The sequence below is a fragment of the Cornus florida genome, unplaced genomic scaffold, assembly GCF_030987335.1.
Source record: "Cornus florida cultivar Cherokee Brave unplaced genomic scaffold, ASM3098733v1 CherokeeBrave_3.0.0_Hap2_Chr05, whole genome shotgun sequence".
Taxonomy (NCBI): Eukaryota; Viridiplantae; Streptophyta; class Magnoliopsida; order Cornales; family Cornaceae; genus Cornus; species Cornus florida.
Genome location: NW_026775575.1, coordinates 17,054,285 through 17,126,373, shown reverse-complemented (window position 1 = coordinate 17,126,373; position 72,089 = coordinate 17,054,285). Strand labels below are relative to the sequence as shown.

At 36.7% G+C, this 72,089-nt stretch overlaps 1 protein-coding gene, 1 long non-coding RNA gene and 1 pseudogene across 2 annotated transcripts; all 3 read left to right on the top strand.

Annotated features, from left to right (window-relative positions):
- Window positions 1-19,775: 19,775 nt before the first annotated feature.
- Window positions 19,776-31,446, top strand: LOC132306150 (uncharacterized). Its single transcript, XR_009481836.1, has 3 exons — window positions 19,776-20,138; window positions 29,067-29,209; window positions 30,638-31,446. It is a non-coding gene; the product is annotated as an uncharacterized LOC132306150 (long non-coding RNA).
- Window positions 31,447-37,352: 5,906 nt separating this feature from the next.
- On the top strand, window positions 37,353-38,981 carry LOC132309053 (DELLA protein RGL1-like). The gene has a single exon (XM_059807407.1). It carries the CDS (start codon window positions 37,353-37,355, stop codon window positions 38,979-38,981), a length of 1,629 nt encoding a protein of 542 aa, XP_059663390.1.
- A 21,291-nt stretch (window positions 38,982-60,272) lies between these two features.
- On the top strand, window positions 60,273-60,371 carry LOC132310882 (small nucleolar RNA R71; annotated as a pseudogene).
- The last annotated feature ends 11,718 nt before the right edge of the window (window positions 60,372-72,089 follow it).

The window sequence follows — 72,089 nt, the reverse complement described above, 5'->3', positions numbered from 1 at the left end:
TATGGCATGATAGAATATTACACCTTGGTATGTTCATTGACATGTATTAAATTGAGAACTTTTGGACAAGTATTAAAGATTTTATTTAATATTTATCTTGAATAAATATTTAATTCATGTGGCCTTAAGTAGTTTGAAATCAATATGTGTTAGCATATTATATTAAGCCCAAACATGCTCTTCAACATAGGTGAATTTGAGAGTAATCAGGGATGTTTTGAAATCTAGTAATATTTAATTAATTTGATTAATTAATTTATTCCATGTGTGCTATTCACTCTATTAGAATTCCGACTTGATTTTATTGATGTGCATGCCATGTACTTTCACATATATTAAATCTAGAATATTTGATTAGGTTTTGAAACCTTTCATTTAATTATTTTCTCATATTAAAGTTAAATACTCATGGCCGTACCTTGCATAGAAAATTCTTATAGCATGCTTTTAAATCAAGTCTTAGCATGTTAAATAATATGTATTAATTTGTGATCATTTGGATGAATTTCAAAATTTAGAGATTTTAATTAAATGAATTAATTAAAATCTAATAACTGACTCCTTGGTCTTGATTAAGTTTCTAACCTTGTATTCATGATTTCCATGACAAGTTCCTTCACGTGTATCAATTTGAGAATAATCGGATAAGTTTTAAAACTTTTAATTCATTATTTCCTTTGTATGGAATTTAATTCACATTGTTGTGTCTTGTATGAAATGAACTTGTAACTTGATATTAAACTTATCCTTGACGTGGTCCTTGACATGCCTTGTTTGTAGAATATTTAGACTTGCCTTGAAATCTTGAAAATTTAATCTCTTAAGTAAATTAAATTCCCTTTTATACTTCCATCGATTTAATGATGACCCCTTGCATCTCAGTTTCATTAACGTACTTAATGAACATGCATATTTGTCTTGAAATGGTTTAATTACACATGTATTGTTTAGTAAGTAATTGAATTATGTATCTTATACTTGTGGTATATTTACTTCAATAGATTTTTTGAGCTATATATACCTTGGTTCTAGTCTATATAAGATGCACACTATGATTTCCTGACAGTGCACATGCCATTATAGTTGAGAACTTAGGGCATCACTTGTGTGTTCCAAAATCTTGGTTGTGCATGAAATATGGTTAATGCATTTCTTGTATTTTGATATAATTTTGACTTACACAACTTGTTGATTTTGGGACTTGGGATATCAATCAAGAATTGACATGGCTAGGACTTGGTTCTAGTACGGGGGATTATCCCTCTACAACTATAGTGCACACTAGGGAAAGGTACCCATGGGTTAGTAGCCCTAAAGTGATCCCAAGAGTACAGTTTTAATCCGGGCGATATCTGAGTTTCCACATTGGTTGATTTCACTCTTTAAATTTCAAGTTGCTATTCCTTGAAGATTTAAAATTGTCGTGTTATGTGAAATGCACCAATCTTGTTAATTGCATAGATATTATGTCTTGTTCTTGATTTCAAGTATACTTCATGTCGTGTTAATTGAAATGTTCCAATCTTGTTTACTTGCATAGATATTATGCCTTGTTTTTTATTTCGAGTATACTTCTTGTCATGTTAATTGGTATGTTCCGATCATGTTAATTGCATTGATAAGGTGATCCTTGCATTCTAGTATTCTTTTATCATGTTGTATGGATTATTCCAAACCTTACTTAATTGTATTGAAAATGTCATTCATATTAATCTATGTTCAAGTATCCTCCCTATCATGTTCTTTGGATTATCCCAACCTTGATTCATTTCATGTATGTATATATATCTTGATTCTTGTTGATATTACTCTAAGGTAGCTTAGGATGATCCTTGAGTCTCACCTTTGACATAGATGTTAGGTGGTATGACCCTTTTGAACTGTTTCATGTTAATCTAAAAATCTATAAGAAATCGAGTCTATGCATGCTCATCCTCTACGAGTAAACTTGTTTACTCACCCCGAAGTTACTGGGGGTATTGTTCAGGTATAGGATTCAAGATTTGGAGATTTGCACTTGCCTTGGGTGATTTGCAGATATGGAGTTTCTTTAATGCTTTCTTGTTCACATGCAAGTGTTAGCATGTTTAAGTTTTACCTTTAAAGATGTAATGCTTAGTTAGGTTCAATATGCCATTTTTGCCAGATGACATGTAAAGTTTACTTAGATACACTATTTGGGATGTATTTGATATGTATGACATGAGGCTAAGGGCCACAAACCTTAAAGTTCAAGTGTATGTATGTAAACTTTAAGTTTTGCCTTTGAATGCATTTTTTTTCAACTTTAGAGGTTTGGCATGTCAAATCTTGTAAATGGAATGTAATGAGGCCGTAGGCCATTGGAATATGTTTAGAATGCAATATTACACTTGCATGTATGTTCACACCATCACACACTTGCATATAATTCAGTTTGATCATGCCATGGGGGATTCATTTGAGACTTGAGAAGTTTTCTTCATTTTTGGCATTTGGCAAGTGTTTTAGTTCCTTTTCGAGTCATTTCGGCCGACCGAAATGCCACTTCAGTCGACCGAAGCCTTTTGGTTTTCATTTGAATAGTTTAAGTGCATGTTCCAGTAGCTTAGGCACTATTTGGGCCTATTTCGGTCGACCGGTTGTTCATTTTGGCCAACTGAAGTGGCTTCTCTTCAAAATCAGTTTTTTTAGGCAAAATTTCTATTCATTTCAACCTACCAAAATGGCTATTTTGGCCTACCTAAATAACTTCCTTCAGCTTTGTTTCAACTTTGTTTCTCTGACTTCAAACGGCCATATCTCCTTCATTTCTAATTCAAACGGGGTGATTCTTGAACCTAAATTCATGGATTTGGAGTCAGCTTTCTAATGGTACCTATGCCATTCTTAGATTCAAATCACAGTGGGAATTATTCAGGTTTTGGTGAGACAGTGTCAGGTTTTGCTTGAACAGGGAAAGGGCATTTTGTGGGATTCTTGTCCAATGTTCTTGGAACCTCTTAGAATGTTGTGAAATGATTAGTTTAGGTTGTGTGGACCTCATTTGACTTGTTTAGAGTCAAATCTCCCTTCTCAATTGTAAATTGACCATTTTGCCCTTGATTAACGGGTTTTGCTCATTTCTCTTCATCTTATCGTTTCTTCTTCGTTTGGACTCCGAATTATGCAATTCTTGAGCCCATCTTGATTAGTTTTTCATTGTCTTTCTAACGGTGTGCCTGGTGGTACCCGAATCCATAGTGTTTAAAATGACTAATTTGCCCCTAGGGGCTTACTTGTCATAAATTCAATCTTTTGTCTCCACGTCAGTTCTCATTGAGTTCCACGACCTTATGGAAGGTCATCAAAGTGTCTTAGAGGTGTGTAGTGCCTTGAGAGACCATTGTTTTGTTTCTTGGTTCCGCATCTGGATCCGTTATTGGGTCAATCTTCGGTTCATCACTAACCCACCGGGTTGAATAAAACTCGGGTCGTTACATCGAAGGTCACTTAATCCACCTCTTATTCCATTAAATTTAAATCTTGAATCCGCTGTTCGAAATCCAAGGGGTAGAGGTGGTTCTAGCAAAATCTTCTGACTTTTTACCCTTTTATTACATCAATGAAAGATCATATTAAAGACCTTGGTCATGTAAACCAATAAGGCAATTATCATCCAAATGTTGTGCAACAACTCGTTAATGTGCAAGATCCTTTAGGAATGCCTAGACCACTTCATGTTCCACAACCCCTACTTGGCCAAATTCCTGTTGGAATGCCAAGGCCACTCTTTGTACTTCCACCTCCCGTAGGTCAAGCTAATCTTAGAGTTCAAGCAGAACAACAAGTCCCTAATCCTCCCATGGTTTTGAAAGACCATTATGTGCTGAATGAATATAACGCGCCCATATACATCCATTTTCCAAATTTTCGAGCCCACCATTATGAGATCAAACCCCAAACCATCCAAATGTGTCCAAATTTCTATGGGTTAAGCAATGAAGAACCCTACAGACACTTGGATAAGTTTCTTGAGATATATTCCACCATGAAATACACTGATATGCCGAAGGAAGTTCTTAGATTAAAAATTTTCCTATTCACCCTTAAGGACAAAGCCAAGTATTGGTTCGCCAACTTAAGGCCTAATTCCATCACTTCTTAGGTGGAGATGCAACAAGAATTCTTAAAGAAGTATTACACCACCTCTCGAACCAATGCCATGCTAACCTTAATTTGTGAATTCTCATAAGGGGATAGGGAACTCGTACAAGAAGCATGGGAGAGATTGAACGATTTGCTTAGGAAGTGTCCACACCATTACATTCCAAGATGGTAATCAGTGCAATATTTCTATTATTTAAAAGTATGAGCGAAAACTCTATGCATAGATCGCTATCCTCTCGCCAAGGGCGAAATTCTAATTTAGGAGGGAAGAAAAACTCTAACTTATGTCAAGTTAAGAGTTCCAATGGCATTGTTGCCAAAGTTAAAACCTTGATTCAAAGGTCTAATCATCTTAATGAATCAAAACTCGGCCAATCAAGCATCTTCCTCTCCTCGTAATTCTCAAGAGATGTCCATGACATGTTCTAGTGTGCTTCATAATTCTTCCAATTATCCCCATAGACATATTCAAAGTGAGCAACATGAACAAGTGAATGTCGCTTTCACTAATTAAGGGAATAATCCATTTTCAAATCATTACAATCCTGGTTGGAGAAATCACCTGAACTTTTCTTGGAAAAACCAAGGAAATGGTGTGAACACTCCTCAAAATCAAGGTTTCCAAGCTAAGTATGTTCCCCCTCATTTGTAAAATCAAAATTCTCAAGGGTATCATCCATCTTAGCCTCATTTCAATGTGAGTCAAGGTTTTTCAAGGTTTTTCATGGAGTTCTGCTTTTGAAGAGAAAGTTTTATTGGCTTTGGGAAGCTTGGAGGCTAATACCCAATTGCTTCATTCCCATTCTCAATCCATTGCGAAGCTAGAAATCCAAGTAGGGCAAATAGCTAGTACTTTGAATACTAGAGAAAAAGGAAAATTGCCTCTTCCTCTTGAGCCAAAACCTCAATATATGGTGGAAACAACTCCCCCATCAGGAGGCACCATACATGAACAAGTGAACTGATAAGCGTCGAATATTGCATATTCAAGCGTCCTTATTTGCATTAGTTAAGTCCATTAGCTGGTGATAATGTACAGTTTTGCTTTATTTGTCTGTTTCCGTTGTCTTTCAGGTCAGTTGCCCCAAATATGGTTAAAGAAGCGTTTTTGTCGATTTACACATGCCGTTGCTGGGAACCATCTTTTGGAGCCAAAACGTCTTGAGTCCTCATGTATGTGGGGTTGTGATATTGAGCTTAGGTCAAAGAGTGCATTGAAAGACATTTCATTTAAAGTTCGAAAGAGGGCTGAAATTACTGAGGGATAGTCTCCACAGGCACCCACCACGCTGCCGCGGGCGCCCGCCAATCATGCCAGTAGCCATCCTTTATCCGCAGGGCCTCCCAGTGCTCGCGGGCCCTGGCCGCACGTTCCATGGGCACCCGCCGCCCCACCGCGGGCGCCCGCGAAATCCTCTAGAGAGTCCCCTCATCATGCAAGGACCCGTCGATCTGCAGACAACTCTGCACTCCTCCTCCCAATGCTGTCCCTTTGACTTATTTTTGTGGTTTTAATCCTTCTAGGGTTGGTAGGGCACGAAAATGGAGGGAAATTGAGAGGCTAAGGGATTAATAAAGGGCTTAAGGCTAAAGGAATGGAGCTTCTTACATTGGGGCCAAGTTTTAGAGAGAGAAATATTGAGAGCTTGTGGGGGTGGTGTTCTTGAAGCCCTTGAGCACGAAAATGGAGGGTGAGGGTGCTTTTTCTCCTTCATTCCTTGCATCCATGGGTAACTAAACCCCTATCTAGGGATGAGATGAAGCCCTCCCTTGTAAGCATGTTCTAGTTTAGATTCTATTTTGGGATAACAATGTATAATTTTTGGTCTTTCTATGATCTAGAGCATCTTGCTTCTTGTAATGGATCTTAATGTATACAAATGATTATTTTGAGTTAATTATCTGTTTTAGATGGTTTCTTCTCTTAATCATTTTTGCTTGCACTCTCATTGTGACAATGGTAGTGAGATCATGGAATGGTTTTATTGGCATAAAGTTGGAGAGTCTTGATAATCCATGGCTTGGGTTCTCCCTTTGATGGTCTATGCTTGATTTCTAGCTTTATGTGCTTTCATCATTTAATTTAGGGCTTGATAATCCTTGACTTAGTAAGCATGTTTTAGGCTACACCTTAGTTTATGTAGTTGAACATGTGAACCTTTGATGGTTTATTCTTGCCTTTTAATTTAATGAATCTCTTGAAGATATTATAGCAACCGAGTGATGCTATATATCATGACCATTTTATATGTTGTTTTCCCCCAAATTAGTCCTAATCTAGCATGTGTATAGGGATGGAGGCGGATTCCCTTCCCTAGTCCTCCTACTTGTATTTCATTTCTTCAACTTCTTGCAAGCTTTTGTCTTATGAAATTTAAATTCTTAGCTCTTAAGTGACAATAACAAAACAAACTCTCTACCACCTTCATGAAACTAAAAGTGAATATAACAACCTTATTTGCCATAAACTAGCAATCCCAGTGGTTCGACCTACTCGACCAATAGCCCGATTTTACAATGATTTGTGCTATTGCAAAGGGTTGATTATTATTGTGATGGTCAACGACCGATCAATTTTTGGCGCCATTGCTGGGGATTGCAAACGGTTCTGCAACCAAAGTTTTAGGATTACCTTTGGTTTGATTGTTAATATTGTGTCTTGTGAATATTTTTTTTTACATAGTTTTGATCATTGTGACATTTTAAGTGTTTGCAAGATTCTAGGTATTCAAGGCTTGCTGAGGAAAGTTAGCAAAGTTGTAAGCCTACACGACTTCAGGTAAGTTTTCGAAGCTCTAGTTTCAAAAGTTGTGAATATCTTGCATGTGTTTAGAATAGATTTAGTTAAGTTGTGGAGCCCTTGTCGAGGCTATTTATTGCTCTTTTCAATTGCAAACATCGGTCCTTATCGTAGCCAATTACATTTCTGTTTTGATAATTGAGGAGAATGGGAACATCGTATGTGGACGTGATGGTGAAGGGATATTATGTTTGTTGTGAATTGGGTTGTTGATGTTGGGCCGTAGATCGCTATCCTTACCTACTCCTGAAGTGCCAATTGATATAAATTCCCTTGAAAGAACTCTTAGAAGAACCCTTAGGGAATCAGAAAATTTAAGAGGACTTGACCTTGAGATTAATACAATGGCCAACAATGGGGGAAATGGCGGGGATGAGGGGATCCATAATGATAGGGTTGAAGTTCCTAATGCCCCTATAACTCTGACGGACCATTTCATCCCTACCACTTATGCTTCTCCCTCTTGCATAGTGATGCCAAATGTTGAGGCCGCTCAATATGAAATCAAATCTAGCACCATCCAAATGCTTCCATCTTTTTATGGCTTTGAAAATGAGGACCCTTATAAGCACCTTGATGAATTCCTTGAAATATGCTCTACCATCAAGCTGAGGGGCTTCCCTGACAATGCTCTCTATTTGCATCTCTTCCCATTCTCCTTAAAAGATAGGGCAAAATATTGGTTGAACTCCCTTACTGCAAATTCCGTCATTACATGGGCTCAATTGTAACAAGAATTCTTAAAAAAATATTATCCAGTGAGTAAGACCAATCTAATGAGGTGCTCTATTCTTAACTTTTCACAAAGCGATGGGGAACAACTCCATAAGACCTGGGAAAGACTACAAGACCTCCTTAGGAAATGTCCGCACCACCTAATTCCAAAATGGCAATTGGTGCAAGCTTTTTATACTGGTTTAACCGACACCTATAGATTCATGGTTGACTCTTCATATGAAGGGATGTTCATATCTAAAAGTGTGGATGAGGCGTGGACCTTACTAGAGAATCTGAGTGAGAATTCATTGCAACACAATTCTTGTAGGGTTCCAGCCTCAACCAATGCCAAGAACACTAACCTTTGTCAATTGAAGACAATGAGGGAAGAATCATCTCAAGTGGATGCCATAGCTCATAAATTCTATCAATTGATGGCACCATATCTATCTCCTTCCTTGTCTCAAAATTCAGCTAGTACGGTGTGTGCATCATGCACTAGTCCTTTCTATCTCTCAGAAGATTGTCCCACACCGGAATAATTTTCTAATCCCAATCAAGAGCAAGCCAATGTGATGTTCTCAAGGCCCAGAAATAATCCATATTCCAATACCTACAATCCGAAATAGAGAGATCATCCAAATTTTTCGTCGAGGTAACAAGCCCCACAAAATTCCCAATTTCAAAATCAAGGGCATCAAAATCAGCCCTCTTCCCAATTTCAAAGTAGGCCATTTCAGGCCTCATCAAGCTACCGTCCCCCGTATAATCCAAATGTCTCTAATCAACCTCTTGCATTCCCAACTGATGAGATTTTGGCTGCAAACAAGCAAATGATGGAATCCAACAAGCAACTCTTGTCATCTTTACAGCCCACTCTCCAAATGGTTCATTCCCACACTCAGTCTATTGCTAAACTTAAGAATCAAGTGGGGCAAATAGCCACATCAATGAACCAACTCCATCAAAGAGATAAAGGGAAGCTTCTCGCTCAACCATTTGAGAATCCTAGAGGGATTCATGTGATTAACGAAACCCCTCCTCCGAGTGGGCCTACTCATGAACAAGTCCAAGTAATCACCACCCTAAGGAGTGGTCGAGTTGTGGACAACAAGGTTGATGGAGAGAATGATGAAACAACCCTTCCTTCTAAAAATCCAAATCTTCTCTCAAATCCAAAAGTCACTCCTGGAAATCCAACTTCTAGCACTCATGAAAATCCCAAGCTTGTCAACCCAAATGTGGAAACTTCTTATGAGCCTAAGGCTCTGTTTCCTCAACGTCTCCAAGAGTCGACACATTTTGGGAACAAGAATTGCAAAATTCAAGACATGTGGGAAGTTTTCAAGCAAGTAAAGATCAACTTGCCTCTCTTGGATGCTATAAAGCAATCCCTCCCTATACAAAATTTCTCAAGGATTTGTGCACTCAAAAGTGCACTTCCAAAAATCATTTGCCAAAGAAGGTGAGATTAACTGAAAATGTGAGTACAATCATTCAACATAGTGCTCCTCCAAAGTATAAGGATCCGAGCACCCCAACTATCTCGTGTGTTATTGGCGACAATAAGATAGAAAGGGCCCTCCTTGACTTAGGAGCTATTGTAAATTTGATTCCATATTCAGTTTACTTACAGCTTGGGTTGGGAGATCTGAAGCCAACCTCTGTGGTCTTGCAGCTTGCCGATAGATCGGTTAAGCACCCACGAGGCATTCTTGAGGATGTCATTATCAAAGTGGACAAATTCTACTTCCCGGTAGACTTTGTGGTTCTTGACACGAAACCGGTCCATGTTCCACAGAAGTATATTCCCGTGATCCTCGGTAGGCCCTTCTTAGCTACGGCTAACGCTTCTATTAATTGCCGAATCGAGGTGATGAACATTGCTTTTGGAAACATACAAGTCAAACTCCACATCTTCCATGTAACTCAACATCTTTCTGATGAGGATGATTGCTTCCTTATTGATGTGATTGATGAAGTGGTTAAAGAATCTCTCCCCTTCATTTTAAGCAAGGACCCTCTTGAAACTTGCATGTCTCACTTTGACTTCTTAAGCTTTGACATTGATCAATCTATCTAAGAAGTAAACTCTTTGCTTGACATTAATGCCATCATGGATCTTCCTCCTTGGAAAATACCAAGAGAACAACTTCCTCAACTTTTCATTACTCTTCCGGTCCCTTCCTTGAAATCTCCTCCACAACTCGAGTTAAAGCCACTCCCGGCCCACCTCAAGTATGTGTTTCTTAGCGCAAATCACACTCTTCCAGTCATCATTGCATCGGACCTTCTTAAAGACCAAGAAACTAACTTTTTAGCGGTGCTTCAAGAGCATAAAGAAGCTATTGGCTGGGCAGTGGCTGATTTGAATGGAATCGATCCCTCTATTTGTATGCATCGCATCCATATGGAGGAGGACGCTAAACCTTCTAGAGAGGTGTAGCGCCGGTTGAATCCCAACATGAAGGAAGCGGTCACGAAAGAAGTGATCAAGCTACTAGATATAGGAATCATTTACCCCATCTCAGATAGTAAGTGGGTGAGCCCCATTCCAGTTGTTCCCAAGAAATTCGGCCTCACCGTCATTGAAAATTTCGCGGGAGAGCTCGTGCCACAACGCACCACCATCGGGTGGCGTGTGTGCATTGACTACCGGAAACTTAACTTTAACACTAGGAATGACCATTTTCCACTCCCATTCATTGATCAAATCCTAGAAAGGTTAGCCGGCCAAAGCTTCTATTGCTTACTTGATGGTTATTCCGGCTATAACTAAGTGGCAATTGATCCGCAAGATCAAGAGAAGACCACATTCACATGCCCCTTCGGAACCTTTGCTTATAGACGCATGCCTTTTAGGCTATGCAATGCTCCGGCCACGTTCCAAAGATACATGATGTCCATATTTTTTGATATGGTTGAAAAGTTCTTGGAAGTTTTTATGGACGATTTCTCCGTCTTTGGCTCCTCCTTTGACTCATGTCTCCACAATCTATCTCTTGTACTCCAAAGATGTAAGGAGACATCTAATTCTAAGTTGGGGGAAAAGCCATTTTATGGTTCAAGAAGGCATTGTTCTAGGACACGTCATTTCTTAACGGGGAATTGAGGTAGACAAAGCCAAAGTTGAGTTAATCTCCAACCTCCCTCCTCCAAATTCTGTCCGTTAAATCCGTTCCTTCCTTGGCCTTGCCGGTTTCTATCGGTGCTTCATCAAACACTTTAGCAAAATTTCTCAGCCCTTGTGTAATCTTCTTGCCAAGGATGTTCCGTTCAATTTTGATGAAGCTTGTATGGAAGCTTTTGTGAAACTTCGCACTCTTCTCTCATCCGCCCCAATTATGAAACCGCTTAATTGGTCTCTTCCATTTGAGATCATGTGTGATGCATCCGATTATGCATTAGGTGCGATTTTGGGCCAACATGTGGATAAACTTCCATACGTCATCTATTATGTGAGCAAGACTCTATCTGATGCTCAGTTAAATTACACCACCACTGAAAAAGAATTGTTGGCCGTGGTGTATGCCTTGGATAAATTTCGTTCCTATCTTCTTGGATCCAAGGTCATTGTCTTTTCGGATCATGCCGCTCTTAGGCATTTGCTTGTGAAAAAAGAGACCAAACCCGGCCTAATTCGATGGATACTCTTACTTCAAGAGTTTAACATTGAGATCCTGGACAAGAAGGGATAGACAATGTTGTTGTAGACCATCTCTCTCGTCTACTTATTGAAAGATCTTCTGAATTTACTGCAGTCCGGGATTCTTTTCCGGATGAGCAACTATTTCAGATTTCCCATTCAAATCTCCCTTGGTTTATAGACATTGTCAACTACCTTGCGGTAGGTAAAATTCCCTCAAATTGGTCAAAACAAGAAAGAGACCGTTTCTTCTCCCAAGTTAAGCATTTCTTTTGGTAAGATCCGGAATTGTTCAAGTACTGCCCAGATTAAATCATCCGGAGATGCCCAACACTAAAACCACAAGCATCCTAAATTTCTGCCACACTCTTGCTTATGGGGGACACTTTAGTGCTAGAAAGACCGCTGACAAAGTCCTTCAAAGTGGATTTTATTGGCCATCTTTGTTTCGGGATGCTTACAATTTCTGTAAATCTTGTGAGCATTGCCAAAAGCTCGGATCCATGTCTAGGAGAGACATGATGCCCCTCACTTCCATCCTCATTATTGAAATTTTTGATGTGTTGGGGATCGACTTCATGGGACCATTTCTATCTTCTTATGGCTATGAGTATATCCTTGTAGCGGTGGACTATGTTTCTAAATGGGTTGAAGCCGAGGCTACCAAAACTGATGATCATAAAGTTGTGATCCAATTCATTTAATCTAACATTTTTAGTCGTTTTGGTACGCCCCGAGCAATCATCAGTGACGGTGGATCTCGTTTCAGAAATCGTTATCTTAAATCCGTCCTCTCTAAATACTATGTCATTCATAAGGTTGCCACACCTTATCACCCTCAAACGAGTGGTCAAGTGGAGGTATCTAACCAGGAGATTAAGCATATCTTGGAAAAAATGGTTCGACCAGACCGCAAAGATTGGTCCTTGAGACTAAACGATGCGCTTTGGGCCTACCAGACAGCTTACGAGATGCCTATTGGCATGTCGCCATATCGGCTTGTCTTTCGAAAAGCTTGTCATCTCCCACTCGAATTAGAGCACCGTGCTTATTGGGCTACAAAAACGCTCAACTTTGATCTCAAACAAGCCGGTTCTACTCGCAAATTGCAACTCAATGAACTTGGGGAAATTCAAAATGATGCGTATGAAAGCGCCAAAATCTATAAGGTGAAGACTAAAGCTTTTTATGACAAGCACATTGTCAAAAAGTATTTTGCCCCTGGACAAAAAGTTTGGCTTTTTAATTCTAGATTGCAACTATTTTCCGGTAAACTCCGTTCACGGTGGGATGGTCTATATGTCGTTACCGCCGTCTTTCCTCATGGAGCAGTCGAGCTTCAAGATCCGGCTGATGGATCTCTGTTTAAGGTTAATGGCCAACGGCTCAAGCCTTACATTGATAGCATAGTCCCTATCCACAAAGTAGAGGAAGTCCTATTAATGGACCCAATTTATGAGGACTAATGTGAAATCATAATCTCGGTTTGTCTAGCTATCAACATTAAATTTAGCATTCATGGGAAGTAATTCTTCCATCTACTGGGCTTCCCTCTTCCATATGCCACTGTGCTAAGAATTTTTCGGGAATTCGCTAAGTTTAACCGAAAATGTACTCTCTTACGGAATCGTCTCCTCTAGCATTCTGGCGGTCACATTCGGTTTTCTTTATCGTTTTCGGGTCTTTGTACCATTTCTGGAAGTATTCACAGTCATTTCGGCATTTGTCTTGTCTAATCTAAAGTTTCATTAGCATTTGGATCTCTTAACTATTGCTTGTGAGATTATGAGCCCAATACAGTTCCGGTGGTTTTGCATGGTTGCTTAGATCTCCAAAGCGCTTAAGTTCATGGCTCATTTCCCTGATATCATGTCCCGAGCCTGAAATCCTGAATTAGGCTACACAAAGCAGCATTTGCACAAACATCGTGGGCGCCCACTGGGCCACTGCGGGCGCCCGCAAAAATGCTTAGTTGCATACATCTTCCCCGGTGCCCCGCCGAGTCGCGCTGGCCCCCGTCATCAATTCCGCGGGCACCCGCCGCGCATCTGTGGGCACCCGCCGCCTTCACTGGTAGGTTTTAAATGGGCTTTCAAGCCCATTTCACTCTTTTAATTCTCCCTCTCACCTCTAAGCCCTCGCCCTACACCTCTTATACCCTCAAGACCTCTCACTTTCCTACTAATCTCATCCCATCATCCTTTCCTCCTCATCTCCCCCTTCTTTCTCCTTCCAATCCCTCACATCTTCCATTCATCCCTCAATCTCTCATCCTTCAAGCTTCAAGGAAGTGTGTTCCTCCATTGGGTGTTCATAGAAATTCCCGAACCAGCTTTCTTCATTCCAATGGCTTCTAGAGTGGCCTCCAAGCGTGCTAGATCATCCGAGGGCCCTTCTAATGCACCTCCAACCCCAAATTGGGTTGAACGGCCAATCGTTCCCCGAAGCCAAGTTCACTATCAAGGATGGTTTTAAGCATAATCATGAGATGGCGTGGTCCATCCGCGAATTGAATGAGCATGGTCTTGAAACTCTCTTGAAACCACGTGTTCACTCCTACTACCCACGCGTGGTCCGTCTCTTCTATGCCAACATGTTCTATTCATGTACAGAACTGGACAAAATCAAAACCACCATTGATGATTATGAGTATGAATTCACCCTTGATAACCTTGCTATGGCTATGGACTGCCCATTGGACTCTCCCGTGGATGGGGCGGGCTTACCTCTCTAAGTTGCTGCCCCCGACTCCACCTTATCCGATATTGTGGGGGAGATTTGCCCCGGCCAATTCACTAGCACTCAAACCACAAGCACCAATAAGTCCTTTTTGCCATGCCGGTTGTGGTTCCTTGATTCGGTCCTTGCTAAGAATGTCTTTCCCATGCCAGGACATTCCGAACGTAAGGGGGATTTTCTGAAAACCCTCTACAATGCTGAAAAGGGGTATTGGTTCTGCGTCCTGCAGCTTGTCTGGGACCAAATGCTAAAAATCTACAATGAATTACTCCTGGTTAGGTCGCGCACTACCATCACATGGGCATTCCCTTTCCTTACCTTATCACAAGGATGCTTAAAGATGCCGGATTCAAAGCACCCCGGGGTGAAGCTAAAGAAAAGACGGTTCTTGATTTTTCTCTTGAGGTCTGGAAGTCGAGCACAACTTAGCTTCAGACGTCCCGTCAGGCCTGTATTGGGGGCGAGTTGGATTGGGGTGCTCCAGCACCCCTTGTGGCTCCTACTTCGCCTGTTCATGATGGCCCTGCACCTCCGCTGTTAGATGTCATGACCTGAGCTGACTATCTCGCCCTAAATGCTCGTCTCGATGCATTTAGCCTGCGCTTTGATGCCATAGAGGGCGCCGTCCAGAAGACTCAAGAGAATTAAGAAATTTTACAGGCTATGCTCCAGTCATTGATTGACCGTGCGCCTGGCGCATCTGGTGCTTCCTCCTCCACTCTGATGGTGGAGTGATTTTATGCTTTCAGTTTTATTTCCCTTTTTCCCGTAGTACTATTTTAGACTTCTTTTGGGCCGCATTTGCCATTTATTTTCCAGTTTCTTTTGAACTTATAATTGCATTCCATTTTGCTTCTTTGCATGGATTTTCGCTTTGAAATAAATTGCAGTTATCGTTAGTGATTTTTGGATTCATATGATTCTTGCTCTGTATAGATGCTTTTGATAGGTTTTTGAATTTAAGTTTGGGGGTATGCTCTGGAATGCACGAAGTGGCGTATTTTTGCACCGCTACTCCATTCCTCCTCAACTTGGTACTATTGTTCTTGGCACTCTCCATTTTTATTTCTATTTTTCTTATCCTTTGTCTTCTCACATTGAGGACAATGTGACATTCAAGTTTAGGGGTGCATGTACTTACATTCTTATGATTTTTGGTCATTTTTTATGCATGTTAATTAATAAAATCATGTTGTTAGGAGCAATAATAGTGTAATTTGGAACTTTTGGAATCGAAACATGTGTTTAATACTTTGCATATAGAAGCCAAGAGATTTTTGAAAATAAATAAATTTTTTTTTTTGAAATAAGCATGTTGATTCATATCGGTTTGTATAAGTACTTCAATTAGATTTTCGCAGGACTTCATACTCTTTTATGCTTCACTTTGCACATTTGCACACAGGAAACCTAATTATGAGGTATGTAACCCAATTGACCTTGACCAGGGCTCAGTTGATCTGAATTGGTGACCCTAATGAATGGATACCCTTGACACAGTAATGAAAAAAAATAAATAAATAAAAAATAAAAAATAATGATGACTAGTTTGAGTTCGTTGCCTTTCCAACTTGAGTTACTAAGCCCTAGGAGTGTTTCTACACTTAACACCATAAAGCCATCTGGTTTGGGAGTTGTTGGCCTAACACTTGCTACATGGGTTGGTTAGAAAGCTTAAAAGACTTAGACATTGCACGGTCATCCAAAAATAAATAAATATGGTTCGTCGAAGTTCGTAGCCTTTCCAATTCAAGTTATTAAGCCCTAGGAGTGTCTCTACACTTAACACCCTAAAGCCATCTGGTTTGGGAGTTGTTGGCCTAACACTTGCTACATGGGTTGGTTAGAAAGCTTAAAGGATTTTGACATCGCACGACCATAGTAAGTGATCTCTTGAGTTGATAAATAAAATCGTCATTAAGCAACAAAAGTTGTTTTATGAATAAAGTTAAGCCTTGGGGACCTCATTTAGAAGGAGATTTAAGGATTTGAAAGCTTGTGTTTTCGGATTGGAAAAAAGAGGGTAAAAGCCGCATATTGGGAATCCAGTTCACTTTCACTGAAGTTAGAGTTAAATTCCATTTTAGAAATGACAATTGAAGTGTTTATATAGGTCTTAATGAGTAATGCGTAAAAGTTGTAACTTATTTTGCCATTTTGAGTATCAAGGCTTTATATATGTAAGGTAGTTTGCTTACTGAGTCTATTTCCAAAATTTTGTTGTTCCAAGTTACAGTTGAGCTCCGTAGGTAATTTCTTGTTTCATGATTAATGCATGTTGTTAGCATTTCATATGTTGTCATTTTTGTTTGGTTCTATATTTTAGTTTTGCTATGGGACTAGCAAAATGCAAGTTTGGGGGTGTGAGAATCGCCGAATATTGCATATTCAAGCGCCTTTATTTACATTAGTTAAGTCCATTAGCTGGCGATAATGTACAATTTTGCTTTATTTGTCTGTTTCTGTTGTCTTTCAGGTCGGTTGCCCCAAATATGGTTAAAGAAGCATTTTTGTTGATTTACACATGCCGTTGCTGGGAACCGTCTTTTAGAGCCAAAACGTCTTGAGTCCTCATGTATGTGGGGTTGTGATATTGAGCTCAGGTCAAAGAGTGCATTGACAGACATTTCATTTGAAGTTCGAAGGAGGGCTGAAATTGCTGAGGGATAGTCTTCGCGGGCGCCCGCCAATCATACCAGTAGCCATCCTTCATCCGCGGGGCCCCGCAGTGCTCGCGGGCCCCCGCCGCACGTTCCGTAGGCGCCTGCCAAACCCTCCAGAGAGTCCCCTCATCATGCAAAGATCCGCGGGCGCCAGTGGGCGCCCTGCGGGCCCTCGCCGATCTGCAAACAACTCTGCACTCTGTATCCCAATGCTGTCCCATAGGGTTATTTTTGTGGTTCTAATCCTCCTAGGGTTGGTAGGGCACGAAAATAGAGGGAAATTGAGAGGCTAAGGGATTAATAAAGGGCTTGAGGCTAAAGGAATGGAGCATCTTACATTGGGGCCAAGTTTTAGAGAGAAATATTGAGAGCTTGTGGGGGTTGTGTTCTTGAACCCCTTGAGCACGAAAATGGAGGGTGAGGGTGCTTTTTCTCCTTCATTCCTTGCATCCATGGGTAACTAAACCCCTATCTAGGGAGGTGATGAAGCCCTCCCTTGTAAGCATGTTCTAGTTTAGATTCTATTTTGGGATAACAATGTATAATTTTTGGTCTTTCCATGATCTAGAGCATCTTGCTTCTTATAATGGATCTTAATGTATACAAATGATTATTTTGAGTTAATTATCTGTTTTAGATGGTTTCTTCTCTTAATCATTTTTGCTTGCACTCTCATGGTGACAATGGTAATGAGATCATGGAATGGTTTTATTGGCATAAAGTTGGAGAGTCTTGATAATCCATGGCTTGGGTTCTCCCTTTGATGGTCTATGCTTGATTTCTAGCTTTAAGTGCTTTCATCATTTAATTTAGGGCTTGATGATCCTTGACTTAGTAAGCATGTTTTAGGCTACACCTTAGTTTAGGTAGTTGAACATGTGGACCTTTGATGGTTTATTCTTGCCTTTTAATTTAATGAATCTCTTGAAGATATTATAGCAACCGAGTGATGCTATATATCATGACCATTTTATATGTTGTTTTCCCCCAAATTAGTCCTAATCTAGCATGTGTATAAGGATGGAGGCGGATTCACTTCCCTAGTCCTCTCTACTTGCATTACATTTCTTCAAATTCTTGCAAGCTTTTGTTTTATGAAATTTAAATTCTTAGCTCTTAAGTGACAACAACAAAACAAACTTTTTACCACCTTCATCAAACTAAAAGTGAATATAACAACCTTGTTTGCCATAAACTAACAGTCCAAGTGGTTCGACCTACCCGACCAATAGCCCTATTTTACAATGATTTGTGTTATTCCAAAGGGTTGATTATTATTGTGATAGTTAATGACCGATCATGAACTCCATCACCACTTTGAGGAGTGGGAGAGTAATTGACAACCAAGTGGATATCCCTAGTGAAGAGAGTGAACCGATGTAATTAAGTGTTGACTCCCATCTCGTTTCCTATCCTACTCCTCATTCGCATAGTCAAAAAGATCACATTGAAGAGAATTTATCATCTAGTACTTTTGAAAAGCCTTATGAGCTAGAAGCTCCATTTCCACAAGCTTTGAAAGCTTCTTTATCTTTAGAGAAACAACAAGGCAAAGTTAATGAAATGATTGAGGTGTTTAGAAAAGTCAAAGTGAACCTTCCTCTATTTGACACCATTCGTCAAATTCTGGCTTATGCAAAGTTCTTGAAGGACTTGTGCAGACAAAAGAGGAAATAAAAAAGCCAAGCACCTAGGAAAGTCTTGATTATCGAGCAAGTGAGTTTAATTTTGTAACATAACACCCTCCCAAAATTCAAAGACCACGGCTCTCCTGCGACATCATGCACCATTGGTGATCTTGCTATCAATTCGGCTCTTTTGGATTTAGAAGCGAGTGTGAACCTTTTTCCCTATTCGGTATATGTTCAATTAGGTTTGGGAGATTTGAAGCCCACGTCGGTAGTTTTGCAACTAGCCGATTAATCTATAAAAAAGCCCTATGGGATCATTGAGGTTGTATTAATTAAAGTTGATAAGTTCCTTTTCCCAGTTGATTTCATTTTTGTAGACACAGAACCGGTTGCCAGCCCAAAGAATCAAATTCTCGTTATCCTTGACCATCCTTTCTTGGCCACCGCCAATGCTAATATCAATTGTAGGACGTAGGTAATGAAAATTTCATTTGGGCACATGAAGGTAAAATTGAACATTTTTAATTCGACCCCAAACTCTTTTCACAAGCATGAAGAGGTCGATGTTGTTGATAAAATTGATGAAAAAGTGGTTGAAAGTCTACCATTTGTTGAGCTACTAAAGTTAAATGATTTCCCTTCCAATGATTATTCCCAATGTGTTATTTCAAACGTCAAGTTTGAAAGGCCATAGAAGCCTAAAAGTCAATCTTTAAGTTTTGACAAAAGTTCATTAAGCTTCTTTGAACCAAATCCAACAAGTTCCTTAGGGAATGGTTTGTTGGGTGGGGCTCAAAGTGCATTGCACCCCATTGAGAGGGGAATGTCCAATAAGATCTTTGATCCGAGCTAAGTAGCCCAACGTCTTGCTAGAGATGTTAAACACTAGCATTCGTAGGGTTTTCAAATCCTATCACTCCCTCATTTCTTTTTATTTTTCATTCTTGCGTCGTCTAGATATGTTTCAAAGTGTTTTATTTGAGTTTTCGGGCAATTTTGAGCATTTCCTGCTCTTTTGTGTCATTCTCGATCGATCGCAAAACCCGGGCGATCGATTGAAGTCTACAAAGTCCAATTTTGCCTTGGAATCACCTCTCGATCACCATCCTTCGTAAGTTTTCTCGATCGGTCGCTGGTCCTTAGTGATTGATAGAACTTATGCTTCAAAAATTATAATCTTCCAGAGTATCGTTCGTCAACTTATGGATCGATCGCCAACCTTAGCAATTGATCGAACTTAAACCTTTCATCTTCTTTACATCCTTCATGAATGTTCACGATCGATCACCAAACTTCTATCAATCGAACTATGACAGACCAAATTTAAAATTGAGACCTATTTTTTGCTTTGGCTTTTCCTCTCCCCCTAACCCTAATTTTTTATGTTTCTTTCTCTCTCCTCTATCCTCCTTTTCTTCCTCTTTTTTCTTTTTTTTTTTTTTCTTTCTCTCTATATTCTCGACTTCTCAATCTCTCGTTTACCTCACACCTGAACCACCCCACCTTACAAAATCTCTCCATCTCTCATTTTTTCTCTGTCAACCGCCGAAGTCCCAAGGCTTCTCTTCGCGCCACCACCATCACCGCCGGCAGAGATCTCTTGGCTAAAGGCCGAGCTCTCCTTCTTCTTCTCTCGGTGTTCCTCTTGCATCTCAGAGTTCTCTATCTCTATCTCCGGCCAAGTTAGGCCAAGGAGATTCATTCCTCCACCGCCGGCGACATTCTGGCGACCTTCCACCTTCTCTGGCCACGGTTGACCAGAATTTCCAGAGTCTTCCCATCTCTCTCTCAGTTGCCTCTTCTCTCTCTTGCGGGTATGTACCCATTTTGAATTTAATTTTTAATTTTTCATTTCATTTTGTTGTTTTTCAATTTTATGTTCTTGTGTAAATGCATCTATATGATTCAATTTAAAATTGGAAATCCATAAAAATTAAATAAATGAAAAGGGTAAAATTGAAAAAAAAAATAGAAGTGGACTAACATTGATCAAAAATGGAACCTTGGGACTTAACTGTGGGTACACTGTGATGTTGATTTTGTGGATGGAGGTTGGATAGTTGTGTTGTATTGAATGGAGAATGGGCTGAAAACTTGGTTTATTGTTTGTGGTTTGTTGTTGATGGAGGGCGGGCAAAAATATTGGATGTTGGTTTTGTTGATTGGGCTGTGGCATTGAATTGATATATATGTGCTTTGTATTTTTAAATTCTAGAATTTCAGATGCTGAAAAATGAACAGTTAAACTGGTGACATTTTTAGAAAAGTTGTGCATGTTGACATGTTGATTGTGATGCTATAATTTTTCCAAATGATTTGTGTTGTAGACTTCAATTTTTAATGGAATTTTGTTGATTGTTGAGTTCAATTGTGTAAAATGGAAATTGGAAGGGAATTTGAAATTAAATTGTGAACTTTGATTGCTTAAAATGGGAAGTGGACTTGAGAAATTGAAACGGAATTGTGAAATGTTAAATTATGATGTAATTATGTTGGGAGAAACTTTATGAAGCATGAATTGTTAAAAATGGAAATTGAAATGAGATTGCTTTGAACTTTGAAAATTCTTGAAAAATGTTTGATGTGCATTCTTTTGAATTGGCAATTTGTGAGCATGCTCCCTAGCCCATTTCATTTGTTAAAGCCTAAGTGTTCAAATGCATGAATTATGTGACTTGAAGTTGAAATTTGTGTTTTTAAATCTTGAAAATGAAAAGTCAAGTCTAAATGCATGAAATTGTTTTAAAATAGAACTTTTTGCAAGTTTTTGAACTTAATTTGATTTATGCTCATGGTTAAGGTGTTAAATTTTGAATAATGACCTTTGAAAGTTGGAAATTTCATTTGTGAATAAGTTTTTGGTTTTCAAAATTTGAAAATGAGTTTTTGGACTCTAATTTTGAAATATGAAGTTGAGTTTTGAATTCCTTCATTTGTTAAGTGTTTCCATGCTTGATTCTTGTGAGAATGCCTAATTACAATGCATGTAAGCACTACAACCCCAAAGTTTCAAAATTTTCACTTTCGAACCAAAGTTTTGAAATTTTCCAAAGTTGTCCGACATGCCCTTAAATGAGTTGAACTTGTTCCATTTGCTCTATTCTTCATCCATATGCTTGTTTCAAGTGCTGTTTGTATCCATTTCTTGATTCTTGCCATGTGAGGGCCTCTTTTTGATATCTTTTGAGCCAAATTGCTTAGAACTTGAAGTTTTCTTGGAACATGTGTTGAAACGTCATCTTGAACCCTACTTTTGGAAGTCAAGTGTTTTGATGTTGCATGGTGAAGCTTGAAATTGCCCTAATGTGATTTCTTTTAATAAAGTGTTATGCCTTTTGGAATAAAATATAAGTTTTCTTGCTTGTATATACTTTTGTCAATAATTGCACAAACCTATGTCACATTGTTGGTTTGGAAAGCTTGTTTACATCTTTCGAATAGATCTTTGTTGCAATATCAAGATTCTTTGTTCTTCGAATAAGTTTGGGGGGGAAATTAGATGTTTTGAGTTCAAAATACATTGCTAGGATATCATTGTTGTTCTTTGGCTTAAGTACACACTCATAGGTATTGAATTGAACTTTGAAATGCCATTTGAAATAAGTTTGGGGGAATGTTCACTTGAACTTGAAATTTGTTTGAACCTTAAACCAAATTGTCATGTGTTGAAAGATGAATTGAAATGACATCTTGTGATGACCCTAGATTTTTACAACCCAGTGTGTCCTGTGACGACTCGAAACGGATTCAAAATGCGAAAGTAAAACAAAAACAAGTCTTTGGAGATGTACGTCATCCCTACGGAAGCAAGATTGAAGTTAGGGTTTCAACCCTTCAAGGAATGGACTGAGGGCAAAAAGGTTATTCCAAACTGCAATGGGTGCCACCATGCACACCATTGGATAAGAAACAAAAAATCGACAACTCTAGACTCAAGAATCTCTTGATTCAGAGTCTGGACGACAAAGATATGAAGATAGAACGAAATGGCATCCTTTGATTAGGAGATACCACAATTCTATCTCACTAAAACTGTCATAACTCTCACTACGGTTGTAGTTTCTATGTGTGGTTAGTACCATCAGAAAGCTGACTTCAATCTCTTAAGGTTAGACTAAAAAATGACCCAATTTGGACTAGAAATGAAGAAGTTATGACCATTTGAAGTTGAAGCAATAATGTTATTCCAAAACTGAAGAATAAAGAGCTGAAGCATTTCGGTCGGCCGAAATGAACCCAGAATGACCCCAAATCTGAAAAATGAAGAAAAATCACTTCGGTCGTCCAAAATGATGAATCGATCGGCCGGTTGTGACTCAGACAGTACTCTAGCTACTGGAAATCACAAATTACTATTCAAATCAAATTGAACAATGAACTGGTCAGCCGAAATAGACCATCGGTCGACCGAACAGGTCAAAAATGTGAAAATGAAGTCTATTATACACCAAAGCTGAAAAGAGTTCTTAAGTCTCATTTGAATCCCCTATAGCATGATTGATTTAAACTAAATGTTATTGTGTGATGATGTCAGCATGCACGCAATTGTAATATGGCATTTTAGACACGGTATAATGGCCTACGGCTTCATTACATTTCATTTACAAAATTTTACATGCCAAACCTCCAAGTTGACAAAAATTACATTTCAAAGGCAAACTTGAATTTTAAATGCATACACTTGAACTTTAAAGTTTGTGGCCCTTGGCCTCATGTCATACATATCAAATGAGTGTTAAAAAATGTGCTTAGGCGCACATTACAAATCTCAAGGAATAAATGACATTTTTAACCTAACTATACATTATAACTTTAAAAGTAAAACTCAAACATACTAACACTTGCATGTGAATAAGAATACTTTTATAAGAACTTCAATCCAACGAAATGACCTAGGGATATTGTGCGTCCCAAAACCACGTCTTCTTGCCTGAAATAGGTCGCATTCAGTGAGGGGTGAGTAACCTGTATTACTCGTAGGAAATGGACATGCATAGACCTAACTTTTTACAAGGTTATCACATTAATGTGGAACAATTCAAAAGGGGTCATGCCACCTAAAGTCTATGTTCCAAATGAGTCTAAAGGATCATCTCAAGCTACTCATGCAATTGAAATGAACGGCAACACACAAGTATACATGCTCAAGTATACAAAACAATGTTGAACACCATGCACGACATATAAGTATACACTTATAAATATACTAAACCACATTAAAACAAGATATGCAATATCTGAGCATACGTACCTAAGTACACTAATAATATGGAAAACTCGTAAATCAAGTATGTAAGCACAAGTATACTAAGTTAAATGAATTATACGTAAAACGAGTATACACGACACAAGTATACTAAACAAAATTTAAACTCATGGAGCAAGTATACAAGTTCAAGTATACATTATGAGGTTTAAATAAGGAGCAAATATACAATTTCAAGTATTATAAATGCAATTTAAACACATGAAGCAAGTATACAATTTCAAGTATCCTAAATGAGATTTATATACCCAAGTAAACACAAATTCTCAAGCCACAAGTAATCCATGATTAACAACTTGAAATTGAATGTGAAATCAAATAGTAGAAAGACTTAGGATACTTGATCACCAACCAAGCAAGTTATCTGGGCAATTAAGACCCATTAGGTACTACCTAGTGCGCACGTGTATAAGTTATTCTAGGCAATTACAACCCCCAAGGTACTACCTATTGCGCACTCCATATGATTAAGGAAACTCTTGTCTCCATACTAGATCCAAACTCTAGCCATCACATGTACATTTTCCTTACAAGCCTTCCAAAATCAATAAGTTAGGCCAAACTTATACAAAATCAAGTAATGCATAAAAAACATCTTCCATACACAAGTAAGGTTGAATCCACACAAATCATGTCCTAGAATTCAAGTCTAAATGACATATGACAAGTCAAGTCCTCAAAATGCAATTTATACACAAAACAAGAATATTTTATAACAATTGAGTCAAATTACCATTCTAAGCCACAAGTACTAAATAAGTTATAATTTAGTAACTAGTTTTCAAGGTAATCAATTATAATATTCTAAACAACCTATATACCTACGCAAGATATATTTTAACAAGCTTTGCAAAACAATGATATCCTATATCATGTTAAGTCTAATTACTATGATTTAAACATAGAAACAACTTCTAAGGCATAATTAAATCCATGGACCAAGTAAATAGGATTTAATTAAACAAAATAATTAAACTCTTTAGATTTCAAATCAATTCCAAATAGCCTCAAATTAATATATGTTAAAGGACATAGCATGGTCTTTACATATATCACATCAAATATCAAACTAAGTGACTAAAACACTTAGAATAAAATTAATTAAGCTAATTAATTATGTTTCTCTAGATTTTTAAACAACTCCAAATGTCCTCAATTTAACATAGGTTAAAAAACATACCAATGCCTATTTTAATATCACATTACAAGTTGATTTTATGTTAGTTACAACCATGTGAATTAAATTTTCATAAAATAAAATTATTAAATAAAAGTTGCAATACTTATTCAAATATTTCCAATTTAATATATGTTAATGAACATATCAAGGCCTAACTTAATAGCATGTCATAATTTAATTCCAAGCTATATACATCCATGGAAATTAAGTGCTCGTTTGGCATAACTTTTGCTTCTGCTTTTAAGCAGAAGAAAAAAAGAAGCAGAAACTATCACTTCTATTTAGCTTATCTGTAATTGTTTGGGAACTATATTTTAGAAGAGCTTTTAAGGCCAGAAGAGTTTTTAATGTATGTTTGGCAAATCATTTGCTTAAACTCTTTTAATGCTAAAATAACTATTTTGGCCCTGAATTGAGTGTTTTTTGGACTGTTTGGTAACATAAAGTAATTAACATTTCAGTATAATCAAATAATCCAACATGATATATACAAGCAACTCATTTAATATAATCAAATAATTCGTGCAGTATATAAAATATTACATTGTATTAAGTATCAACTAACAAAATAACAACCCATTCAATATAATCAAATAATCAAATAATACAAAATGTCATAGCACTAACAAAATATTTATATAATCATGAGTTTCGTAGCACTGCCACACATGATGCTGTAACGATGATTTGATTGAGCTCTATATCATCTTTTTTAACACGTTCTAAAATCCTCTCATATATATATTTCTCAATATCACTATCATTTTCCATCACAAAACTAAAAAAACAAAACAAAATCAAAACAAAACAAAATCAAAACAAAACAAAAATTAAATAATAAAAAATGAGAGGTGATTAATAAAGAATGAGAGGTGATTATGCATTGGGCTAGATACTTTAATTATTATTAAAGTTTTCTCCAATATCTTAAGGACAATATAAAAAGTATACTCATAACAATATCTCAAACATAGTATAAAAAACATAAGTATAACAAATGTTATAATGTTGTATATGTATCCATATATTATGGGAAAATAGTTGTTCATACAAAAATGATTGTTTAAGTGTTCATACATATATGTATGTATATGTATCCATACAACAATGTTCATACGTGAATGATGCACGTGATCGATTAGGGCATAAATAAAAATAAATAAATAAAATAAAATAAATGGGTTAAGAAAAACAGTATGATTAATTAGTTCAAAATTTTGGTCATTCCAAACTTCACACCATATATTCAATCCAACATTCATACACAAAATAGAATCAATCATTCATATACAATAAATTAAAATATTACAATTATTCTTATTAAAATTTTCTCCAATATTTCAATCACAAACATTCATAACAATATGTCAAACACAGTATAGAAAGTATAATTATAACAAATGTTATAATGTTGTATATGTATATGCATCAATATATCATGGAAAAATGGTTGTTTATACAAAAATGGTTATTTAATGATGCAACATATTGATTAGGGGCATAAATAAAAAATGGGTCAAGAAAAACAGTACGATTAATTAGTTCAAAATTTTGGTAACTCCAAACATCACACCATATATTCAATCCAACATTCATACACAAAGTAGAGTCAATCATTCATATACAACAAAGTAAATGAATACAGTACTTGATACTTTAATTATTATTAAAGTTTTCTCCAATATTTCAATCATAGTACAAAAAGCATACTTATAATAATATGTCAAATATAGTATAAAAAGTATATTTATAACAAATGTTATAATGTTGTATATGTAAATGCATCCATATATCATGGAAAAATGGTTGTTAATACAAAAATGAAGGTTTAATAATGCAACATTCACGTGATCGATTAGGGCATAAATAAAAAATTGGTTAAGAAAAACAGTACGATTAATTAGTTCAAAATTTTGGTCACTCCAAACTTCACACCATACATTCAATCCAACATTCATATACAAAATATAATCAATCATTCATATACAACAAAGTAAAAGATGTCATATCCTTGCCTGAAACAAAAGAGATCCTTAAAGCGAGAAGTTGTCGTTTGAGTTGTCGTTAGGGTTTAGAAGGAAAGTGACGATCTTCCTCGTTTAAGTTGTAATTAGGGTTTAGGAATAAAACGATATCTTTTATTTTATAATGGCAGATGTTGTAATTTTATTTTCTTAATGCCTAAAAGAAAAGGGTACGCATGTCATATTGAAAGATTCATTAAATCCATAAATGGCTTCCCGTGTGTATCTAGAAGAGCGTTTTACCAAAGCTAGGGTCCCCAGCTTCTCCAAAACGCTCTTCTAAGATCTAAAAGCTCTTCTATAAAATTATCCAAACATCCTTTATAATAGCTTCTAAGCCCAGAAGCCAAAAGCAGCGTTTGAAAAGCCAATTCAAACAGGGCCTAAATCTTATACTTAGAAAATGATCAAATTAAATTCTAAAACTTGAACAAAGGCATGCTTACAAGTTGTATATGCTCAGAAAACAATCAATACAACATATATATAAACCTACAACATCCCCTACCTCAATTTGAGATGAAAATCTCAAAAGCCACCAAATGGAAACTGCCCCGAATCTGACAATACTTCGGGGTTTAATTGGGGATAATAAGGTGAACATTAAACCCCAAGGAGGTCACACCAAAATCTAAACTTGGCTTCAAACCCCAACTCGAAAAATGGCCGAAACCGGATTCTAATAGCGAGAAAGGATCGCCTCGACAAGGTTATGATAAACACTAAGGCACTAAGGCATTTTCCTAAAGGGAAGTGACTAGAAAAGAAAGAAGAAGGGTGGCAGTCCCTTGGCTTCCATGGCTGTCGGCCAAGAGAGGAAGAAGACAGAAAAGTTTGACTTTTCATTTTAAGTCCCCCAATTTATAGAAAAACCCTAAAAGTGCCCCGAACGGGTCCCACCGGGTCTGGAAAAGTGAAATTTGAGCAGATGTGCTTAAACGGCAAAACACCGTGAACAATAAAGAACCGAAATGAGAAAAAATGAATAACGAAAAAAATGGCGTCAAAAGCCGAGTCATGAGCAGGGAGATATGCCCCAAACAAGTTTAGCAGCAATAGGGGTCAAAAACCTAAAAACTTGGGAGATTGACCGCAAGACAATTCTAAGAGTACATGACTCGATGAAATGTGAAAATTAATCCCGTACAAGGATTCAAGCCCTAAGGAGATATTTTGTAATTAACTTTCATTAATTGCACAAAGGCCTCTACACAAAAGGATAATTGTGCAACTGCCCAGAATGAAAATGTCTTCGAAAAGATATTTTCTTAAAAACCTCTGAAATAAATATCTTCAAAAGATGTTTATGAAAAATACCCCAAGAAATATCAATGTTTCTGAAGATTCCTTTCATCCACGCCCCTATGGGAAAATGAAACAACTGACGAGCTTTTCTCCAAAAGTAAAGCTACGTGTTTCGAGGAAATTAACTGGAATGAAAACTCGTGAAGTCAAAACTCAACTTCAAACACAAAAAGTGAGGTTATTCCAACAAAGTAGTAAATGGGGAAAAGACGAAAAGTGAGTAATGTCGAAAAAATAAAAAAATAGAAATGACTCGGTCCTTTAAGAAAGTTGTCAATCCAAAGGAAAGAGTCTCAGAAACCATTCCCGAGCACTCGAGATGACACTAAGCGATGAGAGACCGAACTCGTAAAAGAAAAATCAACGAAAAAAATTTATCCGTAAAAATGGAGGAAAAAAGAAAGGAAGGAAAATGACCGGGTCTTTAAACATCTTACTTGCCTTTTATCTTTGTGATTCATTCTTGAAAATCTTGTAAGGGCTTGAGACTGAGATTCTTAACCGGTCATTGCTTTTGATCCAAAGGGGTAAGATTCTCATTTTTCTCATTCTTTACCATTATTTGTTTCATTTATGCAAAGAAGGGGGTCACGAGTTATAAGTGATCATTTTTGCTTCTATATTGCTTAGAGGGGGTCATTCAATATAACATTTCATTTTGCTAGAGACGTTAAACTTAGCCTCACAACACAATGTGTCCTTTATCTTTTGCATTTTGCATGTTTTCTTACATTTTTGTTCTTCATCTTTGTTACATCTTGTATTTCTGTATGCTTTCATAAAATGAAAAATTAAAAAGTTTCACCATTGTGCCCCCTTGTATAGTCATGCATACTTTCATGCTTCATCTTGGGTTTGATCTCACATATCTTTCATCTTGTGTTATATTGCCTTAGAATGCTTGATTTGTTTATCCTTATCCCATTTGATATTTGATGTGAGTTTGCTAGTGTGGTTATTCAAATAGGTTCTTGATTCCAAGTTTAGGAGTGCAATATTTCCTAATGGATCATTACCGCGCTTCATAGGCTTGCCACCATGGTATATTATTTCCATTTTTCCCATTGTTCTCATTGCACATTGAGGACAATGTGCGGTTTAAGTTTGGAGGTAAGATGGCTCTGTTGCATTCTATTTAAATTTAAGACTTAATTGTATGATTGAGATTTGAGATTAATGTAGCTATGATTCTGACCTTTTGAGGGTCAAGTTACTTAGAATTTAAAAATTGCTTGACTTGTGAGTTTGATACTCCTTGTATGCCTTTGGATGCCATTTTTGAACAAATTTTTCACAAAGTTTGATATCATGCTTGCTTTTGTGGTCCATATCATCTTTTTTGTGTGATTGTTTTAAGATTCGACTCTAGAGTTCTACACTTGCACATGCGCACAATAGTATTCATTTGTGGGGTACATGCTTAGTGATCATTGCTTTGGTTATATCCCAATTGAACTAGTATTACTTTGAAAGCTTTCATTCTTGACAAGATGACCTTGCATGCTAATAACAAACCTTTTTACCGAGAAGTCGAGATTCTTGTCTCATTAAACATTAAATTCTCGCGCCGAAAAGTAAAGGGCTCACACAATAATTAAAAAAAAAATGCAAAAGCAAAAGAAAAAGAAAAGTGAGCACTTCTCACCAAAGGTGGAAGTAGGGAAATGACATTATGAGAATTGTTTTGATTTGTAACCTAATTGATTTGAGCTTTTAATTCCTTAGGGTGTCTTTACACCTAATGCCCTAAAGCTGTTCAGTTTGGGAGTCATTGACCTAACACTCGTTACATGGATCATCTAGAGAGCTTAAGAGATCACTACATTACACCATACTCTTGTCATTAATCCCATTAAAATAAAAAAAATAAAAAAAAGAAAGAAAAAGAGAGCATGTAGGAAATAAATTAAATAAAGAGGTTCATTCTTTGTCTTAATGATTAGTACTAGATTTATGTGCTAGTTTGAGACTAGTTGTGCCCATTTCATTGATTTGCTAAGATAGCAGCATATTTGATGCCGGTTCATTAAAAAATTATGCTAAAGTTGTTTTGATTTGCATGATCATCTTGCTAGATGTGTGGAGGACCATATTTGCTTACTTGTTGAAATTTTGGGAAATTGCTTAGAGATGATTGAAAATTGCATACTTGAGGTAGTTTTCTTTCAATGCTTGTTTGGAATGTTAGTGTCTCTTAAATGAGAAAAGACTTAATGTTTGTTTGTATCATTTTTGGAAATCCTCACGAGACTTCACTCGTCCACTAGGGGTAACCTAGGGGTTTAAAAGGCTTGTTGCATATGCTAAATACAACTGTGTTCCCTACGAAAGTGGCGTTATCCGTTTATTGCTTTCTAGTTCATAGTTGTATAGTTATTCATTCATTTGTTTTCTTTCTACAGTTCATTACTAGTGACTAGCAATATCTAAGTTTGAGGGTGTGATAAGTGCTAAAATATGCTAAGTTAGGGTATTTTAGTCCATTCATCTATTTTATTTTCTTGTTTTAGTTCTAACTCTTGTTTTTGTCTATTTCAGGTTAATAAGGTTCAAACAGGCTAAAAACATCCTATTAAGCCCTTTTTGGAGTTTGGAATAAATTCCAGAAAAAGTCAGAAAATCTGACTTGAAGCATTGGCAATTGATCGAAGATTCATCCCCGATCAATTGAAGGACTTACGATCCATCATACCCATGTTAACAAAGGGTTGCTGCCACCTCATCATTCATCCAAAGTGGCGATCGATCGAAGCCATTGGCGATCGTTCAAAGTGCCATGTCAGCATCAGTTAAACAGATAAGGTTGCTAGTTGTCAAGATAAGTATGTCACTTCATCTTTGATCGATCGCAGCCATTGGTGATCCATCGAAGACCTCGGTGATCGATCGAAACCTTACTGGCAGTGAGCTGTTTAATTCCCGAGCGCGCCCGAACTCCACCTAACTTTTGGCTGCAGGATTACACCAATGAAAAGGCCATTTTCTGAGTTGTTGCCTGTACAAAGAAGCATGTATTTAAATCAAATTGAACCATTTTCTAACTTTTGTTCCACTTTTTGTTCCATGAATTTTACATACAATAGTCTATAGCTAGTTTTAGTTTATCTCTCTAGATTTTAGGGTTTTATGGAATAAAAGAGGCAAGAAAAGAGGAAGAAGATAGAGCTCAACTTGAAGAAATCCCTCGAGGGTTCAATGACCACATCCATGAGCAGCTAAATAATTCTCTTAGAGGTTGGAAAATCCCTAGGCTAGTCTTCTAAACCCTAGACCTTTGACATTTTTGGGGATTCTATGTTGTAATAAATGTTTTAACCTTGAGATGATATAAATCTTGATTTTATCTATGATTAGTATGGATTAATTCTTCCAATTAACTCTCTAATTTTTTTACATGTCTATGTGTGATTGAATTGAGGGTTATGTCTCTACATTGAGTCTCTAAATTTGATCCATGTCTATGTGTGCTTGAATGGTGAATCTATTGATGGTTATGCATGATTGTTCTTAATGGATACTCTTATGAATTAATTTGATGGACAATGCTCATGCTTGATGGTTTATTCTACACCCCTAGTTAATTAGTTTAATTAACTTGTCTTAGTGTAATTGTAGTGTTAATGCATTTCAATTCCTAGATTAGGTAGACAATCCATGCTTGTGTTTGATATTCCATACTTTTTGGTTACAAGATGTATATTTCTCTAGATTAAAGTGTGCTCCAATTGTGTGTTTATTGAATGGTTAATGCTTTAATTTGATGATTTGTACTACACTCTAGTTTAAGTAGAGAATTCATACTTTTTATTGGCATCCATGCTAATTGGTAGTACACATTTGGTTTACAATATTGAATTTCCCAAAATAATTAAAGGCTAGATGTTTATAGGAAGAGCTTAGTAGTGATTCCTATGCCCTAAGACCTCTCTCCTATTCTCTACACCCTAATCCTTTTAGCATGTTTTTACATTGCATGTTTCAATTCAATTGTTGTTTAATTAAACCAACTAAACCACTCTTTTGATCATTCGACCTACTAATCCGACTTTTTTTTTTTCTAAATATCCTTGCAATCTCTTGGGACTATCCCTACTCTCTATGCTACTTTAGTAGTAGTAGTAGTGGTGGTTTTATAAATTTATATTTGACCAAAAAAGCTTCTTAAATCACATTCCTAATTTGACATGTGATGCGACTAAGACCGTCATAAGTTAATTACTTGTCTAGTAAGTTAATTATATGCTATTTATAATTGTTGTTTATATTACTTAATTAAATGTAATGGATATCTATATAATTATTAGTATATTTGTTTCTGGATCATTTGATGTATTTATATGCTTGCATCATTTATTGGATTGTGTGAGAACCATTGTCAGGATATGGGGACATATTATGGATGAATTAAGTTAAGTCCTATCTATTCGTGTCAGACCATAGAACTAGTTGGATGACATGCCATTGAAAGACTATGGCGGATAGTTTTGCTTTTATGTTTTGGATATGATGGGATATATATATATATATATATATATATATGGATATGCCCAATGATATGAGCTTGAGTCTCTGGATCGATGGTTAAAAAGACTATATTGCCCTGGATGCACAGCTGGATATAGAGGATGTGGTGTACCTTGGTAGATGACGATATTCATGTCTGCATATGTGTTCTACATAATGTCTTGTATTAGGATGAACCTGCCCTATAGTCGAGTGAGAGTCTTTAGTGTGTGTGTATATATATATATATACAGACTGTGTAGCTATTGCATGAGTTGACTAGGATGTATTCATTCCTTAGGTCTTTGTTAGATGCAGTAGAAATAATTTATTTGTGGGCCTGACCCACTATTTATTTTTCAAGACTAGGTCAGTACCAGATGTAGATTTTGATCGTGCAGAGCAGAAACTAGTCCTCATCATTCTTCCAGATTATCTACATGGGATTTTACTTTATATTTCAGTATGTAGATGTTGACAGTTGTTACTGTTCTTATATCAGTTTAGGATTTTCTAGGGCCATAGCATGGATTCCCGAGTCGTATTTTTTGAGAATTATTGGTATCAAAAGAGATCATTATCTAGTGAAAGTTGTTTTGGAGGATTTAATTATTATTCTAGTTTTCATTTCCACATTTTATTTATTCTATTTATCCTTTTTGTATTCTGTGTTTGTTTATTGCCAGTTTGATTTTGATATCTCTGAGTGTTCGGGCATGGCCCGGCCAACTCACATTCGGAAATCCAGGGGTATAACAAAATCCTAATTGAAATTAATTATAGAATTTAATTTAATCTGTCAAGAACTTAGAACAAGTCCCCGGCAACGGCACCAAATATTTGTTGTACAATTTATATGTAACCACTCGGAAGGGCACAAATCTTTGCAAATAGGGCTTACTTGTAAGGGCGTCGTACTCAAGGAACTTATGTTAAGGAAGTTGTCAACAAACTTCTCAAATTCTCAATTAACTTGAATTAAGATAAAAATGTTTGAATTGGTTTTAATCTAGATGAACTAAGTATAAAATTAAATAAAAAACAATGATTAATTTAGAGAGAGAAAATCAGAGAGAGAAACTAGGGGCATGACTTCACCACTAACTTCACACCACCAGTCAATTGAATCAATTTATTGGATATATATATATATATATATATATATATATATATATATATATATATATATATATAACATACATAAGGAATTAATCATGATTACAAGCACATATTAATTCAGCTAAAGATAATATAAATTAAAGCTAAGTATGGACTATCTTCGATTAGCATAAACCATCTACTTTACTCTAGGGTGTAGTATGGTCTATTTTTCTAGGCATAATCCATCAAATCCCTAATATTATATTCATAGAAAAACTATGTATAACCATCTCATTCACAACTATAAGAAGTGAATGAGTTGTGTTCAATCACAAGATTGAAATATCTAATACAAGATAGAAAAATACTTTGTAATTGAATTAAAACTTTAAAACTGATTTTTTTTGAAAAGTCAATTAAAAATCCTATAGGTTACACATTCATGCATGAATAGTAATTGTTGGTCAATAAATAAATGCAATTAAACCAGTGGTGCTGAGCTAGGGCTATATCACAACCCTATCAAAGCATTTAACCGAGCATCTTTGAAATGGAATTCTTCATGGTTGAGAAAGACATCTTTACCGCCATGGATTAATCTTTCTTTATTCTGAATGCTTCTCTTCTTGTCTCAGCCTCAAGCTCCTCTATATGATCCTCCAATGTTGTAGAGAATTCCCTTTAAATAAGAGAAGATCAGCCCCAAAGTTCCATTTTCCACATAGAAGACATATATGGAAATTCTGCTAAACAAGGACTCCAAAATTCGTACATACTTCCAGTCTAGTTTGGACAAGGTAAACAACTGTTTGATGAAATCCTTGTGAAATACAAAATTGTAGCTCTTCGAATTTCATTTCAACCATCGCGTAAAAGTGAGCTGTTTTGACAATCGAGGAGAGAGATACAAATAGAGTACCAAAACGGGTTCAAGTTACCAATTTTGGAGAAAATTTCCTAGTTGTAGAAGGATTCTTTATTTTCTTCTTCTTTCCATTCTCATCAACTTGTCGCTTCTCTTGGACTATTTTACAAGTTTAATTAGACTCGGATCTTCAACATTGCTCGGTCCCACGGAATGTCATCTTTTAAAGCTCAAAATCACTGGCCTTGACTAATATTATAATTAAAGCCTGAAATAAATAAAAATAATAAAAGAATGTAAAATCACAAATAAACTACTACTAAGAGAATAAAACATGTAAGTTAAGGAGTTAAAATGCACAACATTGAGCGCCTAACACTCAGCTTGGACTTTGTTTTTACCTTTAGTTTGATGCTAGTACTAGGCCATCCCAAGCTTTGAGGTAAAAACAATAATCGAGGTATCATGAAATAAAAAATATATGTAAAAATGTAGACTTCTGTCACAATAACATATATATATATATATATATATATATATATATATATATATATATATATAGTGAAACTTTTCTTTGCTTAAACAAGGACAATGATCCAAATACATGTTGACTGGTGTGACCAAGTAGGTATATTCTGGAAAACATTCAATTTATATTTCTGAGAATTAAGTTCACGCAAGTTTGTCTGGACAAGGATATAAAAACAAATATCAGAAGATGGAACAAATGCAATAGACAATAGGAGAAGATAATAAAGTAAACTTCTTTGTTTGATTTCCTGATGTTATAGCATAAACCAAGGAGGGATGGCTTTCCTCATTTGGTCGAAGTTATGCCATGGACCATATGGTAACATGTAACTTCAAATTGGAAAAATATAAATACTCTGTTGGGTGATTAACCAAATATATGAACTAATTGATAAAAGTTAGTATTGTACAATACTACCTCTATCCCAAAAAAAAAAAAAAAAAAAAATTGGTCCTTTTATTGGAATCTAACTTTTAAACAAAATGATTTCTCTTGTTTTTATTGTGTTGATAATGAATGAATTACTAAATTTATCCATAGTGAATCCTTAGTCATGATGTAATGGTTTACTTTTTATAAATTAAATGTTAAAGGTTAAAATTAGTAATGTTACAAAAACATAGTATAGACTTTTCAAATGGAATACTTATTTTGGAGCAACTAAAAATAAAAAAGGTGGACATTTTTTGGAAAAAAATCTTCTCCACTTACTCTCTCACTCGACGACATCCGGTGAGCATCATGATGGTGATTAACAAAATCTCTGCAACATAGCCTTGTTATCACAAAGTCAGCAAGTTAAGAAAGAAATTTACTTTTATTTTATCCTATATACGAATACCACTTTATACGTTATACTTTATATAATATAATATAAACAAATATCACTTTATAATTATACTTTATATGTATAATAATATATTATTATACAATTTAACTTTACCTTTTACTTTAAATTAAAATACATTTTTTACTTCTCTTCTTCTATTTTGTATCAGGAACAGAATTGTTCACCTCTGGTTCGCGAAAAAAATTCTTTTCTTACTTCTATTTGGTAAATCGTTTGTTCTTCTTCCGGATTAGGTCTGATTTGGTTTCTTTAAAGAGAGAGCCCATTAATCACAAAACATTACTTATGCAATGCATTCTTGATTTACTTTACATTTGGCCTGATTTTGCTTATTTCGTACTTAATTTTGATGAGATAAAGTTTTCATTCCATTTGGATGGAAAGCTTACTTTTTGGGGGAAGAGTTTTGTTCTTTCTTTTTTGGGACTCATAAAGTAAAAATTAAATTTATTAAATAATACAATATATATATATATATATATATATATATATATATATATGTTATATATGGAACCTGTATGTATAAATTGAAAACTTGGTAAATGTGACTCAACTGCCAAGTCAGTGTTTTTTTTATCCCTCAGTGGACCAATCCAATAACTGAGCAACTTGAAAGGAATTTTTTCCTTTTTATATGTTTTGGATAGAGGGAGTATTATATACACACACTCATTAATAACACAATATATTTTCTAATTAAACTGAGTTTCTATTTTTCTTTTTCTTTTTCCCAGCAATTTTCTCCCATTTAAATGTTTTTTAATCAGCATTTCGTCGTCTTCAAGCCAAGACAAAGTCCTTGGTTTGTACTTTTCAGTGTCTGTTGTATCTCTTTCTATTGTAATTAATTATATAATTTCCATTTTTTTTTTTTTGTTTTTTTTTTTTGTAGTTTGTCCAGCATAGCTTGGCTGAATTTCTTAGGAAATTCAGTTGAATATTTCCGTAAAAACACTACAGAGTTGTGAAATCACCTTGTTAATTAAGCAATGAAAGCATCATCAAATATATTTAATTGCCCTTGTGACAGAAGCTTACATCCAAAGTTTCTTTTATTCAATCAATGCCCTTGGCATCTTACGCATGGCAGCATGCTTGCTCACATCATCTAGTCACTATCAATTACAGTTGCAGCCCTGGCTGTATATAGACTAGCCGTCTCCATTTATATAATTGAAAATTTAGAGGATGAATAAAATAAGCATATATATATATATATATATAGCTGTCAGTTTGTTGATTAGTTTCTGCTGAAGATAACCAATTAATGCCTTCATCCATTTTGTCTCAACTCGATTTCAATGAAATATTTCAAGGTGCTTACAGTTGATCCCCTAAAGGGTACCATAAAGTGGAAGTTGTGAGCAAACGGATACAATTCAAGAGCATTTTTCCAGAATTAATGGAGGATTGGGAAGACATTGGTTCTTTTCGTTTTCACTGTGGCCTTTATCAAGATAACTTCGCTGACGAGGGAGTGCATTTGGCGAAAGATGAAGAGACGCAACAAAAAAGGCGACATAAGCAGCAGCAGCAACAACCGCCACCCATTGTCAATAGTACTTCCCCTGATCCACAGCTGATTCGGGAAACAGCGAAGCTTGGGATCTTCCAAACTGGGATTTCAGTTCCTAATTCTGAAACCAATAAGGAACATATTTTAGCATCTTTAGAACTCTTCAGCAATTATGCAAGTGACTTCAAGACATTGAAGGGAGAAAGGTTGAGCAATGTGAGCGGGAGGAAACTATCAACCGAGGAAATCATGAAGTTGGCTGGAGAAAGATACATTCAGTTCTCTACTCAAGGGTTGGATGATATCTACATGCTTATGCACCCTTTTGGTACCGGTTCATCACTGGCGGGACTGTCCATAGAAGAAACACAAGATGTGGAACTTGCTCACCTTCTTCTAGCTGCAGCAGAGAAGGTAGGCTACCAGCAATTCAAACGTGCAAGCAAATTGCTCTCTCGTTGTGAATGGTTAGCATCGGATACAGGCAATCCTGTCCAGAGAATTGCCTTCTACTTCGGAAAAGCACTTCTAGAGAGGATTGACAGAGAAACAGGAGATCAGTTCCCATCAAAGACAATGGGGGGAAAAGGAAAAGGAAAATACAACATGACTGATCCTGCGTTGAATTCTAACCTTGCATTCTTGGCATGCCACCAACAAATTCCATTCAATCAAGTGGTGCAATTTGCTGGAATACAAGCTATATTAGAAAATATGGCTTTTGAAACTAAGATCCATTTGGTTGATTTCAATATCAGGAGTGGAGTACAATGGATAGTCTTGATGCAAGCTCTCACGCAGCAGCGTGTATACCCTATTCGGTATCTAAAGATTACTGCTGTTGGAACAGCACATAGACAGATGATAGAGGAAACAGGCAAAAGGTTAATCAGTTTTGCAGAATCCTTGAAATTGCCTTTCAAATTTGAGGTAATCTTTTTATCAGACATGAAAGATCTCAAGGAAGAACTATTCGATATAGAACCTGGTGAAGCTTTGGCTATTTATTCTCCAATGGTATTGAGAACAATGGTTTCAAGGCCTAATTGTTTGGAAACTCTAATGAAGCTGCTCAGAAAACTTGGTCCCTCCATTGTAGTACTTACCGAAGTAGAAGCAAACCATAATTCGCCATCATTTGTGAATCGCTTCATAGAAGCACTTTTCTTCCACTCTGCTTTTTTTGACTGCCTCGACGATTGCATGGATCGAAACAATCAGTACAGAATGATAATTGAAGGAATGTTTTTCCACTTTGGCATCCATAATATTGTTGCAAGTGAAGGCAAAGAAAGGATCACCCGAAGTGTGAAGATTGATGTGTGGAGGGCATTTTTTGCGAGGTTTGGACTGGTGGAAGTTGAACTCAGTGAATCAACTTTGTATCAAGCAAATTTGGTTGTTCAGCAGTTTCCATGTGGGAGTTCTTGTAATCTTGAAATAAATGGGAAGTGCCTAATTGCGGGATGGAAGGGAACCCCAATTCACTCTGTTTCAGCTTGGAAGTTTTGTTGAGAGAGAGAGAGAGAGAGAGAGAGAGAGAGAGAGAGAGAGCATTCCTAAGAAAATTAAAGTTGTAATGTTCCCTAAACTAGTTTGCTTGTACTATCAACATTTTACCAGTCTCTATAATCTGTTCAAAAAGGTTTAGTAGCCTTCAAGTATTGCCTAATTTTAATGCATTGTTATTGAAATGTTCCACTCGATCACTTGGGGTTGAGACATTTTAAACTTCAGAAAATATGCCATTGGCGTGGGGAGTTCAGATACTGATCAATGCTTAAATGTAAATACCATGCTTTCTTAACTCGGGGCAGCCTTAGGGGTCACCTAAGGCCCCCAGCCAAGAAGAAATTTAATACTAAGCCCTAAAGATTTATATCCTAAAATAACCCTCTTTTTTTTTTTCTTTTTTTTTTTTCCTCATTCACATCTTTTAATTAAAGGGTAAATTACACAGACCTCCCATATTGTAAGGACCTGTGTCCCTTTTTTATTTTTCTGTATTTTCTTTTTCAATTTATTTTCAGGTTCCGGTCTTGTCGGACCGGATCAAGTCAAGTGCTCGAGAATAGTTCCCGACACTTCTTCCATTTTATCTTTGCGTATTTTTACCCTCGTGTCTTTATGGATTTGTATTGCACTTGTTTATGTTTTACCTTTTTCATTTTGGGGTTATTTGTGCGATTATGTTTTTAGAGCATTTTCATTTTTGGAGGTATTTCTGTGAATATCTTTTGGGGATATTTTCATTTGGGATAACAGTGCGATTATCTTTGTAGATATATTTTTGGAGGAACTATTGTGCAATTAAGGAAAGTTGGAGACCTGTGTTATGTTATGATTGGTCATGTGTTGAAAGGAGATTGGTGATATGTGGGGGGCTAGGATGGTGACAAGTGGAGGGTGGAGATGTGTGTATGTGTGAGAGGTAGTGCTAGTATAGGGGTGTTTGATTATATCATCTTCCTTAGTCACCTTTTTCCCTTAATCTTCATCTTCTTCCTCACACCTTGTTCCTCCATTGTTGGCATACTTAAAGCTTACTTTTCATTGCCTTCCACTCACTTTTTTGACTTGCCATAAGAGGGAGAAAGGTTGGGGACACTAAGGGCTTCGAAACCCTTGTCCCTATTTTCATTTCTGGACATTTTTGAGTGTTGGGGTGGTTTAGAGCTTTGAATTTTGACTCATCATTGAAGAGTTTCTTGTCAGGGACACCGAAGGCTTCAAAACCCTTAGTTTTGTTTTCGGTTCTAGACACTTTGAGTTTTAGGGGCGAGTTCGGGTTTGGATTCGGAGGTGACTGTAGGAGGCTTTGTCATTCCTCTCATCTTTCTTATCATTCCTCCGGAGTTTTGTAGCAATTTGAGCATTTCTATTTTGAAGTCATTTGAGGTTTTCACCTCAATGTGAGGTAGGGGTGTTTTACATTTTTATATTGCACTTTGTTTGAGTCTTATGGGTGTGGGGATATGTAAAGCATGATTATTTGTTAAGTGTATATGTGAGTCATGTTTATTTTGTTTATAAATGCAATAATTATATCGTAGTATATGTGTAGAGATGATGGTTATATTGCCTTGGGCTTGCATTGGGTTATAGTATTGATGAGTATGATAGGAAGGGGTAGAAATAGAATGTTTGGTTGCCATATGTTTACTTAAGCATGCTTAATGTGAAAATGGAGGTAAAATGGATATTTTTGTGCATAGGTGATTATATGCATTTTTAAGGATTGTTTATTTGTTTACGTGGTTAGTGGACTTATTTCCGGGCATTGGGATACATTACATTATTTTCATAATGTGTGGGTCATGGTGTGTGTGCCACTTTGGCCATGGGTGCATTGTGGTCATCATTGGGTTCATTAGTTGTGTATGCATGGCATATATGTGATATTTGATGGATGGATGCTATCCATAAGGTGTGGAAGGGCTCTCATTTGTTTGCAGGTGCGAAATATGATTCTGGTAATTCCGGCACATCATTATTGCAGGTGCGGAATGTGATTCCGATGAATCTAACACATTATCATCATTTGTGCATCATGGCATCCACACATGTGAGTTGTGTCATGGAGGAGTTCATGGATTGTGTTGAGTCTATCATTCATGCGATTATGTGGACTTTATTATCATTGTAGCTTTATGGTAGCCATTACATGGTAATGTGCTTTATTTGGTTTATTCCTTGTCGTGGTTATATTTGGCATTGTGGTACTTTAGATGCATGATTTTCCTTTATGTTTCATTTACGTTGAGTTGGACTATCATTCTACGGAAATTAGAGTTAGGGTGTATGATCCCATTTCATTTCACGGAGCTTAGGCATTAGGTTATATAACCCTTCATCCTTGGGATGCCTTGCATTCTTACATGTCCTTGGGGATTCCGAAAGATCTTATATATTTGTGTAATCCACCATATCCTACTGAGTGGCGGCGCTCATCCCTATTATAGAAACTTTTTTTAGGAATGGAGTTACTTTAGGGGTCCATTAAAGTTAAATAGTTCTTCAAAAATATTATGTTTCTAGGGGTGGTTTTTGTAAATATCTTTTGGAGATATTTTATTTCAGGAGATTTTAAGAAAATATCTTTTTAGAAGATATTTTCATTCTAGGTCACTTGTGCAGTTATCCTTTTGTGTAGGGGCCTTTGTGCAATTAATGAAAATTAATTACTAAGTGTCTCCTTGGGGCTTGAATCCTCATACGGGATTCATTTTCACAATTTATCGAGTCATGTACTCTTAGAATTGTCTTGCGGTCGAACTCTACAGTTTTTGGGTTTTCGACCTTAGTTGCCGCCGAACTTGTTTGGGGCATATCACTCTATTCAGGACTCAGTTTTCGACTCCGTTTCTTCCGTTGTTCATATTTTCTCATTTTGGTTCTTTTTTGTTCATAGAGTTTTGTCATTTGAGCGCATTTGCTCAAATTCCACTTTTTCGGACATCGTACGGACCCATTCGAGGCACTTTTTGAAATTCTATAAATAGAGGGTGCAAGAAATAAAAGTCAAGTACTCTCCTCTCTCTCCCATGGCTGCCATCTTCTCTCTCCTCTTTTGGACTTCTTCCCTTGATTAAAAAGCGGTGATGCCTTAGGCTTTATTGTTCGCCTTGATGAGGCCTTCGATTCCAATGGATTAGAATCCCGTTTTGGCCATTTTTTGAGTTTGGGCTTGAAGTCAAGTTAGGATTTTGGTAGGACTTCCTTGGGGTTTAATGATCACCTCGTTGTCCCCGACAAAATCCCGAAGTTTTGTCGGATTCGGAGCGGTTTCATTTCGGTGGGGATTTGAGATTTTCATCTCAAATTGAGGTAGGGGATGTCATAGGTTTATATTTGAGTTATATTGGTTGTTTTATAAGCATATATAACTTGTGAGCATGCCTTTGTACAAATTTTAGAATTTAATTTAATTATTTTCTATGTTTAAGATTTAATTCATATGGTTGTGTATAACTTGGAATTAAGTTGTGGCATGCTAGTAAATTAGGCCTTGGTATGTTCATCAACATATATTAAATTGGGAGCATTTGAATAAGAATTGAAAATTTTATTTAATATTTATCTTTTATGAAGGTTTAATTCATATAGTTGAAACAAGCATGAAATCAACTTGTAATGTGATATTAAAGTAGGCCTTGGTGTGCTCTTTAACCTATGTTAAATTGAGGACATTTAAAGTTGTTTACAAATCTAGAGAAAATTAATTAATTAACTTAATTAATTTTTTTTTAGGTGTTGTTGTCACTTAAATTGGTATTGGATGTAATATATGTAAAGATTGTGCTATATTCATTAACATATATTAATTTGAGCTTATTTGGAATTGATTGGAAATCTAGAGATTTCTCATGTTAGGTTGATAACCTCTTGAAACTTAGTATGTTTAATTACCTTGTGAGCATGCTACTAACTTGTTGTAGAATTAGTACTTGTGGTCTCTAAAGATGGTGATTTGACTTTGCAAGATATGTGATATCATTGTCTTGAGTAACTTATTTAAATATATCTTATGTAGGTATATAGCTTGGTAGAATATTACAATTGTTTACCTTGGAAGTTAGTTACTAAATTGAAGCTTATTTAGTACTTGTGGCTTAGGATGGTAATGTGGCTCAATTGTTGTAAAATATTCTTGGTTTATTTATAAATTGCATATTGACGACATGACATGTCATATGCTATTTAGACTTGAATTCCAGGACATGGTTTATGTAGATTCAACCTTACTTGTGCATAAAATATGGTAACTTGCATTTGAGTTTGTATAAGTTTTGAACTTATATATTTTGGAAAGCTTGTGAGGACATAATTTATGTGATGGCTAGGGTTTGGCTCTAGTAAGGAGACAATAGTCTTCTAAGTTATAAGTGCGCACTAGGTGGTACATTGTGGTTCGTAATTACCCAAAAATATTTGCTTAGTCTAGCGACCGCGTGTCTTAGTCTTTCCACTATTTGATTTCCCATTTAATTTCAAGTTGTTAATCATGCATTACTTGTAGCTTGAGAATTGATGCTTGCTATGGGTATTTGAATCTTGTTTAGTATACTTAAACTTGTATACTTGCTCTGTGAGTTTAAATTACAGTTAGTATGCTTGTGCCGTGTATACTTGTTTTAGGCGTATCTCATTTAGTTAGTATACTTGTGTTGTGTACTTAATTTATAGGATTTCCATATTAAATGTATGCTTGTGTGAATATGCTTAGACATTGCATGACTTGTCTTAATATGGTTTAGTATACTTGGAAATGTATGCTTATATGTTGTATATTGTGTTTCAATATTGTTTAGTATACTTGTGTGTCGTGTTTCATTTCAATTGCATGTGTAGTTTGAGATGATCACTTAGTCCCACTTTTAACATAGACATTAGGTAGCATGACTCCTTTGAATTATTCCATGATAATGTGGAAACCTTGTAAAAAGTTAGGTCGATGCATGCTCATCTCTTACGAGTAGCTTTATGTTACTCACCCCAAAGTAACTAGGGCATTTTTTAGGTACGAAGACTTTGTTCGTGATGCTCATCATTCATTGGATGACTTGTAGCTTTTAAGTTTCCATTTCATGCAAATGTTAGCATGAAATGTCATTTTGTAGCCTTATATGTGAAAACTTGTATCGTTGATTCTATGTAGGTAATGCGTACTTAAGTACGTCTCTTGCAATGTATTTGACTTGTATGAGATGAGGCCATAGGTCAATGATATCTAATTTGTATTCTATACACTTTCCCTTTCAAGGTATATTATGAAAATATTGAAAAAAAATGCCAAGTCATTACTTCACCATGTTTGCATCGAGTGTGGGAATTCCATTTTTATTCTTTCATAGGGCCTTATTAATCATGTATGAAGTGTGGGCAAGGGCCAAACGGTAATTTGAAATCATTTGTTAATTCTAGTTTTTAAATTTCTCATTTCTTGTTCATTTTTGCCTTTTTGGCCATTGGGGGGTTAGATTTTTAATCGATGATATTTTTAAGCCATGGACCATTGTCGCATGTCCTAATAGGTAAGTTACATTTGTGTGCATGACCGTTTTCAAGAAAAACCTCATCCTTGGTGATTTGAGCCTCCTATGGACTCATTTTGCATTTTTATTACATAATCTGATCTAGGGGTATTCTAGACTTTTCACAGCAGTTTTATTTTCTTCTTTCGACATGGTTGGATAGAAAATGTGATTTTTCTTTTTTTTTAGGGGGGGTGGGGGGGTTTCTTCTTCGTGTTTTTTCAGAATATGTCGTCTTGATACCGGAAATCCCTTGCGAACTTCAGCTTTCAGTTTTGCATTTTAGCAGCTTTTTAACCATCATGACCTAATTTCATGGAGGGGCATTTTGGGCATTTTACAGTGAGTTTTTTTTTTCATTTTCTTCCGTATTTTCAAGTAGAAAACTCGATTTCGGTGGGAGGGGGGGTTCTTCTTTGTGTTTTTCCAAAAAATGTCATTTAGGCCCTCAAAAACGTATTTTTTTCCCCAAAAACCCCTACTGTTAGCTTTTTACTGACTTTTCATACAAGTGTGCGAGTAGTGGATTCTCGTAACCAGTTAGATGACTTGTGGCAATGTTACGGTCATCTTGTTTTGCCTCCTAACCGGTTAGGAAAGTTTGGTAACCGGTTAGATGGCCTTCGGTTGACGATTTTTACCCTTTTACTTCTGTTTCTTTCGTTAGCCATATCTCCTTCGTCTGGACTCCGAATCAAGTGATTCTTGAGTCTGAGTTAATTATTTTTTCATTTTCTTTCCAATGGTGTTCTCAGTAGTACCCACTTTCATTTTTAAAATGACCATTTTGGCCCTAGATTCATTCTTGTGCATTTTTAAAACGTCGCTTCCGCATTTATTTTCTTTGGGTTCCATTACCTCATTGAGGGTCACATTGGTGTCTTAGAGACGTGTTGTATCTCTAGAGACCGTTGTTTTATCGTTTGCTTTCGCATTTTGGATCTATTTCGGGTCGTCACAGGACACACTGGGTTTGTAAAATCCAGGGTCGTCACAGATGGTATCAGAGCTCCTAGGTTCGAAAACCTTAGGACGACGGGTTTTGGGTGCATATCATGCTTATGTTGCCATGCTCTATGTTTTTATTTGCTTCTTAATAACATGTTGAATATGATCACATGTTTACTTGCTTATGTGGGCATATGTTTAGAAGTTTACTTTAACTATCTCAACATGATATATATGCTTGTTTGCTTTAGTATATTGTATGTGCTTGTCTGTCTGAGTACATTGTATATACTTGTAGGTCATAACATGTTATATATGCTTGTCTGCCTTAGCGTACTATATATGCTTGTCGGTTTCAGTTTATTGTATGTGTTTATCTATTTTAGCATGTTGATTTACGCTTGTCTGCTTAGCATGTGGGATATGCTTGGTTGCTTTAGTATATTGTATGTGCTTATTATTCTTAGAATGGTTGTATGATGCATACATCGACATACCTTATGTGATCCCTTACTACTTGTTTGAGTATGTAGTCCATTGTTGTGTTACGTGTTAACTACTTATTTTTATACCTTGTTTAGGCATTGCGGGTTGTCCTAGCTTGGTCGGTTGAGATTGATGCTAGGACATCATCTCTTAGAGTTTCGTGGTGACTTTAATGTGATGACGTCATTGGGGTCTTGTTTCTAGCATCATGGGATGATGAGTCAGATTGACTCAAGTCCTTCCTTGGGGATTGGGAGGTTTGTTTTCTTGAGCCTCAACGGTGAGGTTCTTGTGTCTTTTCTTCTTAGAGTGATGGTTAGGGATTTGATAGGTGCGTCTTCTTGTCATGCCTTGGACAACTCTTATGAGCTAAGGTTGGGATGTGAGTGTTTCCGTGTAATTAATTGCATTAGTGCAATTAATTACTCTCCCTTGTCATTGAAGACTCGGGGTTGGAACTATTCATTACATCATTGGTTTGTTTTGTGTGGCGTTAGGCTTCCACCTTGTGTTTGAACCAGTCTTGGGAAAGACTTGTAAACTCTTTATTTCAGGGACCTTAGTGTTCATTCTAGGAGATGATTCATTTCCTCGCGGTGGGGGATTTGACTCATCCGGGTTTTGGGGATTCACTTTTGGTGAGTTCGTCCTTTTGAGAGGCATTTCAACCCTTTTTATTTTTGTTATTATGGGGTTGTTATTTGCATAGTCATTCCTACATATTTATATGCCTGGTTGTTTTGAGCATGCCTTATAAACATGTTTAGGGGATATGACTATTTAGTAGTTATTGCTGATATAGATGATGTGTTTTTCATTTACTATATCTGCTTGTCATGCTAGCGTCATAGGTGATGTGTAGCGTTTCTATGATGCTTGACCCCTATGTGATAGGTAGCATATTTGATTGCTCTTGTACACTATATGTTTAGTTGTTTGGTGCATGAATTTTTGTTTACGTTTAGTATACTTGTACCTAGTGTACTTTCGCATTGTATATATTTTAGTTCATTTTGGTTTAGTATACTTGAGCCTGTGTACTTGTCTACCATGGATTTAGTACTGCTTAGTATACTTATGGATGTATACTTGTACACATATATTGTGTTTCCATTTCGATATTTCTTAGTATACTTGTGAATGTATACTTGCATATATATATATATATATATATATATATATATATATATGTTTCATGACTAATTGCCTTATTAGTTCATTTATTTTATCATTCCGTACTGTGCTGGGGGTTGTATGACCTTGGTTGTCGGGATTGTGTGCGTAAGTTTGATCTGATGTCTTAATTCCTAGGCATAGCCTTGTAGTAGGTCAGTTTTAGGGTGATGTAGAGGATTTTGGGTGCATTGTCTTGTTGGGAGTCGTTGTGACTAGAGCGATGATGATGTTGTTTAATTTGTAAAGTCCGATCCATTGGCTTGAGGGCATAGACTTGTCAGGCTTTGGATTCATGTCTGGTGTGGTTGACAACAGTGTTTTGAGACTTGGGGTTATCAGTTTTTTCAATGTTGAGGATTTAAAGCCTTAAGCATAGCGGGGCCTATGACATTGTTGTTAGAGTTTTGGATTAGCCAAAATGGTCTGGCCAGACATTTTGTACCATATTGCAACTCTTACAGAATGCCTGGTTCCTATGGTGCTTTTTGTAATGATTATTTGACATTGATGTCATTTGTATCGATGGGTTCCATAGGTGAGCTTGTTTGGGGGCAGGTGATGAATTAGGGCTTTACACTGTCATGCTACTGTACAGGTTGTGTGTAGGCGAGTGCTAGTTGCTGTCGATGCTACCTTACATTACCTAGCTAGTAATGTGAGTGTGGGCGGGCAGTTGACACTGTGGATGCTACCACACCTTGGGTACGTTGTGGGCGGGTTCTAGTCACTATTAATGCTGCCATGTTGTTTCTAGTTGTGTTCTTCGTTTCGACGTGTATTTGCCTTGGTCTCTTTTGGGTAGTTGACATTGGGTTAGTATGTCAATTTGTTAGGAGAGGTGTCTCACTGTTCGCAGTTTCGTGTCTCTTGTTGATCTTAAGACCTTTGGAGTTGTCCTTGGGTACTTTATGATCTGTTCCTTGGTGTGACCTTGTGCACGGTCATTGTTCGGTTCTTCTAGGAGTGTTCCTGATTTCGGGGATGAAATCTCTTTAAGTATGATAGGTTGTAATGACCTAGTCATTTCCTTCCTTTCCTTTTTCCTCAGAATTTTACGGAAGAATTTTTTTTTTCTTTTTGTTGAAATTTCTTTTCTAAGTTCAGTTTCTCGTTATTTATTGTTGTCTTAAATGCTCAGAAATGGTTTCTGAGACTCTTTCCTTTGGATTGACAACTTTTTTAAAGGACCGCGTCATTTCTATATTTTTCATTTTTTGACACTATTCACTTTTCGTCTTTTTCCTCGTTTGTCACTTTGTTGACACAACCTCACTTTTCGTGTTCGAAGTTGGGTTTTGACTTCATGTACCATCATCCTAACTGCTTTCCACGAAATACATATCCTTACATTTGTAGGAAAGTACTCTGGTTGCTCTTGGTATCTATAGGGGCATGGATGCAAAGTTCTTCAGAAATATTTTATTTCTTGGGATATTTTTCATAAATATCTTTTGGAGATATTTTATTTAGGGGTTTTTAAAAAAATATCTTTTGGAAGATATTTTCATTCTGGGTCACTTGTGTAGTTATCCTTTTGTGTAGGGGCCTTTGTGCAATTAATAAAAGTTAATTGCTAAGTGTCTCCTTGGGCTTGAGTCCTCATACGGGATTCATTTTCACATTTCGTCTAGTCGTGTACTCTTAGAATTATCATGCGGTCGAACTCTACAGTTTTCGAGTTTTCAGCCTCAGTTGCCGCTGAATTTGTTTGGGGCATATCTCTCTGTTCGGGACTCAGTTTTCGATGCCGTTTCTTCCTTTATTCATATTTTCTCATTTTAGTTCTTTTTCGTTCATGGAGTTTTGTCATTTGAGCGCGTTTGCTCATATTTCACTTTTTCGAACCCGGCGGGACCCGTTCGGGGCACTTTTTGAAATTCTATAAATAGGGGGTGCTAAAAATAAAAGTCAAGCTTTTTCCTCTCTCTCCTATGTCCGGCCCTAGCATGTATACTTGTGTGCCGTGTTTCATTTCAATTTCTTGTGTAACTTGAGATGATCCCTTAGTCCCACTTTTAACATAGACATTAGGAAGCATGACCCGTTTGAATTGTTCCATGATAATGTGGAAACCTTGTAAAAAGTTAGGTCGATGCATGCTCGTCTCCTACGAGTACCTCTATGTTACTCACCCCAAAGTAACCGGGGCATTTTTCAGGTATGAAGACGTGCTTCGTGACACTCATCATTCCTTGGATGACTTGTAGCTTGGTGTGTTACCGTCGGTTGCACCAAAGTTTGCAAAATGATATGAACTAAGAGTATGAGTGTGCAATGTGGCTAAGTTTTAAATTTGTAAAAGCCACTACAACCTCTAACTAAAAATATAGCTAGGGTGAGTAGAGATCATCCCAAGGGATTTTAGGCACTAGCAATGGAAACAATGTATAGGCTTAGTAGTTCGAGTGGTCAAAGATTGGTTGGATTAATTGATTAAGCTATTATGCAAATGAAATTGAAGTAAACAAAATTCAATGATTAATAAAGTAGAGAAAGATATAGAGGGGAGGACTTGGGGTACTAGAGCTCACCACTAAGCATGACTTCACTAGACACTAGCAATTGTACATTAATGGGGAAATTGACTTGTAGCTTGTGTGTGTGTGACATTCATTGAAACTAGGCATGGATGGTAAGTAAGCGTAGATTGTTAAGCCAAATCAAATAGAAAGCACAATCTATCAAATGAGACCAAAATCCATTCAATGAAACCACAATTTATGCACACACAACTATCTAGAAACATACACCAAATGCATTCATAAGTATAGAACACCAAGGAACAAGAGTAGATTGTCCACCTATATATGAATTTAAAGCAACTACACTACATCTACACTAAAGACATGAAATTTAACTAAGCTAAAGTTGTGGTACAATCCATCAAGAAACAAGTGTGAACCATCAAATAAATTGCAAGAGTGTTCCATTAAGCTCTATGTTTTGACCATCTCTAGATTAACTTCATCCATACACATAGACATGCATAAATTCCACTAAATCTAGAGAAAAGCACATGAATCATCCATTCTAGCACACATAGGCATATGGTTAGAAGTAGATAATCAATTGAAAGCATTAATCCATACACATTAAGTAAAAACCACAAGATATATATATATATATAAATCCAAGATCAAAACATTGTTACAAATAAATTCCCAAAAATATACAAAGAACTAAGTCTAGGAAGCATACTTAGGGGCTACTCTAGCCCCAAGTAGATGTCTAGCCACTGATTGAAGTAGTCGTCCAACCCTCAAGGGCTATCTCCATGGTATGAATGACCTCCTTCTTGATGGAAACCCTAGAAGAATGAAAGAACTCCCAAAATGTGTAAAAGCTCTCTAATCTCTAGCCTTCTCTCCAAGATAAGAAAATACAAGTTATGAATAATAACTATTAACTATGCTTTAAAAGTGGCTCTCAATCCTTATATAGGTAGGTCAAAATGTCACCCAATGGTCTGGGCTCGTACACCAAGGTCCCTCCAATGATTGCACCATAAGCCAACTTTTAATGAGCTGGAATCTATTTATTTTTTTTCGGACTTGAGGAAGTTCGATCGATCGAACTGTGTTGAGATCGATCGAACATGGCTGAGATCCATCGAATGCAGCAGAGATTGATCATCCTTGGCTATGCCTTTTTGAATAAAGACAAATCTCTGAGATATTTTTGGGAAGAAGACAAAAGTAGTAGGTGGGTGGTAGGTGTGGATAAGATCGAATCATTTCGATCGATCTGGAAAATGTTGGATCGATTGAACTTGTTGGATTCTTTTAGATAAGGACAAGGGCTTGGATCCATCTTGAATTGTTTAGATCGATGAACTTTTGATCGATCGAAGAAATGCTGAGATCGATCGAACATGCTAAATTTTCACACTTTGCTTCATTTTGCTCCCACTTTGCTCCTTTCTTCTATTCAGCTTAAGTTAACTCATTTAATGCTCTTATTTGGCTAAATTGACTTATTTTTGGGATAAGCTCCTGAAAAGGGCAATAACATGAAATTAGAATAAAACGGGGAAATAAGATCGATAAAGATCCTAGAACACCTTAGCTTAAGGGGTTTAAATGCGCACTTTTCAGCGCTCATCATAGCTTTTAAGTTTCCATTTCATACAAATGTTAGCATGAAATGTCATTTTTAAGCCTTATATGTGAAAACTTGTATCTTTGATTCCATTTATGTAATGTGTACTTAAGTACGTGTAATGACCCGGTCATTTCCTTCCTTTTCTTTTTCCTCAGAATTACACGGACGATTTTTTGTTGTTGAAATTTCTTGTCTGAATTCAGTTTCTCGTCGCTTAGTGTCATCTCGAGTGCTCAAAAATGGTTTTTGAGTCTCTTTCCTTTGGATTGACAACTTCCTTTGCGGACCGAGTCATTTCCACTTTTTTCGTTTTTCGATACTATTCACTTTTTGTCCTTTTTCCTGTTTTGTCCTTTTCCCTATATTGTCTTTTCCCCATTTGTCACTTAGTTGGCAAAACCTCACTCCTCGTGTTCGGAGTTAGTTTTTGACTTCACGTATCTTCATCCTAAGTGGGTTCCACGAAATACGTATCTTTACTTTTGCAGAAAAGTACTCTAGTTGCTCCCGGTATCCATAGGGGCATGGATACATAGTTTTTCAAAATCTTTTTCTTTTCTTGGGGTGTTTTTTGTAAATATCTTTTGAAGATATTTTATTTCATGGGTATCTAAGAAAATATCTTTTGGAAGATATTTTCATTCAGGGGCAGTTTTGCAGTTAACCCCTTTTATAGGGGCCATTGTGCAATTAACAAAAGTTATTGCAAAATATCTCATCTGGAGCCTGGATCCTCGTGCGAGATTCATTTTCACATTTTGTCGAGTCGTGTACTCTTAGAATTCCGTTCTGGTCATTTTTCTCCAGTTTCAGGACTTGTGGACCCGGTTGCCGCCAAACTTGTTTGGGGTATATCTCTCTGCTCGGGTCTCGGTTTTCGATGTCATTTCTTCTGTTATTCATATTTTCTCATTTTGAATCTTTTTTGTTCACAGAGTTTTGCCGTTTGAGCACATCTGCTCAAATTCCACTTTTTCGAACCCAGCGGGGCCCTTTTGGGGCACTTTTAGGGTTTTTCTATAAATAGAGGTTTAGTAGATGAAAAATCATTAATCCATTCTATAAATAGAGAGTTTTCTATAAATAGGGGGTTTTTCTAGAGAAAAGCACATGAATCATCCATTCTAGCATCCATACACATCAAGTAGAAACCACAAGATATATATATAAATCCAAGATCAAAACATTGTTACAAATAAATTCCCAAAAATATACAAAGAACTAAGTCTAGGAAGCAAACTTAGGGGCTACTCTAGCCCCAAGTAGATGTCTAGCCACTTTTTGAAGTAGTCATCCAACCCTTAAGGGCTATCTCCATGGTAGGAATGACCTCCTTCTTGATGGAAACCCTAAAAGAATGGAAGAACTCCCAAAATGTGTAAAAGCTCTCTAATCTCTAGCCTTCTCTCCAAGATAAGAAAATATAAGTTATGAATAACAACTATCAACTATGCTCTAAAAGTGGTTCTCAATCCTTATATAGGTAGGTCAAAATGTCACCCAATGGTTTGGGCTCGTACACCAATGTCCCTCCAATGATTGCACCATGAGCCAACTTTTAATGAGCTAGAATCTATTTTATTTTTTGGACCTGAGGAAGTTCAATCGATCGAACTATGTTGAGATCGATCGAACATGGCAAAGATCCATCGAATGCTGCAGAGATCGATTATCCTTGGCGGAGCCTTTTTGAATAAAGACAAATCTCTGAGATATTTTTGAGAAGAAGACAAAAGTAGTAGGTGGGTGGTAGGTGTGGATAAGATCGAATCATTTCGATTGATCTGGAAAATATTGGATCGATCGAACTTGTTGGATTCTTTTGGATAAGGACAAGGGCTTGGATCTATCTTGAATTGTTTAGATCAATGAACTTTTGATCGATCGAAGAAATGCTGAGATCGATCGAGCATGCTTAATTTCCACACTTTACTTCATTTTGCTCCCACTTTGCTCCTTTTTTTCATTCAGCTTGAGTTAACTCATTTAATGCTCTTATTTGGCTGAATTGTCTTATTTTTGGGATAAGCACCTAAAAAGGGCAATAACACGAAATTAGAATAAAATGGGGAAATAAGATAGATAAAGGTCCTAGAATACCTTAGCTTAAGGGGTTTAGATGTGCACTTTTCAGCGCTCATCACACCCCTAAACTTAAATATTGCTAGTCCCTAGCAATGAACTACAAAGTAAAGGAATGAAATGAACAACTATACAACTGTGAACTAGAAAGCAATAAATGGATAATGTCACTTTCGTAAGGAACACGATTGCATTTAGCATATGCAACAAACCTAGGTGCACTTATTCTTTTCACTCGATTTTTTTTTCTTTTCCTTTTTTTTTTATTTTTATTTTTTTATTTTTTTTTATCCCAAAGGATGAAAGATGGAAGCATAGTGCAATGTGTTGATCTATTAAGCTGTCTAGCGATCTATGAGGTCGAGCGTTAAGTCAATGACTCCTAAACCGGACGGCTTTAGGGCACTAGGTGTTCAAACACCCCTAAGGACTTACAAGCTCAAATCAACTAGGCTACAAATCAAAACAACCTCTATCTAATCATTTCCCACTTCTTAGCTTTTGGGAGAAATTCTCACTTTTTTTTTTTTTTTTTTTTTTTTTTTTTTTTTTTTTTTTCAGCATTCAATTATTAACCTAGAGTTTTGGCCCTCCACCTTTCGGCACAAGAAATTTAGTGCTTGATGAGGCTAGAATCCCGGCTACTCAATGAAAAGGGTTTGTTATCCACTTTTGTCAAAATAAAAGCTTTTAATGCACTACTAGCCCAATTGGGATATAACCAATTCAATAATCAACAAAGCATGTACCCCATAAATGAATGCTAGTGTGCGCCTGTGCTAGTGTAGAATCCTAGAGTGAATCTCAAAACAATCACAAAATCAGGATGATGTGGACCATTAATGTAAGCAAGATATCAATCTTTCAAAAAATTTACTCCTAAATTGCATCCATAAAGCATACAAGGAGTATTGGACTCTTAAGTCAAACAATTTTTAAATTCTAAGCAATATAGTCCTCAAAAGATCAAAATCATAGCTAGTCATGGACTAATCAAAAAAATTCCTCAAATACACAAGTCATACTCAAAATTTTGAATTGAAAACAAATACTGTAACAACACCCATTACCCCCAAACTTAAATGGCACAGTGTCCTCAATGTGTAAAAAGAACAAAGGAAAGAGTATACCAGTGCGGCTATGGCAAAGAAGATCGGGACAGAAGTATCCAAAATGGGTGGTATAACTCCCCCAAACTTGGGATTAATTGTGGTCTTAAAAAGATGGCACTGGGAGAAAAGCTGATCAGATAACAAAGAGGATAATAATGGTGCACAGTGGACATACAAGTGTAAATGGGATAATAAATGAACTAATGAGAGAGGAAAAGGGTGGTCCTGAAAAATTAGGGCAGCACTCTCTCACTGAAGTCACTAGGATGCACCTGATACTGGAGTCACTCACAGACTAATATATCAATAGTAGAATATTACATCCAAAAGATCATGCTTAAAAAAGGAAAATAAGAATAGTATATGGTATATCACAGAAATAGGGACGATAGACTAGCCGCAAAAATAATATAACTGTATTAAATGAGCAGGAATGTATCACAGATATATAACATGATAAAAGAGAGGAATAGAGATCAGGCAGATGAGGTAGGGCGAGTGGGGCATGATCCCCTCATATCTCTGGATATGCCCTGTAGTGCAGCTAAGACATCGGAGCGGAGAGATGCCACATCTGACCGAAGAGAGACAACTGCGTCCTCCAAGGCCAGGATACGTTCTCTAAAGCCGGGTGTCGGTGCAGGAGCCTTAGGTACCACTGGATTAGGAAAATGATGTGCATCCTGAGCCTACTCCATGAAATATAATGGTGACCCTGCTAGAGAGTGATGTGGGATCTCCTCCACTGGAGGCTCCTACTCCAAGTCAATGTCTATATGTACCGCAGCCACCGGTGCGACTACTGGATCGTATGTTGCTGGCTCTACTGCTACCATCTCCTCCTCCTCAAGCTCCTTAGTTGCTAGAACAATGTCCTCTACTAGAATCTTGATAAGAGCATTATAGCTCTTATTCCACTTTTTCTTGCCATAATGGCAAGCTCCTATCTCTAGATGCTCATCTGGGTGGAAGGGATACCGCTGATCCCGTACGATCTGAGTGATAAGATGGCCAAATGGGAGGAAAGTGGCCCGCCTGGGCTTGGCCTTGCTAATGTAGGTCGAATATAGCCTCATCATGACACTCCAGTAGAGTGCTAGCATGGATACCCAGTGGCCTATATAGAATGAATATAAAGCCACCAGAAAGTCTGAACACCTCTGGATCTTATGGCCCGCCATAAATACATTTCAGAGGAGTCCGAATCGTAAAACCAAAGGTTATCAGGCAGATAAGTCCGGGTGGCGAAAGTCTTGCCATCGGCATAATGGCCAGTCAGTGCCACGGCTATGTTTGCGTAAGAAGGCCTCCACTTTAAGAGAGGATAATGAACAACGGGAGGGCAGACATGCGGTCATCGGGAAGATCTGGCAAGAATATCAAGTGTGATCTGGATGGGGTGGCCATCAATAGTAGTGTGCAGCTCTGACAGGTTACTCAAGGCTGGCCGGAGGTTTTAGTAGAACAACCGAACAAGCCACGCGTAAACTGGATATGTGACTGGGGCCAAAATAGCTAAAACACCCCTCCGGTCAATATCATCATAAGCGGACCGGGCCAGGAGATATCAGGAGAAGAAGACAATGTCAAATACTAACTCATTCGCCACCTCAAGGCGTAAGTACCTCCTGGTAGGTCTGTCGCGGATCTGGCCTGGCTGTGCTGGTGGTGGTGAGGGAGAAGGTATATGCGCAGCCTCAGCTGCAGAAAATGATGCAGAGGCTGAAGACTGTAGTCTAGAGTCGGCTGATGGGGACTAAGTTGGATCTGCCTCTAGCTGCTTTAGCGGCTCAGCCTCATCAACCTGCTCTGGAGTTAGCTCTAGAATTGGGACCTGAACATGAGGTGGTCCTGCCTGCTCCTCTACTCGCTGCCTCACTCTGCGTGGATAATGCCTACGGGCAACAATCTTTACCCTAGCCATGGCCTACAAAATAGAAAGAAAAACACTTGCAATATAAGTTAGTACCGGCATAAAGAAGTGAAGCACAGTATATAGAAACATGTATGTCAAATAAGATAGACAACTCAGAATAATAATCATGAATCTATACAAGTGATGATGCAGCCGAATAAATAGTAACCAAGTGAAACATGCTAAACAGGATAAGTATAGAATGCATCCAATGTGGAAAACACAGGCATTGGGCATAAATAAGATAGCATGGAACATAAAAGATGGTGTGTGAAGCGTATAGGTAAATCTGTGAGGTTCGATCGATCTGGAAAAAAAATGAGTTCGATTCAAGTTGGATTGATCTGGACTTAAATGAGATCGATCTTTACCAGATCAATCTGAGAAAAACATAGATCGATTGAACTCTGCAATGAATGCAAACAGTCACAGATTTGTGACGTGGATGGCACGGGGGCACCCAAGCAAGCTTGTGGGGCCCTCTCACACAACAACAGCACAATATGGGTCACTTGTCAACTCAAAATCACATTCGGAATCAAATATATACACAAATCTATATACATATATATCTACACATATAGATATATGCTTCATTAAGTCAAAAATGGCAAGAATCAAATATGGGAAGCTCAGATCCAACATGGCAACATAAAAAATATAGGATTGAAATTCAAAACCAAAAATTACAACTCAACTTACCAAAACGGGAGAGAAGTGGATCGGGAGAGAAAGGAATGAGATCTGAGATGAGGGAGAGAGATTCGAAGCCTTGGGAAGCTTTCCGGAGAGTTCGTCGGAGCTGAGAGGGATGGTTGTTCCAGCGGCGAGGGTTGGGGGTCTGAGATCGATTTACAAATCGATCAAAATGGCCCTAGGGTTTTATTTTAAAAACTGGTCCCGACAAGTTCGACCGATCCCGAAAAATCTCAGATCGATCGAACATAAATCGATCTTAAAAGAATACAGATCGATCTATGCATCAAATGACAAAGTATTTTTGAATTTTTTTTTTTTTTTTGGATTTTTAGAAAAATTTTAAATAAAATTGAATTAAAAGAAGATATTTTTACTTATTTATTTATATATATATATATATATATATTTTAGATAATAAAATTAATAAAAATCTTTCGAAATTTTTGAAAATATATATTTTAAGATAAAAATAAAAATAAAAATAAAAATAAAAATAAAAACAAAATAAAAATAAGATAAATTAAAATATTTTTGAAATTTTTGAGAATAGAATGAAATAACCTAAAAATTCAAAATTCAAATCAAAGTCAACAAAGGGGGTACAGATCGATCAATGTACGATCGATCTGAAAGATACTTCGATCAATCGAATAGGTGAAAACCTGCAGACAAATTCGAACGATGCATAGAGAGGCCTTTTTCATGAATCTCAAAAAAATTTCTAAGTGTGGAGTGAAGATCGATCTAAGAAAAAGTTGGATTGATCTAGGAACTTTCAGATCGATCCAAGAAAATTTTTGATCGATACACAGAGAGCTGATTTATGCAGGAAAATTTTGATCGATGGAACAGAGGGATGATTGGATATAGGAAGGGATGTTTGATCGATCGAACCTCTTTTGAGATCGATCGAACAGGTATAAAATGTTTAATTTCAGAATAAGAGTGCATGCATACTCAATCATAGTTCCTATCAATGTGTATAAACCCTAAAACATATCTAGACGACGCAAGAAATGAAACGTAAAATAGAAATAAGGGAGGAATAGGGTTGTAAACCCTACGAAGCATTTACTAGTCTTTAACATCTCTAGCAAGACGTTGGGCTCTTTTAGCCCGGATCAAATATCTTGTTATACAACCCCTCCTTGACGGGGTGAATGGATTTTTGAATCCCACCCAACAAATTGCTCCCTAAGGAACTCATTGGATTTGATTCAAACGACATTGATGGCCCTTGGTTAACATAACTCTTTGGCTTCCATGCCCTTGGAACACTTGACTTTAATGCAATTTTCCTTGCTTTTAAGTTGGTAGATAAACCATGGAAATGTTCAACATCAAGTAAAGACTTAACTTCATCAAATTCATGGTTGACACACTCCTCTACAATATACACTTCTTCATGTTGGTCCATTGAATTTGGGGTTGGATTAAAAATGTTCAACTTCACTTTCGTATGCCCAAATGAGATTTTCATTATCCCCGTGCTACAATTGATGTTGGCTTTTGAAGTTGCCAAGAAAGGATGGCCAAGGATAACGGAAATTTGGCTCTTAGGATTTGGAACCGGTTCTGTGTCAATGACAACAAAATCGACCAAGAAGAAGAACTTATCAATTTTAATCAAAACAACCTCAATGATACCCTTAGGCTTTTTGATTGATCGGTCGGTAAGTTGTAAAACTACCGATATCGGTTTCAAGTCTCCTAAGCCCAATTTGACATATACCGAGTATGGAAGAAGATTGACACTTGCTCCTAAGTCTAATAGAGCCCGATTGATGACATGGTCACCAATGATGTAAGAAGTAGTAGGTGAACCGGGGTCTTTGAACTTTGGGAGAGTGTTATGTTGTAAAATAGAGCTCACTTGCTTGGTCAAGACCACTTTTCTTGGTGCTTGGCCTTTGTTCTTCCTCTTTTGGGTGTAAAGATCTTTTAAGAACTTGGCATAAGCCAGAATTTGCTTAATTGCATTCAAAAGTGGGAGATTAATCTTCACTTGCCTAAATATTTCAATGATTTCATTGGTCTTTGTCTTTTGTTTATTAAGATAAATGGATCAAAAGCTTTTTCAAAAATTTTCTTTGAAACATCATCAACACAAGAATTTTTCAAGTCCTTTTTCAAATTATGCTTTAATTCATCTTTTAAATCATTTCTCAATGCTTTCTCAACATGATGATCATGCATATGCAATGAAGGAGGAATAAAATGTGAAACGGGATGGGTGTCAACTTTTGGTTGCACTAGTTCACTCTCTTTATTGGACACACCTACTTTATTGTCCATAATCTTCCCACTTCTTAAGGTTGTCACCGCATTGACATACTCAAATGGGGGACCTTCTGATGAAGAATAAGTCTCCACAACATATCGTCGCTTTGATGGGGCATTCAAAGGCATTTTCCCTTTCTCTTTAGCATTTAAAGTACTAACTATTTTCCCTACTTGAGTTTCTAGCTTAGCAATGGATTGAGAGTGAAAATGAAGCAATTGAGTGTTCGCCTCTAGAGTACCTAAAGCGATCAAAACTTTCTCTTCAAAAGCAGGACTTCTAGAGTTTCCTTGAGAATATGATTGATTTGGAAAATGAGAATTGGTGAATTGGTTTCCATGTGATTGAAATGATGATGATCTAAAACCTTAGGAACCTTGGCTTTGCATTGGAGACGGAACATACTTCCCTTGAAAACCACCTTGGAGAGGGTTTGAGCCTTCCCCTTGGCTTTTTCAAGAAAAGTTTGGATGGTTCCTCTAACTTGGATTATAATGAATGCCATAGGGATTATTCCCTTGGTTAGCAAAAATGACATTTGCTTGCTCATGATTGTCATTTTGCACATGTCCATGGGGACAATTGGAAGTAGAATGTAACACACTAGAACAAGTCATACATGATTCATTAGATGCATGATGATGAATATGATTAGGGGAGGAAGACATTTGATTCGCCGAAGTTTGGTTGATAAAAAATTGATCAAACCTTTGAGATAAGGATTTTATTTTGGCGGCTATATCATTGGAGTTGTCAACTTGATACAAGCCAACATTCTTCCTTCCACCTAGATTTTTACCATTTTTAGAAGATAAGGACCTATGCATGAAATTTTCACTCATACTTTCATACAATTGCTACACATCATTTTCATGCTTATCAAGATAAGAACCACCCATAGATGCATCAACCATACCCTTGTGATTATCCGGTAAACTTTCAAAGAAATATTGAACTTATTGCCACTTAGGTATGTCATGATGTTGGCACTTCCTAAGCAAGTCATTGAATCTTTCCCATACCTCATGAAACATTTCCCCATCCCTTTGATAAAATTCACGAATTGAAGTTCTCATAGCATTGGTTTTTGATACCGGGTAGTACTTCTTCAAGAACTCTTGTTGTATTTCTGCCTAAGAAGTTATCGAAAAAGGCCTAAGATTGTTAAACCAATATTTTGCCTTGTCTTTGAGGGTAAAAGGAAAAAGTTTGAGTCTTAACACTTCTTCTAGCATGTCCATGTATTTCACGGTGGAACACACTTCAAGAAACTCATCCAAATGCTTATAGGGTTCTTCACTTGGAAGTCCATGATAGTTAGGAAGCATTTGAAAGGTTTGTGGTTTGATTTCATAGTGATGTGCTCTAAATGGAGGTAATTGAATGCAAGTGGGTGCATTATATTCATTAGGCACATAACGGTCTCTTAATGCAATGGGAGGATTCACAATTGGTGGTGCTACACGAACACCGTGGTTAGCTTGAACCATAGGAGGTTGTGGAGTAAAGATTGGTTGAGGCATTCCCAATGGAATTTAGCCTTGTTATTGTGGTGGAATGAATGGTCTAGGCATGCCTAATGGTACTTGGATGTTGTCATGATGCATATTAGGGTGGAGGATACCTTGTTGGTCTATGTGACCAAGGTCCGCCACATGGTCATCATTCAAATCCTCCATTGGTGAAATGGAGTGATGAGAACTTCCTCTTCCCCTAGGATTACAAACAACATATTCAAGATGAAAATTAAGAGGGATAATAGTAGGATTTAATGACCTATGACCATGCATGCACTAGCAAAGACAAATAACAAGAAATAAGCAAATAACAAACACTTCGCCCCCATAACAAATCTCCACATACAATGATCTCATACTCCCATGCTTGAACAACATGCAAGGAAAAGTAAATTGCCTCCACGCGAGCTCACGATTTATCTAAGAAATGAAAAACAAGCCTCCACGTGGGCCGACGATTTAACTAGAGCTTGAGTTAGAAAGATCTCATAAAGGGTCCTTAAGTAACTTCAATTTAACTTTCAACTATCTAGCCTTGCTTTGCTTTGCAATTTTTTTAGATTTTTAGTCCTTTTTGTGCTTAGCTTAGCTCCACTTGGCTTCCTTGCTCTTCAATTCTCCTTTGCTTGATTTCCTTCACTCAATGCACCTCTAATCAAGAACAAACACAATAAGTAACTAAGAAGAAAATAAAGAAAAGAGACGATCAAAAGAGTACTAATTCCTATTTGTTTCCAAAACATGACGTTGCCAATTAGATCCCTGACAACGGCACCAAAAACTTGGTGTGTTGCCATTGGTTGCACCAAAGTTTGCAAAATGATATGAACTAAGAGTGTGAGTGTGCAATCTGGCCAAGTTTTAAATTTGTAAAAGCCACTACTACCTCTAACTAAAAATATAGCTAGGGTGAGTAGGGATCGTCCTAAGGGATTTTAGGCACTAGCAATGGAAACAATGTATAGGGTTAGTAGGTCGAGTGATCAAAGATTGGTTGGATTGATTGATTAAGCTATTATGCAAATGAAATTGAAGTAAACAAAATTCAATGACTAATAAAGTAGAGAAAGATATAGAGGGGAGGACTTGGGGTACTAGAGCTCACCACTAAGCTTGACTTCACTAGACACTAGCAATTGTATATTAATGGGGAAATTGACTTGTAACTTGTGTGTGTGTGACAATAATTGAAACTAGGCATGGATGGCAAACAAGCATAGATTGTTAAGCCAAATCAAATGGAAAGCACAATCTATCAAATGAGACCAAAATCTATTCAATGAAACCGCAATTTATGCACACACAACTATCTAGAAACATACGCCAAATGCATTCATAAGTATAGAACACCAAGGAACAAGAGTAGATTGTCCACCTATCTATGAATTTAAAGCAACTACACTACATCTACACTAAAGACATGAAATTTAACTAAGTAAGCTAAAGTTGTGGTACAATCCATCAAGAAACAAGTGTGAACCATCAAATAAATTGCAAGAGTATTCCATTAAGCTCTATGTTTTGACCATCTCTAGATTAACTTCATCCATACACATAGACATGCATAAATTCCACTAAATCTAGAGAAAAACACATGAATCATCCATTCTAGCACACATAGGCATATGGTTAGAAGTAGATAATCAATTGAAAGCATTAATCCATACACATTAAGTAAAAACCACAAGAAATATATATATAAATCCAAGATTAAAACATTGTTACAAATAAATTCCCAAAAATATACAAAGAACTAAGTCTAGGAAGCATACTTAGGGGCTACTCTAGCCCCAAGTAGATGTCTAGCCACTGATTGAAGTAGTCATCCAACCCTCAAGGGCTATCTCCATGGTAGGAATGACCTCCTTCTTGATGGAAACCCTAGAAGAATGAAAGAACTCCCATAATGTGTAAAAGCTCTCTAATCTCTAGCCTCCTTTCCAAGATAAGAAAATACAAGTTATGAATAATAACTATTAACTATACTCTAAAAGTGGCTCTCAATCCTTCTATAGGTAGGTCAAAATGTCACCCAATGGTCTGGGCTCGTACACCAAGGTCCCTCCAATGATTGCACCATGAGCCAACTTTTGAAGAGTTGGAATCTATTTATTTTTTTTTGGACTTGAGGAAGTTCGATCGATCGAACATGGCTGAGATCCATCGAATGCTACAGAGATCGATCATCCTTGGCTGTGCCTTTTTGAATAAAGACAAATCTCTGAGATATTTTTGGAAAGAAGACAAAAGTGGTAGGTGGGTGGTAGGTATGGATAAGATGGAATCATTTCGATCGATCTGGAAAATGTTGGATCGATCGAACTTGTTGGATTCTTTTGGATAAGGACAAGGGCTTGGATCCATCTTGAATTGTTTAGATCGATGAACTTTTGATCGATCGAAGAAATGCTGAGATCGATCGAACATGTTGAATTTTCACACTTTGCTTCATTTTGCTCCCACTTTGCTCCTTTCTTCCATTCAACTTGAGTTAACTCATTTAATGCTCTTATTTGGCTAAATTGACTTATTTTTGGGATAAGCACCTAAAAAGGGCAATAACACGAAATTAGAATAAAACGGGGAAATAAGATAGATAAAGGTCCTAAAATACCTTAGCTTAAGGGGTTTAAATGCGCATTTTTCAGCGCTCATCATAGCTTTTAAGTTTCCATTTTATACAAATGTTAGCATGAAATGTCATTTTGAAGCCTTATATATGAAAACTTGTATCTTTGATTCCATTTATGTAATGTGTACTTAAGTACGTGTAATGACCCAGTCATTTCCTTCCTTTTCTTTTTCCTCAGAATTGCACGGATGAATTTTTTTCGTTGAAATTTCTTGTCTGAATTCAGTTTCTCGTCGCTTAGTGTCGTCTTAAGTGCTCAGAAATGGTTTTTGAGTCTCTTTCCTTTGGATTGACAACTTCTTTTGAGGACCGAGTCATTTCCATATTTTTCGTTTTTCAATACTATTCATTTTTTGTCCTTTTCCCTGTTTTGTCCTTTTCCCTATTTTGTCTTTTTCCCATTTGTCATTTAGTTGGCAAAACCTCACTCCTTGTGTTCGGAGTTAGTTTTTGACTTCACGTATCTTCATCCTAAGTAGGTTCCACGAAATACGTATCTTTACTTTTGTAGAAAAGTACTCTGGTTGCTCCCGGTGTCCAAGAGGCATGGATACATAGTTTTTCAGAATCTTTTTCTTTTCTTGGGGTGTTTTTTGTAAATATCTTTTGAAGATATTTTATTTCAGGGGTATCTAAGAAAATATCTTTTGGAAGATATCTTTTGAAAGATATTTTCATTCAGGGGCAGTTTTGCAGTTAACCCCTTTTGTAGGGGTCATTGTGTAATTAACGAAAGTTATTGCAAAATATCTCATCTGGAGCCTGGATCCTCGTGCGGGATTCATTTTCACATTTTGTCGAGTCGTGTACTCTTAGATTTCTTCCGTTGTTCATATTTTCTCATTTTGAATCTTTTTTGTTCACAGAGTTTTTCCGTTTGAGCGCGTCTGCTCAAATTCCACTTTTCCGGACCCGGCGGGGCCTTTTCGGGGCACTTTTAGGGTTTTTCTATAAATAGGGGGTTAGTAGATGAAAAATCAGATTTTTCTCTCTCTCCTCTCTCTTGGCCGGATTCCATGGCAGCCATGCCTATCATCTTCTCTCTCTTCTTTTGGACTTCTTCCCTTCATTAAAAAGTAGTGATGTCTTAGTCTTTATTGTTCACCTTGACGAGGCCTTCGATTCGAACCGATTGGAATCTCATTTTGGCCAAATTTTGAGTTCGGGTTTGGAGTCAAGTTGTGATTTTCATGGGGCTTCTTAGGGATTCTTGTTCACGGCGTTGTCTCCGACAAAACCTAGAAGTTTCATTGGATTCAGAGCACTTTTATTTCGATGGGGATTTGAGATTTCATCTCAAAATGAGGTAGGGGATGTCTTAGGTTTATATTAATGTTGTATTGATTGTTATATGAGCATATACAACTTATAAGCATGCCTTTGTTCAAGTTTTAGCATTTACTTTAATTATTTTCTATGATTGAGATTTAATTCACATGGATGTATGTTGCTTAGAATTAAATTGTGGCATACTAGTAAATTAGGCTTTGGTATACTTGTTGACATATATTAAATTGGGATCATTTGAATGAGAATTGTAAAATTTATTTAATATTTATCTTTTGTGAAAGATTAATTCACATAGTTGTATCAAGCATAAAACCAACTTGTAATGTGATGTTTAAGTAGGCCTTGGTGAGTTCTTTAACATATATTAAATTGAGGACATTTGGATATGTTTGAAAATCTAGAGAAAAATTAATTAATGAGCTTAATTAATTTTATATTAAGTGTGTTGGTCACTTAAATTGATATTGAAGGTAATAGGTTGATAATCCCTTGAAATGTAGTCCATTTAATCACCTTGTGAGGGTGCTACTAACTTGTTATAAAATATTCTTGTTTTGGTGTATAAATTGCATATTGGAGGCTTGACATGTCATATGCTATCTAGACTTGAATTCTAGGACATGGTTTGTGTGGATACAACCTTATTTTTGCATGGAAGATGGTTTTATGCATTATTGGATTTGGTATAAGTTTGGTCTAACTTATTAATTTTTGTATAAGTTTCAGACTTATTGATTTTGGAAAGCTTGTAAGGACATATTTCACGTGATGGCTAGGGTTTGACTCTAGTACGAAGACAAGAGTCTTCTAAGTCATAAATGCGCACTAGGTAGTACCTTGTGGGTCATAATTACCCGGAATAACTTATGCATGTGCGCACTAGGTAGTGCCTTGTGGATTGTAATTACCCGGAAACACTTGCTTGGTCTAGTGACCACATGTCCTAGTTTTTCTACTTTATTTTCGCATTCAATTTCAAGTTGTTAATCATGGATTACTTGTAGCTTGAGAATTGGTGTTTGCTTACGTATTTTGATCTCACTTAGTATACTTGAAACTGTATACTTGAATTTATATCCTTGTTGGTGTATCTAAACTCTATCTATTGTACTTACGCTTAGTATGCTTGTCCTGTGTGTGCGGATTTCATTTTAGTATACTTGTGCCATGTATACTTGTCTTGTGCGTACGTGTTTAGCTTAATATACTTGTGTTTGTATACTTAATTTATGAGTACTCCATAGATATATCTTATACTTGTGTATGTATGTTAGATATTGCTTATCCCGTTTAACATTATTTAGTATACTTGTGAGCATGTGTACTTGAGTGTCGTGTATCATGTTTTAATATGGTTTAGTATACTTGGAAATGTATGCTTGTATGTTGTATAACATGTTTTAATATTGTTTAGTATACTTGAGCATGTGTACTTGAATGCCGTTGTTCATTTCAATTGCATGAGTAGCTTAGGATGCTCCCTGAGTCTCATTGCGACATAGACGTTAGGTGGCATGAGCCCCTTTGATATGTTTTACCTTAAGGTGATATAATTGTAAAATGCTAGGTCGATGCATGTTCATCTCCTATGAGTAGCTTTATGTTGCTCACCCCAAAGTTACTGGGGCATATTTCAGGTACAGGATTCAAGATATGAAGATTGGAATTTATCTTTGATGGTTTGGAGATTTGAAGTTTTTTTCAAAGCATTCTTGTTTACATGCAAGTGTTAGCAAGTTTAAGTCTTACTTTTGATGTTGTAACACTTAGTTAGGTTCAACATGCTCTTTTTTGCATTTTTAAGTGTAAAGTGTACTTAGATACACTAACTGGGATCCATTTGATATGTACGACACGAGGCCAAAGGCCATAGACTTTAAATTTCAAATGTATGTACTTAAATTCCAAGTTTTGCCTTTGAAATATAAACTTTCCAACTTTGAGGTTTGGCATGTGAATTTGAGTAAATGACATGTAATGAGGCCATAGGCCATTGTAATACATTTTAATATGTAAAGTACACTTGCGAGCATGCTTATATAGCTTAAAATCTTGTTTTTGATCCATATTCATGTTGGGGTTCGAGGCTTGGGTGAAACTTCAACATTTCTTGTGCATAACAAGTGTTTTTGTCCTTTCCGAGTCATTTCTGTCGTCCGAAGCTTTATTTCGGTCGACCGATAGCTTTTGATAATTGTTTGGATTTCAAAAACCCATTTCCAGTAGCCATTTCTACTGTTTAGGGCCATTTCGGTCGACCGATGGCTTATTTCGGTCGACCGATGGTTCATTTCGGTCTACCGAAGTAACCACACCTCAAAAATATATTTTCAGCATAAATTTTGTTCATTTCGGTCATCTGATGGCTCATTTCGGTCGACCAAAATAGGTAGATCCTGAGCACAGCTTCAATCCAGTTTCAGCACTGTTCTTCCGACTTCAAATGGTCATAACTTCTTCGTTTTAAATCAAAATGGGGTGATTATTAAGCCTAAATTCATGGATTTTGAGTCAGCTTTCCAATGGTATCAATGCCATTCTTAGATTCCAATCATAGTGGGAGTTATTTATGTTTTAGTGAGAGGGTGTCAGTTTTTGCTTAAACCGAGAAAGGGCATTTTGTGGGATTCTTGTCCAATGCTCTTAGAACCTCTTGGAATATTATGACGGCCCAAGTTTTTCAACCCGGTGCGTCAGTGATAAACCGAAAGATGACCCAATAATGGATCTGAAATGCGGAAGCAAAAGAAAAAACAACGGTCTCTAGAGATACAACATGACTCTAAGACACCATTGTGACCCTCAACGAGGTCACGGGACCCAAAGGAATCAAATGCGGAAACAACATTTCAAAAACGGACAAGAATGCACCTAGGGGCAAAATTGTCATTTCCAGCCTAAAAGTCAGTGCCACCGAGCACACCATTGGAAAGACAACGAAAAATTAATGAATTTAGACTCAAAAATTGCTTGATTTGGAGTCCGGATGAAGAAGATATGACTTACGGAAGAAGAAGGGGCAAAACGGTCAAAAAGATGGCAACCAAGAACATCTAACCGGTTAGGAGACCTTCCTAACCGGTTAGGAAGCCAAAAGCAGTAAAAAAAACACTGCCCACACTCATCTAACCGATTACGAAACCCCTTGTAACCGTTTAGATGTGAAGGGGCAGTAAGGGTGCGACCCAAAAACCTGGCAACAGGGGTTTTTCTGGAAAGAATGAAAATTTGAGGCCTTAGATGATATTTTCTGGAAAAACTCAAAGAATAAATCCCCCTCAAAATTGAGTTTTCTACGTGACTCATGAGGAAAATTGAAAAATAAGCAATGTGAAATGCCTAAAATGCCCTCCCAAGAAAACTGGTCCAGAGGGTCCAAAAAGCTGCTAAATTTAAAAACTGAGAGCTGAACTTCGGATGCGATTTCCGATGCCAAGATGGCATTTTCTGGAAAAACACAAAAAAGAGACCCCCCCTAAAATCATATTTTCTAATCAACCGTGTGAAGAACTGAATTTATTTCTAAAATAAAATTCCCAAAATACCCTTAGGTCAGAATATGCAAGAAAAGTAAAAAAAAGAGTCCGTAGGAGGCTCATTTCACCAAAGAAGAATCCTTGCCCGGAAATGACCATGCACGCAAACGTAACTTACCTAGTTAGACATGCTACAATGGTCCATGGCCCAAAAATAAGGCCGATACAAAATATGACCCCCCAACGGCCAAAATGCCAAAAACGAAGTTTGAAACGAAAACTTGGTAAATCAAAATGGAATTCCCACACCCAATGCAAACATGGTAAATCAAAAACTCAATATTTTACAATACTTTCATAATATTCCATGAAGTCAAAATTTACATAGGATACAATTTACATGTCATTGGCCTCCGGCCTTATCTCATACATGTCAAATACATCGTAAAGAGTGTACTCATGTACACATTACATATAAGGAATCAAATATACACATGTTGACATATAAGACTATAATTGGCATTCCAAGCCAAGCTTCACAAAAATGGAAGTCTCCAAGTCCACAAACCATCCAAGCATAATGAAGACCTCAACTTTAATTTTTGTATCTGAAATATGCCTTAGTATCGTAGGGGTGAGTAATATAAAGCTACTCGTAGGAAATGAGCATGCATCGACCTACGTTTTACAAGTTTGCATGATTTAATCATTGTGGTTCATTCCACCTAACGTCTATGTCAAAGGTGAGACTCAAGGAGCATCCTAGCTACCTAAGATCATTTCTAGCATCAATCACCTCATTCATGCAATTTTAGCAGCATAGGTTCATGCTTACACAAAGCAACAACATAGGAGCATGCTTACACAAGCAACAACATATAGATTCTCAAGGTTATCAACTTGAAGTCTAAATGCAACATCAACTAAATATAACAATTTAGCATTATTAGAATATCTAATACCACACATCAAGACATAGATTCTCTAGGTTATCAACTAGGAATCTAAAAGTGTGAAATCAACTAAATATATCAATTTAGTATGGATGTACTTAACAACATCAAATCACCAAAACCAAAACCACAAGTCAACAAGGTAAACATGATTGTTAACTTGGAATTGAATGCGAAAACAATTAGTGGAAGACTTGGACATCATAGCTCGGATTTCCGCCGAGACAAGGCAAATTTGGAGCTACTAACCCCCAGACAGCCTACCCAACGTGCAAACATTATAGGACTAATTTGGAGCTACTAACCCGCAGGCAGCCTACCCAATGCGTGAACTTTTAACTTAGAGGACTCTTGTCCCCGTACTAGAGCCAAACCCTAGCCATCATAGCTTAACAATGTCCCAAACAACTCCAAAATATATAAGTTAACAACTTATACACATTACTACTACATAGTAACAAGTTAGCAATATAACTCACAATTGTGCATAATAAGCATTTCATATCCATAATGCTACGAAATCACAAGCCAACAATATATTCATATAGAAACATACTCTCATGAATATAAATTTAACAACAATGCTATTAAATGCATATAACACAATCTAGTGAATACATCACAAGTCTAAATCCATGTTCTTAAAATAGAAACAACTTCCAAAACATGATTAGATCCTTGGATAAACAAGGTAGAATTTAATTACATCAAAATAATTAAACTCTCTAGATTTCAAATCATTTCCAATTGGCCCCAATTTAATATATGCTAATAGACATATCATGGTCATTACATATGTTCACACACAAGCTTAATTAGGCCCATGAAACGACCAAAATAGATTTTAATTAATTCCCTTAATTAAAGTCTCTAGATTTCCAAACTCAACCAAATGCTCTCAAATTAAAGTATATTAACAAAAATACCAAAACTTAATTTAGAAGCATTACACAACTCAATTCCATGCAAGGTGTGGCCATGAACTTAAATCTTTCACAAAAGATAAATATTAATTAAAAAGAGCAATTCTTATTTAATTAAGTCCAATTTAATATATGTTAACCAACATATTAAAACAAGAGTTTCTACCATGCCACAATTCAAAACCAAGTTTCTCATCATCATGAAAATTAAATCTTATACAAAGAATTAAATGTTTCAAATTTCCTAGATTTGATACAAGGCATGCATATAGGTTGTATAAACATGGAAAACACACAATACAACACATATAAAATCTTAAAACATTCCCTACCTCCATTTGAGATGAAATCTCAAATCCCCACCAAAATAAATCGGCTCTGAATCCGACGAAACTCCTAGGTTTTGTCGGGGACAACACCACGAACATGAATCCCAAGGAAGCCCCATCAAAAACACAACTTGACTTCAAACCCGAACTCAAGAAATGGCCAAAACGAGATTCCAATCGGTTGGAATCGAAGGCCTCGTTGAGGGGAGCAATAAACACAAAGGCATCGCCACTTTTTAATGAAGGGAAGAAGTCCAAAAGAGGAGAGAGAAGATGGCAGCCATGGATGGAGCTTGGACCGGCCATGAGAGAGGAGAGAGAGAAAAATCTGATTTTTCTTTTTAAGGCCTCCTATTTATAGAAAAACTCAAAAAGTGCCCCGAACGGGCCCCTCCAGGTCCGGAAAAGTGGAATTCACGCAGACGCACTCAAATGGCAAAACTCCATGAACAAAAAAGATTCCAAACGAGAAAATATGAACAACGGAAGAAACGGCGTCAAAAACTGAGTCCCGAACAGAGAGTTATGCCCAAAACAAGTTTGGCACAAACCGGGGTCAGAAACCCTGAAACTGAAAAACATCATCCAGGAGGAAATTCTAAGAGTCCACGACTCGACAAAATGTGAAAATGAGTCCCGTACGAGGATCCAGGCTCAAAACAAGGCATTGAGCAACAACTTTCATTAATTGCACAATGACTCCTCCAAAAAGTGAAAACTATGAAACTGCCCCAGAATGAAAATATCTTCAAAAGATATTTATGAAAAACACATCAAGAAAAGAAAAAGTTTTCAAAGAACTTTGCATTTATGCCCCTATGGACACCGGGAGCAACCAGAGTACTTTCTCACGAAAGTAAAGATACGTATCTCATAGAAATCATTGAGAATGAAGATATGCGAAGTCAGAAACCAACTCTGAACACCAGAAGTGTGGTTACGCAAACAGAGTGACAAACGAGGAAAAGATGAAATAGGGAAAAAGACAAAATAGGGAAAAGACAAAAAGTGAATAGTGTCAAAAAATGAAAAGTGCGGAACTGACTCGGTCCTCAAAGGAAGTTGTCAACCCACAGAAAAGAGTCTCGAAAATCACTTCAGAGCACTTGAGACGACACTAATCGACAAGAAACCAAACTCAGAAGGGAAAAGACAATGGAAAAAATTTATCCGAAAAATTCGGGTCATTACAAATGTTGTAAAATGATTAGATTATTTTGTATTCACCTTGTTTGACTTGTTTGAGGTCAAATTTCTCTTTTTATTTGTGAGTTGACCATTTTGCCCTTGGTTCACAATTTTTGGCCCTTTTGACCTTTGTTTCCGCTTTCGTCCTCTTTGAGCTTCGTGGCTTCATGGAAGGTCACATTGATGTCTTAGAGATGGTTTATATCTCTAAAGACTTTGGTTTCATCTTATGTTCCGCATTCCAGATCTGTTACCGGGTTAACTTTCAGTTCATCACTGATGCACCGGGTTGAAAAACTTAGGCCGTCACAGTACGCCTCTTATATTATATTTAACTTGTATGAGATGAGGCCATAGGTCAATGACATCTAATTTGTATTCTATGCATTTTCCCTTTCAAGGTATATTATGAAAATATTTAAAAAAATGCCAAGTCATTGCTTCACCATGTTTGCATCAAGTGTGGGAATTCCATTTTTAT

Excerpts from the sequence above, each read along its gene's own strand:
- LOC132309053 (XM_059807407.1), top strand. The coding sequence starts at position 37,353 with ATGGAGGATTGGGAAGACATTGGTTCTTTTCGTTTTCACTGTGGCCTT.